Source organism: Helianthus annuus, chromosome 17, assembly GCF_002127325.2.
Source record: "Helianthus annuus cultivar XRQ/B chromosome 17, HanXRQr2.0-SUNRISE, whole genome shotgun sequence".
NCBI classification, from domain to species: domain Eukaryota; kingdom Viridiplantae; phylum Streptophyta; class Magnoliopsida; order Asterales; family Asteraceae; genus Helianthus; species Helianthus annuus.
The window spans coordinates 134,458,036-134,530,124 of NC_035449.2; the positions used below are offsets into that span (position 1 = coordinate 134,458,036).

General features: G+C 37.8%; 1 protein-coding gene and 2 long non-coding RNA genes across 3 annotated transcripts; 2 read left to right on the forward strand and 1 right to left on the reverse strand.

Annotated features, from left to right (window-relative positions):
* Positions 1–4,231: 4,231 nt before the first annotated feature.
* On the reverse strand, positions 4,232–6,846 carry LOC110922699 (WUSCHEL-related homeobox 9). Its single transcript, XM_022166932.2, has 4 exons — positions 6,604–6,846; positions 5,452–6,252; positions 5,000–5,241; positions 4,232–4,415 (listed from the first exon to the last, which is right to left on the reverse strand). Exons 1-4 carry the CDS (start codon positions 6,722–6,724, stop codon positions 4,410–4,412), a joined length of 1,170 nt encoding a protein of 389 aa, XP_022022624.1. The 5' UTR covers positions 6,725–6,846; the 3' UTR covers positions 4,232–4,409.
* A 22,041-nt stretch (positions 6,847–28,887) lies between these two features.
* Positions 28,888–30,797, forward strand: LOC110925665. Its single transcript, XR_002584650.2, has 3 exons — positions 28,888–29,008; positions 29,521–29,587; positions 30,539–30,797. It is a non-coding gene; the product is annotated as an uncharacterized LOC110925665 (long non-coding RNA).
* A 5,104-nt stretch (positions 30,798–35,901) lies between these two features.
* LOC110923774 lies at positions 35,902–37,777 on the forward strand. Its single transcript, XR_002584211.2, has 3 exons — positions 35,902–35,988; positions 36,501–36,567; positions 37,519–37,777. It is a non-coding gene; the product is annotated as an uncharacterized LOC110923774 (long non-coding RNA).
* Positions 37,778–72,089: the final 34,312 nt, after the last annotated feature.

The following is a 72,089-nucleotide window of genomic DNA, read 5'->3' on the forward strand; positions in this document are numbered from 1 at the left end:
AGAACCCATTTTTCAGGTTCATTTGGTGTTGAGGGTTTAGCAACCTTTGCTGGCGGTTCATCGTCCACATACATAACTTCTTTGCTCGAATACAAAATTGCTACTCCGGTTTCCGTTGGAAAACCACAAGCGGCGTGCAGTATGGAAGTGATCATGCTGAATTCTCTCTGAGAGCGTCTTCCTAGTAATACATCATGACATGACGTTGCTGGCATAACCATGAAATTTACTGTGACAGTGTGCGAATGTTCGCCATCTGAGAGAGTCACAGGAAAAGCGATTTGACCCAGTGGAAAGACAGCTTCATTGTAGAAACCACTGAGAGGGAAATCAACTGGTTTTAAGCGTGCCTTATCTTCTGGGTTGAGTTGTTTGAAACATTGTTCATAGATTATATCCATTGAACTCCCTGGATCTATAAACATATAATCGGTTCGGTAATGACCAAAGATACCAGTGATAATTACTGGACGTTCTTCCTAAGGGCCTCCAGGAACGACAGGGAATACCACTTGCTGCCCTCGCCAATGTTGATTATGGCTTCGTTTGTTTGACTTTCGTGAGGGACCTCCTTGTACCATATTTATCTGCCTTGGTCTGACTTCCTGGTGATTGGTATCCTCTGGTTTTCGTACCATGTCTCCTTGACTACTGAATTGGATGTCCCACTGACAAGCCGACTGTGGGTCCAATGTTGTAGTATCAGATTTTTCCTTGCTTACTTTTCGAACATCAGATCTGTTGTTTAATGACTCAGATCTGGTGTTTTGTGCAAAAATTTGGTTCATGGCCTTTTGGAACCTGGTGAACTAGTACTCTGGGGTTTCCTCCGAGAGTAGATCTGAACGATTATGGATTCCCATTTGTACCACGGGACCGTTTCCTTCCATATAACTTTTGTTGTTGCTTTTGTTACCCATGATTCCGTCGATCTGGATACCTTGGGTTTTCGTGCCCTTGATTCCAGATCGAGGACTTGATGAGTGAGCTGTTGAATTCTCTGCCATATGACAACAGAGAATGAAGAGAAAATGAATTGGAACGAGAAGAAATGAGTAAAATTGAGAAATCGGTGGGCGCCAATGAAGAAACACTGGTTTAATTGACTGGAATCAACTGAACCAGGGGGTTTGAATCTGCATAAAAGGGTTATCCCTTCTCGTTCGGTTCGTGGGTGAGTGTTCTTCTCCTCTTCACAATAACTGCAAAACAACCACCATTAGACTCGCCACGGGGAGAATGGGGGTTCTCTTCGTGACCACCCTCTGGCGTGAGAATAAGTACAGGGTTTATGAAGAAGAAGAAGTGAAAGTGGAGTGAATGTAGCTTAAGAATTATACCTGAATTATCCTTCTATTTATAGCTGAGGTTTGGGTGGGAAAACCTGTTGGCGAAATATTGACGGAAAATGCTATTCCCGTGAGCAGTTATTTTTTTCTTTCATTAATCACTAACGAGTGTGAAAGCACACGGATCGCGATCTTGATCGACGGTTGGGGTATAGCCACGTGGAAAGTGCACAAGTGAAGATCTCTCTTCAATTCCATGCCATCATCGTGACTTCAAGGGAGCCTGGGATGATGCCACGTGGCCATTCGGTTATAACCAACTGGTGGTGCACGATGGAAGCCTTCTAGAAGAATATAGCTTGTAATCCTGTGTGGTTTCTTTACCATATGATATCAGAGAAGCTATTTTTATCCAAGTCTGGATATTGATTATACGGAAGTGTTCATTAGGATTTTTATCCTTCTCTGTTATGGAGATTGGCGCAAGGATTTGCTAGTTCCCTTTAGCGCGCAGGTGTAGGATATTGTTTTCTTTCTAAGTTCTCTTTGTAGGACCAGTGCGCGGCCGCTCAAGGTCTAAAGAGGGTTAGAAGGACGAGGTTGTGGTATGGTCCCAAGTACTTGAAGCAAGGTTTTTAGGACCTTACCCCTTCAATCATGATAAAACATTAAGTGAGGTGATGGAACATGTTAGGATAGCCAAGGCTTCCAAGGTTCACACCTTCACTAAAACACAAGTCTTTCCATATGGATTATGGTAAACTTGGATGGTTTCAACACTTGTGGGTTATCTAAACCCTATCAAAACAGAAAGATTAGAGGGTGTTGGCACCTCTAAACTCATAGGAATCAACCTTACACAAGCTCTCTAACCATGGACTTGATTAGAGGCAAGGTAGGTACAAGATTATGACATGTTCATAAAGATTAAACAAAAGTTCTTCCAAAACAGAAAGTTTAGGCCTCAAAATGGTGACATTCCACCTTGGTTTACCATGGTAAACCTATGGAAACACTCCTAGAGGTGTCCCAAGCTTTGTAGTAGAAGAAAAGTGAGTTTGAAATCACTTTTGGACTTGGAATAATTCTGCCTTTGCTTGTTGTTGCAACTAATTTGAGAGCGATTTGAGTGTGTAAATGAATTGGGAAAGTGAAAATGGGAGGATGGAGGCTTGTTTATATAAGGAGGAGCTAGGGTTTGGTGTTAAATGAGGTTAGAAGGTGATTGGGGAAGTGAGTAATGGCCAATCCATGAAGAGAAAACAACAATCTGCGGATTGAGGGTTTGATGGGCCGCCATAGAAATGGCTTAGGGTGTCGCACCTCGTGGCGTCCCATTTCATCTGCCCCAAGTTTGATTTATTGCATTTTGGCCCCTGAACTTTGATTCCTTCATTTAATCTATGCAATAACTTGTTTTTTTACATGTTTTTAAGTATGAAACGTGTATGCATGTATAATTCAAGTGTCGGGAATGTATGTATAAATAATTGCACGTATAATAAGTGTCTATTTACAAGTAATGATGTATTTAAACGATTGATTGAATGTATAATAAGTATGTATAAAATATAAATTCAATGATGATCGAAGTCCAAATTACAAATATAAATTCAATAGAAATACGAATACACTTTCTAAATAAGGAAAATACAAAAATGCGAAAAGTTACATCGTGCATCCGCTCTTTGTTTGAAAAAAGTATATTCGCGCACTAAATCGCCACTAATAGGCAAAAAAAAAAAAAAAAAAAAAACCGGCTCATATGAAAGCGGCGTCGAAATTGGTCTTCGGATTTTCCACAAAATAATCTTTAACCAAACGGTTGTCAGCAATAATCCGGTCTAGTTCAGATTCGGTTGTTTACAACACATTGGTTGTGATGATTCCGCTTCCTCCTCATTAAAAGCTTCAACCGTCTCTTGCGCCACCGTTATGAGCAAATTGTTAAGTGTACCCAAATAACTTGGAGAATCATTTGACTTCTCATAACTTGTAGACATTTTCTCAAATTGGATTAAGATGTTTTGAGTATGTTTGAGAGAGATGCGTTGAGTGTGAGAGTTGTGAATGTTTATATATAAATTTTAAAAAACTTATTTTTTTTAAAGTTAAAGCCATTTACCAACGGCTAGTAGCCATGGACACCACAAACAAACCTCGCCATTTCTTTCACATTCCATCAATAGCGCCCCTTGCATGGCTTCGAGGGTATGGGGGAGGGGGAGCTATTGTTTAAAATTTGTTGAGGTGAGATGGGGATAGCTCCCCATACTACACACTCTAAAACCCTAAAAATCAAAACCTTGTGTAACTTAATTTGCGAATTTAATTTATTATTGTATTTTGTTGTGTAATTTTAATTTTCAGAATTAATAATTTATTCAATTTAAACACATTAATTTAATGTTATTTTATGAAATAAATTAGAATTACTGATAGATTACATAGTGAATTCCCATTGCTACGTAATCTGTCAATAATAATTCTGTCGGTAATCTAATGAGATTAATCATGACTGTATCTACAACACATCACCGACCGATTTCCGACGTATACCACCTCAATGTCATGATACTCACTCATACAGTGAAAACTCATCATACATTCTAAAAGGCTAGACTAGAACAATGGTTACTCTTTATTGCTATAAAAGATTGGTCTTTGAACAGAAACATAAACCCTAAGAACAGGCAGAAATTAGGAGGAAAATGACATCATCCAGACCAGCTGTGATATATCTTCACACGTTATTGTCTATACCATACGTCCATACATGCGTCATATATATGTGATCGATGATATCACATATATATTTCAATTTCTCATGTGGGTTACCTCACGGCATACCATTACGTGTGAGCAAAAGATGCAATTACCATGTCCATTGAGAAAATTATTATTTATTAAACACCAAGGAAAAATCACAGGTTTGATCGCTAAATGCAGAAAATATATATATATATAACAAGGTCTTACATGTTCTAAGCAAAAGTTCTAGAAACTCATATCACACTCTACTTTAACTTATGAGAGATTAACAAAATAAAAAAGGGATATTATCCAAATATATAGAAGGATTAACATGTAGCTTGTCCGGTCCTGGTGCATCCTTTACCTCTAGAACTGCAAGATAATATAAAAAGACTAGTTAATACATTAAATTCAACAGTTTAACTTTCAATAATTGTGAAAATGATAAAATTTTTACACATACAAACGTAAGTAGTTAATTAAAATAAAAACGAGTGGGGTGATGGTCCTTTGGCAAAGGCAAAACCTTTAAACTCAAGTCACACAAACAACAAGGATTAAAAGAATTTGCCGTTCAAAAAAAACGGTTAAATAAAATAAAAGGCTCTAATCATTAGATTTATATAACTAATGAATAAAGATGGGAAAACTTTTAAACTTAGGTGTGAATTAGAAACTTCTAACATGTAGCTAATGTTACATATTTAAAGGAGCCACATATTTGTGAACTTTTTTTTCTTTATACTATTGTATACATTTTAAATGAGAAGGTTTAATTAGATGCATTTTGATTAAGACATGTCTCCCAACTGTTTTATGATTCTGAAAAGTGTGTATATTTCATTGAAATCACATTCTTTTTGTAGTGTTGCTACCGTTTATATTGTTGTAATTATTGATCTTGAAATTTATGCTAGCACTTATTAAATTAAAGATGTCGAAGGGATGGAATGTACCATATTATCGACGGTGCCAGCATGATCATATGTGGACGAGCGCACCAGGTTATAAAACGCACCGTGCTGGAGAGACTGTAGTGTGACCCCCCACTCGTCGGTCACCACAGTCTGCCCAGATGAATCTATGAGCACAACATTATCTCCAAAGGCCTCTTTGATATTAAAGGGTCCAACATCAACCTCATACGGGACATCATTAACAAACACTATTGATTTTCGCCTTCCAGCTTCCTCCACACCTGCATTTGTATGCAAAAGTTAAAAAAAAAAAATACAGAGACGCGTAACAAATACTCAGTAAAAAACCCAATGTTTGGGAGGATGGGATGATGACAAACCTTTCCTCTATCTCAGGAGACCGTAAAGGTTGCTACACTGAGAATCCCAACTAATATATCGTACGCAAAAGATTTAAAGAAGAAAAAGAACGAAGATGAAAAGGCGCGCACCTTGGTGATCATTGAGAGTTGATGGAACAATAGTTGTAGGAGCAGGAGGGACAATTAGAGTAGGAACAGCTAGAGGCGAAAGAGGCGTTGTTGTTGTTGTTGTATTGTGACTCAACATTTTTATACTATTCTCTTCTTCAACATCCTTGCCTCTAGAATTCTTAGATTGGATTCCATATTGATGATTCATCATCAAATCAGTTGGCAGCATCCCACATCTACTCACAACAGTATGGTCATCATTCATGTGGTGATTTACTTGATCAATCATAGTCCCAGGCTCGGGAAAGCAAAATCCTTGTGCAAAACTTGCCGCACTAGGTGCTACAGGCTTTTGTTGCACCACGGGAAATAAGAATGAATCTTGAAAGAACTCCCCGTGGTGCTGGTGGAGGGAATTCCCCCCACCTTCACCTACACAGGCTTGCGGTTGTTGGTTAACCGAAGCAGTAGGGGAGTTCAAAAAGAACTCAACTGACTTGGACGACGACTTTCCAGAGGAGGACGAAGAGGAGGTGGTTGCGGCCGCCATGATACCCCCATAGAGCGGCGAGGATTGGTGGTTTTGTGATTTTTGGAGTTGGCGGTTCTTGTATTTGCTCCTAGATTTCCGGTTCTGGAACCAGTAGAAGACGTTGGCGTCACCGACTTGTCCATACTCTTGTAATCGAGCTCGGATTCTTCTGATTTCATCCCTTGGAGGATTCACTAATCCGGAGTTGAAAATTGATTCCAGTATCCCGATTTGCTCGGGTCTCGGATTCCATCTTGGCTTTGGTTCAGGGTTTCTTTGATCACATCCTGCCATTGTTTTACACCTAATTAGTGTTCCTGATTATATGTTAAAAAAATTTAACAGTGTAACGTATGCAACATCACTAACTTATTTTCCGGATATGTGCATAACAAATTGGAAACAGTAACTTATATTTCATCAGCATTTCAAGACTATCAGGAATTAATTTCTAAACTTTCCCAAAAAGCAAACACACATTTTTACACCAAAAAAGGTAAAATTTTAAAAACATTGATAGAATGAACATCAAACATGTAGCATATAGCTGAAGAAATAGAGCAATGGATGATCACTACCTCATGGTTATTGATATAGTTGAGTCTTTAAATTTTCTATTTAAGTTATTAATAACTTACCAGAGGTGTAAGGAGATGATCTGTGGTTGGAACCATGTGACTGCCATTGTTGATCTTGAGGAGTGGTGTAAGTGGATTTGGATTTGAACATACTTGGCCAGTGCCTATTTGATGAAGCCATCTTAAATTGCTAGATATGAATGTGTGAGATGATTGATGATGAAATGAACTTCTTTTTTCACAGTTGAAGTCAGAGACAAAAAAGTTATCTCCTTCTATATACCCTCTTTGTGTTTTGGTTGTTTTTTTGGTTTACTTAAAAACAATGAAAAGTCTAGACAAATATAACTTCCCTTTTTATAGCCAAAGTCCATGGACTTGTCACCTACTCCTGCATTTAAGTTCAGTTACATATATATAATATAAAGCTTAAATTCTTTCTTTTTTTCTTTCTAAAAAGAACATTGAAAGGATTCAATGATTAAATCAATTTAATGGGTAATATACCAAGATTACAATTTCATAATTAGCTGAAAATTAACTTATATCTAGTAGTGTAAAAGAGGCAATCCACCCTTTTTATTGACTTTATTTATTATTAAAACTAGTTTTAACAAACATTTTTAAATTCAAACAACTTTTATACTTCATTAATTTTCTTTAAAAGTTGAGAATTTCATTATCTTTAACATTAGTAATATATATATATATATATATATATATATATATATAGAGAGAGAGAGAGAGAGAGTAGGAGTTGGGTAGAAAGTGGGTTTTTCCTAGAAAGTGTAGGAAGCAAAATCAGAATGCGACATGTGGCATTGAAGATTTTTAACTAGAAGGGCAATTGTGTACTTTCACATTCTATTTTTATTTTTGGAATTTATCTTCATTAACTAACTATCCATGTCTAGGGCTGTAAACGAACCGAACGAACACGAACAAGGCCTTGTTCATGTTCGTTCGTTAAGGATGTAATTTGTTCACGAACGGTTCATGAACACTTACCGAACGAGATTTGTTGTTCGTGTTCGTTCATTAAGGAAAGGAACGTGTTCACGAACGGTTCACGAACACAAACTGACACATATAAATTCGGCGAAGACGATTGTGGTTAGAGGTGGATAGTAAGAGGGAGCGGCGCTAGAGCTTGAAGCTTTAATTGTTGAACAAAGGCCGATAATATTTTTTGATATGAATAACGAGAAGGAAAGTGGAATGGTGGATATACAAGGTGGAGATAGGGTTTCCTATTTTATTTATTTGGCTAATGAGATAAATAAGAATTAAGGGATATAAAAAAGTTTGCATAAAATAAATAAATGCTAAAAAAACCTTTAATGAATAGCATAAACAAACAAACATGAACCAATGTTCACGAACACATTACCGAACGTTCACGAACGCTATTGAACGAACGAGACATTTGTTCGTGTTCGTTCATTTAACTAACCGGACGAAATTTTTTGTTCATGTTTGTTCATTAATTAAACGGACGAACGTAAACGAACTTCCCGCCGAACGGTTCACGAACTGTTCACTGAACGTTCAGTTCGTTTACAGCCCTATCCATGTCCATATTTTGTAACTGTTTTTCTCCATGATTTTCTGAATAATTTGTTTTCGAAATCTAAACCAATCGCATATTCCATTGTTCAGAAGATTACTGGAAATTATCAGCATGTTCTTGGTGCTGTGTTTTAACAGCATGTTCTTGGTGCCCTGCATGATAAACATTTTCATCAGATTGTGTTTTATTTTGATGTACCACCCCACATTTCATGGGATTCTCTCTCTCTCTCTCTCTCTTCTTTCTATCCTTCATGAAGAAACACATCAAGAAAACACATCGTATTAATCTGCTTGCTGTTAAAACACAGCGTCAAGAAATCCTCCAGCATTACCAGCATGGATGGTAAAACACAGCGTATGAATCTGCTTGTTGTTAAAACACAAATGTATGAATCTGAATGCTAAAACACAACTGTATGAATCTTCTTGCTGTTAAAACACAACTGTATGAATCTGCTTGCTGTTAAAACACAACTGTATAAATCTGAATGCTAAGACACAACTGTATGAATCTGCTTGCTGTTAAAACACAACTCTATGAATTTGCTTGCTGTTAAAACACAACTGTATGAATCTGCTTGCTGTTAAAATACAATTTGTGAATCTGAATGCTAAAACACAACTGTATGAATCTGCTTGCTGTTAAAACACAACTGTATGATTCTGAATGCTAAAACACAACTGTATGAATCTGTTTGCTGCTAAAACACAACTGTATTAATTTGCTTGCTGTTAAAACACATCGTCAAGAAAACGGAGATGATACGAACAGTATTTGAATGTTGATGATGAACTCGGAGATGGTGGAGATGGAGAAATATTTTAATTTGATCCGGTGCTCTCCATCCTTTCTAAAGTTATCTTCTTCCATGATTGTAGTTATTTTTGGTAGGGATTGGGGTTTCTAAGATGCGTTTGGAGAGAGAGGGGGAAAATCGCGTGAAATTAGGGACTGGGTTTGACTGACGGTTATCTAATTGATTTACACACGATATATTGACAAAATTGCCCCTAGTCTTTTAAAACAATGAATTAAATAAACTAAAAAATTACAAGATTGCCATTGACTTCATCTTAACCATTAAACACACCCATTGGATGACCCAGATCGCTTCCTAGACTTTCTAGAAAAAGTTGTAATGACTGTTTAAAAACAAGATTTTTTTTTTTAAAAGTTGTAATGATTATATGATAAACGACAGGGTAAGCAATTTACATGATGCTATTAATCCATTTACATGGCATGTTTATCCAATTTTACACGGTAAATAAATGCGTCTAAGACCTTTACACAATTTGTTGTGTGTAAATACATGTGATGGGTTTTGATTGTGCGTTACATGGTGCATTTACCCCCAATATATATCGTGTGGATATGTTTGCTTGTACATAAATTGACGTACATGCCCATTCCCATAAAACCACATACATGTAGTGGCGGATCCCGAAACATTTTTCATGGGTGTCGAAATTTTTTGGGGTCACTTGTCTTTTCATTCTAGTTGAGCGGTTTCATATGAAAAAAACCTATAAAACAAAATTAAATAAAAATAAGAAAAGTACGTCACTCATCAATAGATGAATGATCAAGAGAAAACCCTCTCTTAGTTTCTTGTTTTCTTGGGGGTGTGAGGGCGTCAAATTTTCATGGAGGCTTTTCATCATTTATATAACACTATAGAAGAATTCTTGTGTCGGCTTTTCATCATTTATATAACACTATAGAAGAATTCTTGTGTCATCTTAGTATGGCTTCTTACCATTTTTTAAATGATTTTTGTACCGACCCACATTTATATACACACACGAGTATAAGATAAATTTGGAGTCTATTAGCCATAATTTATCTAACAGCAAGCATGCAAACACACAAACTACTAATACATAAATAAAATATGTAGTTAGTAAAATCAAATCTGTAGCATCAACCCAATCATTTTTCTTTTACTTAAAATTGTCGTTAAAACATAACAAGGATGAAAAAAACAAAACGAGAGAGAGGTTATACTCCAAAGCATAGAGTTATGATAAGTTGATGAAAGGAGAGAATTTTATATAGGACATATTATAAGGCAAAAAGGTTGGTGTTGCAGGCAAGAATAAATAGGGGGCAATTGAAAGCCACGAAGAAGGCATGTAGAGGTTGGAGTGGGAAAGTGGTGGTGGTGGATGATTTATTGCAAGTTCGGGTTATTTCAGGCAAAGTTATAATATGGGATCTTCTTGGATTGACTCGAGGGCAATTTATTTCCCATTCCATCTTTCAATGAAGGATAAAAACTAATTCACATGGATTAAAAGCGGGGTAAAATTCTTTTGGAAGAAAATTTAAATTATTCCGGTGTCAATGAAAAAAGAAGATCATAATTTGATACCTTTTGTTTAGACTATATGGTATGGTATGAGTGCGGGGAGAGGAGAGGGGAGGGCAAGGCCCTTCACTCTGAGTGTAGCCCAACGTCACTCTGGTTGTTGCCCGGCGACCACTAGCGGATCGTGCCCGTTGAACGTGCCAGGGCCGAAAGACACGGCCACTAAAAAAAGCCCGGGCAAACCCGGGCCAAACATAGTATATATAAAAAATTTCGATTGAAATGCGGACAATTAACACTACGGCCGAAAAACTTGCCCGGGCCGTGGCTCTGACACAACCCTATTAAGAACCGCCTCTGCGGCGGCGACACTTGACATTAAACCCTAACGCGAGTTAGGTGACAACCATGGTGACACTCATGGTAACACTCTTGGTGTCACTTTTCACTTACAGTATTATATGCAGTCAGAGCTGTCTCTGAAAACTCTCAAAAAATTGGTGTCACTTTTCACTTAGAGTATTATATGCAGCCAGAGCTTTCCCTGAAAACTCTCAAAAAGAATTAAGGCCTCGGACGATAAAAAGAATTGGACCCAAAATTATGGTTAAGAGGAAATGAATTAAAAAAATAAACCTTAGTGGTGGAGCCAAGACTTGAACTTGGGAACTCTACATTATCTTGAGATGGTTTTTTCCACTACACCACCAACACTTTTTTTGCATAATAAACGGATGAAAATATAAAATATATAATTTAATAAATATATAAAAGCTTATAAAGACTTTTTGGGCCCTTTGAAAATTTGGGCCTTTGGCTTCGGCACGGGTTGGCCAGCCCAAGAGCCGGCCCTGGATGCAGCAGCCGCCACCACAGGAACAACAGTAGACTTCTCAGAGCTGGATTTTTGGATTACTTTTGTACTTTTTCCTTTTTTTGTTTTGATTATCTGGTCTTTAGTGATACTTATATTCGGGGGGAAAATTGTACAGGTAACTGTTGGGTGGTTGTATGTATTTGTACTTCTTATATTTATGTATATTATGGTTGTATTTGATATTTTTTGTGACAACTCAAATTTCCAAGATTTCTATTTCGCATTTATTGCACGTTCATTGTTCGTGTAGTTAATTATTTGCATAATTGATTGCTATGGAATGGTATATGTTTTGATGCAATAAATCGTATTGTGTGATTGTGCATGGTTGTTTGATTAATTGTGATAGACTTGTCAATTATGTGAACTTGGTGGTGAAACTGTGAAATGCTTGTAAGATGGTATGCTTGTGTAAAATATAATTATTCAGGGTGTATTGAGTAATTAGTGAAAATTTAATTATACTTAACCCTAATCCTTCACTAAACCACACACACAAAAATCAAGCACGTAGTTCACAATTCTCTGGCAATCATCACCAAATCATTGGCAAGATATCACAAGTTTGATTCCTCTCTTTCTCTAGGATCAACACAAGGTAATTGTTAATGATTGTTTGTTGATTATTTGATTGATATCAATTCTTGATTCTTGTAATTCTTGCAAACCCTAGTTCTTGATATGATGGTCCTGTATTTACTGAATTCAATCCTGATTATTGTGTTATAATGACGACTAGTCGGGAAATCGTTTGTTTGTATGAAGATGTTGATTGTTGGATTTGATTTCTGCCATGTATTGCACGAATTAGGGTTTTGGAATCGTATGAATACTGAAACGTAACCGATGGAATGATAGAACGTAATTGTTTCAATTGTGATTGCTTGTTTGTCTGAGTTTGTGAATGTGTTTAGTCCGACTTATGTGTAGATTATGTTTACCCGAGTTTTATCATAGAGTATGCAAGTCCGACCTTTATAGAATGATATAAGTCCGACCATTGTGAAGCTTTGAGGTCCGAGCTTCAACCCCCACACCCTGTCCGAGGTTAAACCTCTTTTAGGATGATGTCCGAGTTTAATTAAGAGCATACAGTCCGAGTTTAATGATGAATGCACAGTCCGAATTTTGGTTAACTCATGAATGGAGTCCGAGGTTTGTAGAGGACAACCCTTGTCCGACTTTAGAGGGGGGACCTCTTTGGTCCGAGTTTGTGCTCCCTTGATCTGTCCGACCTTTAATCCCACACTTGGTCCGAGTTTCATCATCTTGTGTAGTGTCCGAGTTTTAAAGGCCAAAGAGTGGTCCGACCTTGTGACCCCCTTGCCCACTTGGTCCGAGTTTCATCCATGAAACTCTTATCCGAGTTTGTGAGACATCATGTGCTATCCGAGTTTTGAACAGGGGAGACCCCCCCCCCACACTTGTCTGAGTTTTAAGAGGGGCATGACCTTGTGAATGTTCATATGAAGCTTTGAGTTGTATGATAAATGTTGTTGAATCTGTTAAGGCTTGAATGATGTATATGTGCTCAAATTCCATACGCATGATGTGTTGTTCGAACTTTAAATATATGCTCTCATAATTCGTTGTTGTTAATGGTTGAAAAGACTGAGTTATGTTGATACCAAGTTCAGAACTTCGTGTGAAGAACAACCTGCTATTGCATGCTACTGTTTACTACTGTATACGACTATGTGATACTGTCTGATTATGATGATACGTGTTACTGAATGATACTGCATGTTACTGTGCGATACGTTACAGTATGTTACTGTTTGATCACCAAAGAGTTGTGAACGTAATTGAACGTAAAATACTTACATCAAATCATGTGCAATACTTCCTAGGTCGTGTGTAACGGACTTAGACGATTAACAAACCCTAGAAGCAATAACATACCGAGCAAACCAAGGTGAGTTCACACAACCAAGGCATGGGGTTCCCAGGGTGGGAATGGGATTGGATTACTTTATTGTACATACTCAGTTGATGGAACCTAACGATAGAACTACGACTAGACTAGTAACACTTATTGAACTGATCTTCGCACACCTGCCAAGGGTTGGCCGCGATATTATGACTGACTTCGCACACCTGCCTTTGGAAGGCCGCGAACTGAAATTTACTAATATCTTCGCATACCTGCCTGGGAGGCCGCGATACAGATAAACCTAGTCTAGAACACTTGGGAGGAACATCCCCTAATATCTTCGCATACCTGCCTGGGAGGCCGCGATGGAAACTAATACGATACATGACATAACGAACGAACATACTACTACTCACACTATACTATTACTGAACTGTTAACTGTGAACTCGCTCAACTAGTTGTTGACTCTCTGCTGCATGCCTTGCAGGACATTAGGTACATATGGAGCTTGCACAGGGAGGAGCAGGTCGTTGTGGAGCTTGGATCGTGGATGTTATGTTACACTTACATCACTTGAACTATTTACATACATTGGATTTCTCATTATTACGCTTCCGCTACTTAAACTATGTTTTGTTGGAACATCAATCGTATTGAATGATTGGTTTACATTTATTATACTTGACATTAATTACATGTTCGATATGATTGGTGGCTTGATCCTGGTTAGTCACGCTCCCAAGCGGTGATACTCCGCGTGTGGATCTTGGGGGTGTGACAGATTGGTATCAGAGCCATTGGTTATAGAGAACTTGGTTTTAATATGGGAAAAAAAACGTTTTTATTAAAACCAGACTATAACCAGAACAGTGCTCTCAACGATCCACAACGACGCTTCGCTCCACGTGCAAGACTCGACATACTAGGTAATAAGGTTTATGATTATTGCCTACATGCTAGAATTGCATAGAACTTTGCTCGTAGTATGCTTACATTACTTTGCTCACTACTTGTTACTGCTTGAGAACACCTATATGCCTACACTTTTCTGTCATCGCACTACTCGCGAACCATTCATACTTACGCTACCTTTACTGTTCGATCATGTCTGGACGCGTTAACATGACTCAAGCCTAGTTGACGGCTCTCATTAACGAACAAGTTGCTGCGGCACTTGTAGTCGCACAAGCAGGAGGTATAACCTGCAATTCCAAACCTATCCTAGGATGTTAGATCCTACTCTCGTGACCCAACTCTCGCGCTTAACCTTGACCTATCTTCCTCGCGCAACGGGTCAGAACGCACAGCAACCTGTCTGCACATTCAAGAACTTCATGGACTGTCGTCCAAGCACATTCAGTGGCACAGAAGGAGCAGTGGGACTACTCCACTGGTTTGGGAAGCTCGAGTCAGTATTCGAGATGTGCGAATGCCCTGAGGCTCGTAGGGTCAAGTACGCCACTGGTACTTTGGAAGGAATCGCGCTAACCTGGTGGAACGCGCAAGTACAGATACTAGGGTTGGCAGCTGCTAACGCCACCCCCTTGGAACGAATTCAAAGAACGCATTAAAAGAGGATACTGCACGCGTGATGACATCCACAAGTTGGAAGTGGAGCTTTGCCATTTGAAAATGACGGGGTCAGGAAATTGATGCTTATACGAAACGGCCGAACGAACTGGCTATCTTGTGTCCAACCATGGTGGACCTTCCAAGCAAGCGTATCGAATTGTACCTCAAGGGTTTAGCCTCAGAGATTCAGAGCCATGCTACATCGGCTAACCTCGACAATATCCAAGACATTCAGTGTCTTGCTCATCGCCTCACGGATCGGGCAGTGGAACAGAACGAGCTGCCTGGACGTATCAGCGCTACTACTACCGCTACCACTTCTGCTACTCCCGCTACTCCTAGTGACAACAAGCGGAAATGGGATGGGGATTCCAGCAAGGGTTCCGCTACCATTCAGACTCAAGCACAGCAGCAGCGCAAGAATAGTGATCACCAGAGCCCGGGTCAGCCAACTTCTGGAGGTCAGGGGTAGGGTGGATATCGGGGATTTCACCCTCTGGGTAACAAATGCAACAGACACCACAGTGGTTAGTGCAACGAGGGACGTTGCCAGAGGTGTCTCAAAATGGGCCATGAAGCTAAGGATTCAGGAGCCCACGGCCTGCAAATTAGAATAGCCAGCAGTAACAAGCAGAAATCCTATGCAAAGAGAAGATTGTTCGTATTCCTCATTCTAGTCGAGATTCCCTCGAAGTTCAAGGCGACAAGAGTGGTGCTGTGGTTGGCATCATTACTTTCTTAAAGGCGCAGAAATGTTTACGAAAGGGGCACACTGCAATTCTGGCACTTGTCACTGACGCATCAGCGAAGGAGAAGAAGCTGGAGGATATTCCAGTTGTACGCGACTTCCCTCAGGTGTTCCCTGAAGATTTACCCGGTTTACCGCCTCATCGCCAAGTCGAATTCCAGATTGAGTTAGCTCTTGGAGCAGCACCAATAGCCCGCGCACCGTATCGTTTGGCTCCAACTGAACTGGAAGAACTGCCTAAGCAACTACAAGAGCTCTTGGATAAGGGCTTCATTCGTCCAAGCTCTTCGCCTTGGGGAGCTCCAGTATTATTCGCGAAAAAGAAGGATGGCACTTTCAGGATGTGCATAGATTACCGTGAATTGAGCAAGGTCACAGTGAAGAACCGCTATCCTCTTCCTCGTATTGACGATTTATTCTACCAGTTGCAAGGGTCGAGTTACTACTCCAAGGTTGATCTAAGGTCTGGGTATCATCAGCTGAGAGTCCGTGATGAGGGCGTCTCCAAGACAGCATTCAGAACTCGCTGCGGTTACTACAAGTTTCTAGTCATGCCTTTCGGGCTTACGAACGCGCCTGCAGTTTTCATGGATCTTATGAACAGGGTGTGCAAACCCTATCTTGACAAGTTCGTCATTGTTTTCATCGACGACATCCTGGTCTACTCCAAGAGTCAGGAGGAACACGAGCAGCACCTGCGTCTTATCTTGGAACTTCTTCGAAAGGAGCAACTGTACGCAAGGTTTTCAAAATGTGACTTCTGGCTTCGTGAAGTCCACTTCTTAGGCCATGTGGTGAACATGGATGGGATCCATGTCGATCCATCCAAGGTAGATTCGATCAGGAACTGGCCTGCACCGCGTACACCGACGGAAATACGCCAATTCTTGGGTTTGGCGGGGTATTACCGACGATTCATTAAAGACTTTTCGAGGATCGCGCAGCCGCTTACTATGCTGACACAGAAAGGTGTCACCTACCGTTGGGGAGATTCCCAAGATACCGCTTTTCAATACCTAAAGGATAGGCTTTGCAGTGCACCAAGTCTCTCATTGCCGGAGGGCACAGAGGACTTCGTGGTTTATTGTGACGCATCGATACAGGGTCTTGGTTGCGTATTGATGCAACGGGATAAGGTTATTGCTTATGCTTCGCGGCAACTCAAGATTCATGAAATGAATTACACGACGCACGATTTAGAGCTGGGAGCTGTTGTTTTCGCGCTTAAGATATGGCGACACTACCTGTACGGTACCAGGTGCACGATTTACACCGATCACAGGAGTCTCGAGCATATTCTTAAGCAAAAGGATTTGAACATGCGTCAGCGGAGATGGGTTGAACTACTGAACGGCTACGAATGCGCCATCAAGTATCATCCAGGCAAGGCCAATGTTGTGGCCGACGCCCTCAGTCGAAAGGACACCCTACCTAAGCGCGTGCGAGCGCTACAGCTTACTATTCAGTCCAGTCTTCCTGCACAGATACGAGCTGCTGAGATAGAAGCATTGAGACCCGAAAACGTCATGGCTGAAGCCTTACGCAGTTCAAGGCAACGAATGGAACAAAAGGAAGACGGCGCCTACTATGTAACGGGGCGTATTTGGGTCCCACTTTATGGCGGTTTACGAGAGCTTGTGATGGATGAAGCACACAAGTTTCGCTACTCGGTACATCCAGGGTCGGACAAAATGTACCACGACATCAGAACTACTTATTGGTGGCCTAGCATGAAGGCCCACATCGCCACCTATGTTGGCAAGTGCTTGACCTGTGCCAGAGTCAAGGTTGAATATCAGAAACCCACAGGCCTACTACAACAACCCAGGATACCACAGTGGAAATGGGAAGAAATTTCCATGGATTTCGTTACAGGCTTACCTAGATCTCAGCGTGGGAACGATACGATATGGGTGATCGTGGATCGACTCACCAAGTCTGCACACTTCCTAGCTATAAAGGAAACGGATAAGTTCGCCACTCTCGCAGACATCTACCTCAAAGAAGTTGTTTCGAGGCACGGGGTGCCCACCTCTATCATTTCGGATCGGGATGCACGATTCACGTCAGAGCTATGGCAAGCGATGCATAAATCTTTCGGCTCACGGTTAGACATGAGCACAGCGTATCACCCTCAGACGGATGGGCAGTCTGAGCACACGATCCAAACTCTTGAAGACATGCTTCGGGCATGTGTTATCAATTTCGGCAACGGCTGGGAAAAGCATCTCCCGTTAGTGGAGTTTTCGTATAATAACAGTTATCACACTAGCATTCAAGCCGCTCCATTCGAGGCATTGTACGGACGTAAATGCCGGTCACCTCTCTGTTGGGCAGAGGTGGGGGATAGTCAGATTACGGGTCCAGAGATTGTAGTGGACGCCACAGAAAAGATTGCACAGATACGACAACGCATGGCGGCAGCACGCGACCGTCAGAAAGCCTACGCGGATAAGCGTAAGAGGCCATTGGAATTTCAGGTCGGGGACCGGGTTTTACTTAAAGTCTCACCCTGGAAGGGTGTGGTTCGATTTGGTAAACGAGGCAAACTCAATCCACGGTATGTTGGACCATTCGAAATCACTGAAAGAATAGGCCCAGTAGCCTATAGACTGAACCTACCAGCTGAACTCGGTGCAGTTCACAATGTATTTCACGTGTCGAATCTGAAGAAATGCCTATCAGATGAGACCCTCATAGTTCCTTTTAAGGAACTCACTATCGACGAGCGGTTGCAGTTCGTCGAGGAGCCAGTTGAAATCACGGACCGGGATGTTAAGGTCCTCAAACACAAGAGAATCCCTCTTGTTCGAGTTCGTTGGAACTCCCGACGTGGCCCAGAGTACACCTGGGAACGCGAAGACCAGATGACAGAAAAGTACCCCCAGTTATTCGAAACCAATGCAACCACTACTGAGGCTGAAGCTACTACTACTGAATTTCGGGACGAAATTCCAAATCAACGGGGGGATGATGTGACACCCCAGGAAAACCAGTGAACGATATAACTTACCTAGCTTCCTCAGTGAGTGTGTACCAAATTTCGGGACGAAATTTCTTTTAAGTTGGGGATAATGTGACAACTCGAATTTCCAAGATTTCTATTTCGCATTTATTGCACGTTCATTGTTCGTGTAGTTAATTATTTGCACAATTGATTGCTATGGAATGGTATATGTTTTGATGCAATAAATCGTATTGTGTGATTGTGCATGGTTGTTTGATTAATTGTGATAGACTTGTCAATTATGTGAACTTGGTGGTGAAACTGTGAAATGCTTGTAAGATGGTATGCTTGTGTAAAATATAATTATTCAGGGTGTATTGAGTAATTAGTGAAAATTTAATTATACTTAACCCTAATCCTTCACTAAACCACACACACAAAAATCAAGCACGTAGTTCACAATTCTCTGGCAATCATCACCAAATCATTGGCAAGATATCACAAGTTTGATTCCTCTCTTTCTCTAGGATCAACACAAGGTAATTGTTAATGATTGTTTGTTGATTATTTGATTGATATCAATTCTTGATTCTTGTAATTCTTGCAAACCCTAGTTCTTGATATGATGGTCCTGTATTTACTGAATTCAATCCTGATTATTGTGTTATAATGATGACTAGTCGGGAAATCGTTTGTTTGTATGAAGATGTTGATTGTTGGATTTGATTTCTGCCATGTATTGCACGAATTAGGGTTTTGGAATCGTATGAATACTGAAACGTAACCGATGGAATGATAGAACGTAATTGTTTCAATTGTGATTGCTTGTTTGTCTGAGTTTGTGAATGTGTTTAGTCCGACTTATGTGTAGATTATGTTTACCCGAGTTTTATCATAGAGTATGCAAGTCCGACCTTTATAGAATGATATAAGTCCGACCATTGTGAAGCTTTGAGGTCCGAGCTTCAACCCCCACACCCTGTCCGAGGTTAAACCTCTTTTAGGATGATGTCCGAGTTTAATTAAGAGCATACAGTCCGAGTTTAATGATGAATGCACAGTCCGAATTTTGGTTAACTCATGAATGGAGTCCGAGGTTTGTAGAGGACAACCCTTGTCCGACTTTTAGAGGGGGGACCTCTTTGGTCCGAGTTTAACTCCCCACACCTTAGTCCGAGCTTTCACATATGGAGCATGTGGTCCGAATTTGTGCTCCCTTGATCTGTCCGACCTTTAATCCCACACTTGGTCCGAGTTTCATCATCTTGTGTAGTGTCCGAGTTTTAAAGGCCAAAGAGTGGTCCGACCTTGTGACCCCCTTGCCCACTTGGTCCGAGTTTCATCCATGAAACTCTTATCCGAGTTTGTGACACATCATGTGCTATCCGAGTTTTGAACAGGGGAAACCCCCCCCCCCCCACACTTGTCTGAGTTTTAAGAGGGGCATGACCTTGTGAATGTTCATATGAAGCTTTGAGTTGTATGATAAATGTTGTTGAATCTGTTAAGGCTTGAATGATGTATATGTGCTCAAATTCCATACGCATGATGTGTTGTTCGAACTTTAAATATATGCTCTCATAATTCGTTGTTGTTAATGGTTGAAAAGACTGAGTTATGTTGATACCAAGTTCAGAACTTCGTGTGAAGAACAACCTGCTATTGCATGCTACTGTTTACTACTGTATACGACTATGTGATACTGTCTGATTATGATGATACGTGTTACTGAATGATACTGCATGTTACTGTGCGATACGTTACAGTATGTTACTGTTTGATCACCAAAGAGTTGTGAACGTAATTGAACGTAAAATACTTACATCGAATCATGTGCAATACTTCCTAGGTCGTGTGTAACGGACTTAGACGATTAACAAACCCTAGAAGCAATAACATACCGAGCAAACCAAGGTGAGTTCACACAGCCAAGGCATGGGGTTCCCAGGGTGGGAATGGGATTGGATTACTTTATTGTACATACTCAGTTGATGGAACCTAACGATAGAACTACGACTAGACTAGTAACAATTATTGAACTGATCTTCGCACACCTGCCAAGGGTTGGCCGCGATATTATGACTGACTTCGCACACCTGCCTTTGGAAGGCCGCGAACTGAAATTTACTAATATCTTCGCATACCTGCCTGGGAGGCCGCGATACAGATAAACCTAGTCTAGAACACTTGGGAGGAACATCCCCTAATATCTTCGCATACCTGCCTGGGAGGGCGCGATGGAAACTAATACGATACATGACATAACGAATGAACATACTACTACTCACACTATACTATTACTGAACTGTTAACTGTGAACTCGCTCAACTAGTTTTTGACTCTCTGCTGCATGCCTTGCAGGACATTAGGTACATATGGAGCTTGCACAGGGAGGAGCAGGTCGTTGTGGAGCTTGGATCGTGGATGTTATGTTACACTTACATTACTTGAACTATTTACATACATTGGATTTCTCATTATTACGCTTCCGCTACTTAAACTATGTTTTGTTGGAATATCAATCGTATTGAATGATTGGTTTACATTTATTATACTTGACATTAATTACATGTTCGATATGATTGGTGGCTTGATCCTGGTTAGTCACGCTCCCAAGCGGTGATACTCCGCGTGTGGATCTTGGGGGTGTGACATTTTTGTCTTTTTAGCTGTACTTCATGAGCACGTCGGACTCTAGATACAGAATTTTCACGCGTGTTGGATTGATTGAGCTGAACGGTTTGGATACTTACACGAGCAGTATAGCGGGCATATCAGGGGAGTTTCAGTTTCTTCTTCCCTTTTAGTGTATTTTTTTTTGTGTATTCCCCTTCGTTCACGTTGAGGACAACGTGTCTTTCAAGTGTGGGGATGAGGGAATTTATAAAATTCATAAAAAAAATTAAAAAAAAATTGTGAAATTGAAAATTTTGAAAAAAATAGCTGGTTTTGTGAGTCCCGATCCGTTGGCAAATAGAAAACAAAAAACCTTTTCAAGGCGTCGGTTAAAAATGGGCCGGTTATCGGGTTTACAAGTCAATGGCACATGTTTCTTTAAGTTGCGGGATAATAGGCTTGACTAATCGGTTTTTAGGAAGTAAAATTTTGGGATACCTAGGATAGTGGATCGAGCTAGAGATTCATTGTGCAGTGTTAGCATCGGTAACCCATTTTCCACATGATAGTGAGTTTTTGAGCCTTTGAATGTTTCACACACACACACACACACATATATATATATACACAATGTTTTGTTTCATGTGTGTCTACCGACTTGTTGTATTACTTTAGAACTTATGTGTTTTGATACAGTTTGAGACCTTAGGCTATGACTCAACACAGATATGATAGAGGCATTAGGATTACCCATGTTTGTTAGCCTTTTCGTTTATTCATAGTGTTTGACCCGTTTCACCATTACCCTTAGACACCACTTTGACCCTAAAACCTCTCGTTGGTTACCCATTTTTGTTTTTGATAGTCAGATCGCATGATAGTAACAGTATCCGTGTGTATTTGTATGAATTAAAAAAAGAGACAACGAAAAGAAAATAGAATAAAAGTAGTGGGTCGAAATGACCAAAGCGCTTTGTTTATGTTTAGCGCATATCCAGTTTATCGTTTAGTTTTTATTTCAGCCATTTTACCCAATAAATAAACCTACCTTTAGCCCTTACCTACTCATTAAAGCTCTCTTGATCTGTGTTTGAATTCTAAGCAATTAGGTGTGGATCTGATTGACGTACAAGCTTATGATAGTCATGCCTCGTAGTTTAGTTTTGAGAGTTCGCTCGCTATTCATATATATATATATATATATATATTTAGCCGAGAGATAAGGGAAATTGTGAGGGGTGATAACATCACTCGTTATTCATATATATATATATATATATCTATACTATATTATAATGCATGAGTGAGGGACATTTTAATATAACCAAAAAATAAGAACTTTTCCTCCTCTTTATTTATAAAAAGACCTCTAAAATGAGGGTAGTTTGGTCTTTCAAACATTATTTATTTTTTAGCCCCTAAAATTATTACACTTAAATCCCTAAGGTTTTAACAAAATTATAGATAATTAGTTACAATTCTCTCATCCATAACTAACTTATCATTTTTTTTACGTATTCTTGACATATCTTATAAACTATACTGTTTAAAAAAAATCCAAAGATAGCATGACGACCTACACATTTTTGTCGACGTTTCGGTAGTTGTCTTGTTCAATGTCGACGCACAAATTAAAAGGTACAAGTCTATTATGCGTTAATGTACAAGTAATTAATACTTGTGATCTAATGTGCCTAATCTACAAAGATGGCTCCATCTATGCAAACAAAAACAAAAGGAATTAAAAGTACCGTAATATAAAATGAAGATATTTTCTGTCACATTTTATTTTGTTAAAACTGCCTAATATCTATACTTAAATATATCTTATAAAAACTTAAAACTAACCACAACAAATTTCCTAAATAAAGGGGTGGAAAATCTAAAATTAAACCCTAATGCACTTCTATAGTTACTACTATAAATATAGCAGGACACTCCTATATCTATTGCTAAACAAAGTTAAAAAAATGGATCCAGATCTGAATTCAATTGTTGCGAAAGGTTAGTTTTGTTATATCGCAGCAGTGAATATTTTTTTCTTTTATTTACTTTTATGTGAATGTTAACTTATTTGATTTTTCAGATTTAGTTGTATAATGAACGTGCCAATTTAAACAACACATTTGTCGAACAAGCTTCTAAGGCATTGATTTTGCTGGTTTTTAAGTATTATTTTTGCGTATATCTTTCATATTAACATGTTCATTATGTTATTATATGTGTGTTTTATTGCAGGATAATGGTGATAAAAGTATTGATATTATTTCTTATGGTGCAATGTTTAGTCCATACAAGTTTAATCTTCAATGTGAATTTAGTGAAGATGTAATTTTAAGGTTTATTTAATCTTTTTTTAACTTTTGTATTTAACTTTTGTCATTCATAGGGATCAGAAGTTTGAGACTAAAAGGAAGAGATCCAAGAGACTCTCTTAATGGAAATGGAGTGAGATTATTAATTTAGACGATTCTGAGGACAATGACAAAGAAGATGAATTAGAAGATACTGCTGATTCAAGCACAAACCAGAAAACCCGATTAAAAATACGTCGAATGTCAATTCAGAAGCGGAACAGATTCCATGCAGTCTAATATGAAATCTATCAAGTGTTTTTATATTATTTTTTTCATTTTCAGTTGTCATGTTTGACCTAGACGTATGAATAAAGTTTATTTTATATTTGAACGTTATCTTTGGTGTTAATATAATGCAATTATTAACCACACTAATAAAGTTCAAAATAATGTTAATATCCTAAATTTACAAGCCAACTGAACTTATATAAGTTAATATCCTAAAGTTGCAATAAATAGATATTGCAGTTAGATATAGTCAAGCGAAAATTATAAAATATTGTAGTTATTCTTGGATATTAATCTAATAATTTGCATTTCTTAATTAAAAAGTAATAAAGTAATAAACTTTAAAGCTAAACTAAAAAACTGAACTTACTATGATATAAAGTTAATAAAAAATTAATTATTTTATAAACATTTTTATAACAAGTAATATAAATAAAATACTCCAGAAATTTACAATTTTTACTAGATAAATTCTAAACTGGGTTGCAAATTTTTAGGAATTATAAGTTCAACTATATTGTTATTGATAATATTAGTCAGTTCTAAAAGAATTATTTACCAAACTTGACTAGATACATAGTAGTAGATTGTGTTGTATATTTTTAGGGATTATTAGTTAAAAGTAGACTCATATAGATAAGATTAGTTAGGAACTAAAAATTTGAACCTAATATGATATAAAGTTAATAAAGATATAAACCCTTATCATCCTATTTTTTTCATCAAAACAATTATTGAAATTTTATAAAAATATAATTTTTTTATATTTGTAAAAAACCGAAATTTAACAATTTAAGTTAAAGCTCTAAAACGTACTTACGAGTCAAATACTATTTTTTATTTTTATAAAAACGAAATATTTTAAACTTAAAGTTTATTGGATGGGTACTATTTGGATATTTAGAAAAAGTTATGAACTTTAAAGAATAAAATTATACTTTATAATTTAACCAATAAAATAAACAACTTTACAATTATAACAACTTATCTTTTATTTTTTTGTCTTTTGATTATTAACTTTTATAAAAAAAAACATTAATTTTTGTCTTTTGATTATTAATTTTTATAAAAAAAAACAAAACTTTTACATATGTGTAAACTTATGACGTATATCCACCACAATAATGTTATCATAAATATTATACGAATAAAAAAACTACCAGAAACGAGTGTTACAATGCAAAGTGTCGCCCCCGTCGCATCGCGCGGGCACCCTGCTAGTATATATATATATTATAACGTCTTGATTTGGTCAACCTTTTGAACATTGTAAGTCTTGCGAAACTGTTGTGTCTAATGATTCTGTAGCCTGCTCTTGACTTTGTTGGAAATTTGCGTTTTTGTTAAGTATTTAAGTTGGACATGGTGCCTAGAATTTTGCTTCGGGACAAGCAAAAGGTTAAGTGTGAGGATGTTTGATATGCTTAGATTTATACATATTTTACGTATCAATTTCCCTATATTTTTAGTTGTTCGTACTTGATTTTTTCGGGTTTTCGATACTGATTTGGTTAATATGTGCATTTGCAGGAATTGGTGAAAAACCAATCGAGTGTGCAACAAAACGAAGGAAAACGGATAAGGCAGAGAGATCATGAAAGAAAGTGTTGAGAAAAGCGATTTAAAACATGCAAAACTGTTATTCAGGAAGCCTTACGGACTGTAAGATGTTGTGGATACGGTCTGCAAGGCTTATCATAGGAGAAATTGTTGTTGAAGACCCATACGGACCGTAAGGGGTGTTGGATACGCTCTGTAAGGGACCCTGGCTCCGGATTTTTAATTGAAACAACCTTACGGACCGTAAGGATAATGGATACGGTCCGTAAGGGGTGTGGGTTGTGAAAAAAATAATAATTTCAACGCATTCGTCTAGGTTAGCCACCTCTTGCAACTCAGAAGACATAAGGCGATCATAGGACGATTTTGGAGCATTCTGAAGTTGGTTGAAGGTCTAGGAAGCATTCGGTTCGTGTTTGGAGCCTAATGAGTTCGTAAAACTTTGTTTTTTTTTTGTATTCTTTGCGGTTTGAATCATGATTTCCATTGTTTTCAGATCTGATTTGGTTGTGTTTATGACTATTATGAGATTTGCCTAAACTATTACAATAGTCATGTTAATCTTCTCTGTGTCATTACAATCGCCTCTCCCCTTTATGGACTTATCATCCTCGATAAGGTTTTCCTCACCATTCTAATTGGATGTGTCTAAGGTGTTCTTATGGACACCCTCAGGTAGGGTTGTTCATGAGCCGAGCTAAACTGAGGGACCTTTGCTCGTGCTTAGATCGTTTATTAACCGAGCCGACCCGATCATCTCGTTTACAATCGAGCTGGAAATTGAACGAGCATTAATTATTCGAGCGAGTGGCGAACGAGTTGGACAACTCTAGTGAGCGATTTAGTTTAGATTTTCACAAAGAGATAGTGACAATGATAAGTTTCAAACTTTTATACCTTAAAAGCAGCCACATTACACAGGATTATAATTTTCATGAATGACAACGTTGTGGCCAATGAGGCGATGAGTAAACTATATGAACGATGTGAGAGAAGGAGACGATTGAATTAGGATGAGAGTGGGAGACAATGAGACGATGAGCATATTGTCCGGGTAAAAGACTATCGCTTAGGGGTTGAGAGTTTTACTGTTAGATTTAGTGTTAGTTTTTTAAAGGGTTAGTATGTATAAATATAATTCTATATTTGTATATAGTGAACCAAAATTCAATAGATTGGTATATATAGAACTAAAAAATAATTTATTTGTGTGTATACATATATATGTGTGTGTGTATATATATATATATAGGATGAGGATCCGTTAGGACCACCCTTTATTGCGAGAACCGCGAGAACCAGTGTGAACACATGGCAAAATTGTAATTAAGTGACATAGAATAAAAAAAACACGTGCTCCTTTTATTTCCAGTTATTTACAGCCCATGTTCACTATCGTCTTTTACAAACTAGGGTTTCATTGGAGATCTTGCATAATCGACGACGACGATCTACGACGGCGACTGATCTCTCCAATTTCACAGCGGCGACATCCACATTTTACGGCGGATTCACTGGGGATACTGATTACGCTACATATGGCTTCGTCTGACTCATCTTGTGTTGGAGTTGGCACGGTGTTTATGGCGACATATGGCGTCTCCTGATTCATCACCTGTAGATCCTCGTATATCTGATGATCCTCTTATACATTGTCTGAATATCATCCTCATACAACATCTGATGCCGACTTTGGTGGTCCATTTGCTGTCAATCCCTTTGATAGTCACAGAATTATGTCTAAAACTGTTGTAAGTCAACATACCCTTCATGGCTTTGAAATTCAGACTCTTGAATATATGTTTACATCAGACAATGTTGTCTTATAATCAATGTATCTGACCGTTCATTATCTTTTGACACTAATTCGACTGGTACAACACCTACAAATACAGAACATCAAGAGTTGCAATTCATTCGATTTGTGACTAAAGGTATTATGTTGATTGTAAATGATGCATATACTTTGTAAATGATATTATATTAAACGATATGCACATGTGCATTATACTTACTGTAAATGATGTTGTATTAAATTATATGCACATGTGCATTATGTTGATTGTAAATGATATTGTATTAAATTATATGCACTGTGCATTATGTTGAAAATTAGACTATGCCGTTGATGTATAGTTTCTGAACAAGGGCCTTATGGATGACTATCCAATTATGTACAGGATGCCAGCAAACAAATGGGCTTGGGTGGCGGACAACTACAAAAAAATAGGGGAGGTGACTGTGTGGGATTGGTAATGGAATAACAATCCGACAACCGGGGAGGCATGGGTGGAGTTTATGTAGCTTTTGGCGCTGCTGAGAGACACCAGAATGAAGACGGGTCAATATGGGTGGGGTTGGCACTCGGAAAAATAAGTCGACTTTCAATGTTAAAACCGTTAGAGAGGATTTGTGTGTGTCCATAAGCGACTTACTCAGTTGATACAGCTATTGCATCTTCTTCCATTTTTTGTTTCTGCAACTGTCATATGGCTTCTGTTTGAGAGGGTAAGCTACCATCTTCTCCCATTTTTTGTTCTACTTTCTAATACTTACTCTGGCCATATTGTTCTTGTGATCAAATTTGTCTTCTTTTGCTAACAGGTGAGTTGATCACCTTGGTATCTATAGCTCCATATCCAGGCTGACCAATTGTTTCCTGACTGACCAATTGTTTCCTGACAAATTAAAATTTCAATATTCTTGCTTGATTTACCTTTAATTTTGATAGGTCTCCTCCAAAGTTTCATGATATTACATTGTCCCAATAAATTTGTGATGCTATTGCTCTCCTTGTGATGGACCAGATCAATTAGGCCTGCTTGTAATTAATGGAAATGACTACTGGGAGAAACTTGAAAAGATTTATGAGTTTGGGGTTTGATCACGTCGGGAGACTTTTCTATTCGGAGTTTGAAGTCTAGGCTACAAACATATAATAAGGAGGTTCCCGAGCATATATTTGTTTGGAATAATTGGATACCTAAAAAAGTTGGTTTGGTCGGGTGGATAGTCTTAGTCGAGAGACTCCCAACGAAGGTGGCACTTTACGCAAGAGTCATCCAAACACAGTCAAACTGTTACGTTTTCTGCAGCGATTTCCCATAAACATGTGAACATATTTTCGGTTCATGTCAGTTTGCTCAAACAGTTTGGTCCGTTATTACTCATTGGTGCAAAGGCCCGGCTGCATTTATTTTCAGTCTCAAAGATTTGCTGGAATATCATAATATTGTCCAAGGGTCTGCAAAAAGAAAAAAGACGATTTATGCGGTGTCCCTTATCTACCTCTGGAGCGTTTGGCGAATGAGGAACAAGATGGTTTTTAATCAAAGTCAACTGTCAGTGCAGAAGGTAGTTGAGGAGATCAAGAACATGAGTTAATTATGGGTAAAAAATAGATCGAAGGAGGTGAGTTTAATTTTGTAACATCCCGAAATTTAAAAACTATATACTAGAATTATAAAATACATAATAAACAAGAATAAGCTAACTAGGATAAATAACCTAGTTAGTTAAAAATCTTGTAGTAACATTTGAATGAGTTAAAAGGGCCAAAAATATAAACTAGATAAGAGTGGAGGGACTAAAGTTGTTAAATATGAAACTCTAATTACTAAGTAGTAAGAAATCAAACCAAACACCTCAAAATTGAGGTTCTGGTCGATCAACAACAGAGAGGGGCGACACCCACACCTCCAAACCCTAACATCAACAAAAACTCTAAATTGAAGGCTCAAATCACGTTGTAATCAAAATCTGAACATAGAATTGTGATCTCCTCGTCAAGAAGGTCATAAGGTATGTCAAATTAGGTTATTTTGATACAAATCAAATTCTTACATGAGATTGAAATCGAAGGTTGAGCTTGATTATGTGTTGTAAAACATGAAATTGGAAGTAATGTGAAGTCTAGGGACAAACCCTAGATGTTTCTTGTTAAAAATCTTGCATGTTAGTTGTAGAAATCAAAATCACTATAGTGGGTGATTAGTAAGTTGGTAGAACTTGATAAACACTAGGATTAAGACTCTTGTTCTAGTGAAAATTGAAATTGTGAGATAATCTCTGAAATTGTTGATGTTAAAATATGTGTATAATGTTTAATTGAAGTTAATTTGAGTGATAAATTCAAGTTATGAACTTGGTTTAGATCATGTAAAAATCTGACCCGCAAGGTGTTTGATAAAACGCCTAAATAAGGATTTAAAATGTTAAAGATTGTTAAAAACGCAGATTTACATATGTAATGAATGAATGCGTTAAAGCTTATGAAAAAGAGTTCTAATCTTTAATGAATTGGACTCTTTTAGGCAAGGAATCCGGGACGTCGAGTGGACACGCCGGAGGTGATACCCGCGGAAAAGGTGCGCTTTGAAGGTACGCGACTTTAGTCTCGTCAAATTAAGTTTATTTACTTTGGTTTGAAATGTAATTGATGATGTAGAGTAAAGGATGCGTTTGATGTGTCGCTAAGTGCCGAAGTGCACTCGACTATCAAACGGGTCAAAACAAGAACTCGGTATTTAGTTGGGTTAGTCATTGAAGTGATGGTTTTCACTAAATGGCAAAACGGGTCAAAATGATGTTTTAAAATAGTCACGGAAGTAGCGACTTGAAAGTCTCATATCTAGATAAATGATAAATTGCACCATGCTAATGATTTGGTGATAGTGAATCTAAGTATAAGAACCCGGGATATGGGTCGAACAATGATGTTAAAGGAAAAAGGATTGTTGAAACGGAATGCTTGAATTCCGAACAATCAAGTAATAGTTTTAGAGGAAATGCAAAGCCAGGGAATTGGCATGAAAACACCAAGTATGTGAGCCCGGGTAGTTGGGTAAATATGTTGAAAAGGTTTTAAGAATGAAAAGAGATGCTATGCACTCATACTATTGGGTCGAATAACGGAAATAAGGAAATTTGGGAACCAAATTGTGGGTATCTCGGTTTCCGCAATGTAAAATTTACATGATTAAGTCCGAGGTTTTATTACGGACTCATAGCAAGAAGAATCGGTTAAATCGGATAAGCGAGTAAAAAGTTACGAACTTGTAAAGTTGAAAAATAGCAAAAGAGTAAATGTGCAGAGCCCACCGTAAATTACGGTTCCACCGTAATTTACGGTGGAGCTCAAACTGTTACGGTGAGAACCTCCTGAGTTACGGTAGAACCATAATCATTCCAGGTCCACCGTAAGTTACGGTGACACCGTAATTTACGGTGGAACCCAGGAAAAACTTGTATTTTAGGGCCACTCGTGTTGTCAAACTTGTTTATACATTATATATTAAGTCGAAACTAACGGTTTTTAGTGTTTGACTCTAGGTACAAATAAATCTCTCTCGGATGATGATCAAGCACCTTGTCAAGAACCGAACACGCAAACTGAAGCTTCCGCATGAATATAATTTTGTCTAAACTTTAAACATGTCATAAATACTTTTGGTTGATCGTGTTTTGAATCCTTTAGCTAGTTGTTAGCTGATTAGTAGGGATGGCTCTTAAATGAATTTTGTACCATCTTAAACATGTTTGGGAAATTACACTAGTATGTATGTTTTAAAACAGTAAATCCTTTTGTAAACTCTGATTTTATAAAGTATCATGAAACATTTCGATATATTATGTTAAATTATTAAGGGTGTTACAAGTTGGTTATCAGAGCTTAAGGTTGTCAACAAAAGTGTTCGTTTCAAGCTTGATCGATCGTCCGGTAAGAATTAACTTATTATGTTAACAAATTATGTCTTATATATGAATGGGAAGGAAATTAAAGTGCATGGGAAAAGTGTGTTAACACACTTAAACCCGGGAGGTGCACTAAATTTAAACAGTTAAAGCAAGTTGAGAACTTGACTAAACCAAAATAAAAGAAGCAATGTTATAAACGAAATGTTTAACGTTTAAATGTAAACATTTCAGTTTCAAAGATGACGGATAAAGGAAATGACGAAGCGGTGCCAAGAGTCACCGAACAAATGAGAGAAGTGATTGCTGAAGAGGTAGGAAAAGCAATCGAGAATAGTTTGTCGGGTTTCATCGATAAAATCCAAACCACGGTGTTATCAGTGGTGGATGAAAGGATAAAGAAATTGGAGGATAATGCAAGTTCAAACAAGGAGAAATTGGTAGAGCGTAAGGGTTGCTCGTACAAAGAATTTATGGCATGCAAACCACCACTCTACAACGGAGAAGTGGATCCGATAGTGTGTCAAAGGTGGTTAAGTGATATAGAGGGGGTATTTGAGAGAACCCACTGTGACGCAAATGACTTCGTGGCGTATGGCACGGGTCAACTGAGAGGACAAGCAAAAGACTGGTGGGATAATAAGAAAAAGGAAATCGGTAGTGAAGAAGCGAAAGCGATGACATGGGATGAGTTTAAGGTACCCTTCCTTAAACATCACAGTCCCAAGGCGATTATTAATCGAATCAAAGAGGAATTTATCCAGCTTAGGCAGAAGGGCGAGTCCATTGATAAAATCACGGGAACTTTTCTTGACAAATTAAGGTTCTGTGATGAATTGGTGACGACCGAAGAGCAGAAGGTGTATTATTATTATAATATGCTAAGCGCGGAGTATCGGGAGTTCATGACTCCCTCAAAATACGAAACCCTCACCGAAATCATCAACGCCGCTCGGGAAAGAGAGATAGAGTTGAAGAAACAAATAGAGAGGGGTGAAAGAAGGACGCAAGTGGTTAATCCAAGTCCCACGAAAAAGGCACGCGTGAGTGACTCGTCAAAGAAGCAAGAAGGAAAGAGTAGCACGCCAAGCTGTAAAGTGTGTGGGAAAGGGCACAAGGGTGAGTGCCGGTTTAAGGACAAGCCGTGTCCTATATGCGGGAAGACAGGGCACACGACTGTATTGTGCTCGGGGAAAGTTTCGGTATGCTACAAATGCTATCAGCCGGGTCACAAGAAATCCGAGTGTCCGGAATTGTCCGGAAAGAAGGAAGACAAGGGTGCGCACACTGAAGCACCAAAAGCAAAAGCTAGATCTTTCCAGCTAACGGCAGTGGAGGCGAAAACGGAACCCGATGTGGTCTCAGGTATATTTGCCATAAATTCAATTCCTGCTCATGTGCTATTTGACACGGGTGCGAATAAGTCCTTTATTTCACATGGACTTATTCGACATCCTTCCTTTGTACTAACAAAATTACCTATGCCTTTAGAGGTAGAAATAGGTGACAACAAAAGTTTCCTTGTATGTGATATATGTCGAGATTGTAAGATAAGCATAGATGATGAGGAATACCCGATAGATTTAATTCCTATGTCCATGGGAGAGTTCCAAGTAGTGGTCGGAATGGATTGGCTATCCCGACATAATGCGAAAGTCATGTGTTTCCGCAAGGAGATAAAACTAAAATCTCCAAGTGGAAAATCGATTATCATACGTGGTGAGAAGGAAGGAAAACCGGTTATGTGCTCGATGATAAAAGCTTACAAGCTCATGAAGCACGGATGTAGAGCATTCATGATATACGCGAATGAACCAAATAAAGGATCGTTAAGGATTGAAGACATGCCTGTAGTGCGCGAATACGCCGATGTGTTCCCGGAAGACCTACCGGGAGTACCACCGAAACGGGAGATAGAGTTCGGGATCGAATTGATTCCGGGCGCGAAACCCGTGGCCAAGGCACTGTATCGGCTCGCACCCTCCGAATTGCAAGAGTTAATGTCTCAAATTCAAGATCTTCTCGACAAAGGCTTTATTCGCCCGAGTGTGTCACCGTGGGGCGCGCCGGTGTTGTTCGTTAAGAAAAAGGATGGGAGTATGCGTATGTGCATCGATTACCGCGAGTTGAACAAACTCACGGTGAAAAATCGATATCCACTTCCAAGGATTGACGATTTATTCGATCAATTACAAGGTGCTAAATGGTTCTCCAAAATCGACCTTAGATCGGGGTACCACCAGTTGAGAGTCAAGGAGGAAGATATACCGAAGACGGCATTCCGTACACGATATGGACATTACGAATTCCTGGTGATGTCCTTTGGGTTAACAAATGCGCCCGCGGCCTTCATGGACCTCATGAACCGGGTCTGCAAGTCCATGTTAGATAAGTCGGTAATAGTTTTTATTGACGACATTTTAATATACTCAAAGGACGAAGCGGAACACGCAAGACATTTGTACGAAGTCTTGGAGACGCTCAGAAGGGAAAAGTTGTATGCAAAATTTTCAAAATGCGCCTTCTGGTTGCGAGAGGTGCAATTTCTTGGGCACGTCATCAACGCAAACGGGGTATTAGTAGACCCGTCGAAAATAGAAGCTGTGGCGAAATGGAATCCACCGAGAAATCCTTCGGAAGTCAGAAGCTTTTTGGGGCTTGCGGGTTATTATCGGAGGTTCATACAAGACTTCTCCAAAATTGCCATGCCACTGACCAAACTAACCCGCAAGGAGGAGAAATTTATTTGGGGTGAGGACCAAGAAAAGGCGTTTCAAACGCTTAAGGAAAAATTGACCCAAGCACCGGTATTGTCATTACCGGATGGAACGGATGATATGATAGTTTACTCGGATGCCTCGCATTCGGGGCTTGGTTGCGTTCTGATGCAACGAGGCAAGGTTATAGCCTATGCCTCAAGGCAGCTGAAAACTCACGAAAAGAGATATCCTACTCATGACCTCGAGCTAGCGGCGGTGGTGTTCGCCTTGAAAATATGGAGGCATTATCTGTACGGGGTAAGGTTCACTATTTTTACCGACCACAAAAGCCTAAAGTATTTCTTCGATCAGAAGGAATTAAATATGAGGCAAAGGCGGTGGTTGGAGACGGTAAAAGATTTTGATTGTGATATACATTACCATCCCGGGAAGGCTAATGTAGTAGCGGATGCGTTAAGCCGAAAGACAGATTATGCGCCTATTCGAGTCCGATCGATGCAACTAATTGTGACATCGGGATTGCTCGACCAAATTCGAAAATCTCAAGGTGAAGTAATGAAAGAAGAGAATGTGAAAAAGGAAAGAATAGTAGGGCAGTTAAAAGATTTGGAGGACGGCAACCAAGGATTAAAAACTCGATTTGGGAGAATTTGGGTTCCCAATACATGTGGAGCCAAAGCACTTTTACTTGACGAAGCCCATAAATCTCGATATTCGATACATCCGGGGGCGACCAAGATGTATAATGATTTAAAACAAAATTATTGGTGGCCCGGAATGAAAAGAGATATCGTGAAGTACGTGGAGAAGTGCTTGACTTGTTTACAAGTCAAAGCAGAGCATCAAAAACCATACGGTAAGCTGCAACCCTTAGACATTCCAGTTTGGAAGTGGGAACAAATTACGATGGACCTACTGACTAAACTTCCAAAAACCAGCCGTGGTTTTGACGCCATATGGGTAGTTGTGGATCGATTGACAAAAAGTGCACATTTCATTCCGATTCGGGAGACTTATACATCAGAAAAGATGTCCGAAGTGTACACCAATGAGATTGTGACGCGTCACGGAGTACCGATATCCATAGTGTCTGATAGAGATACCCGGTTTACGTCTGATTTCTGGCGTGGTTTCCAAGAGCAAATGGGAACCAAGCTGTTTATTAGCACTGCTTACCATCCCCAAACGGATGGGCAAAGTGAGAGAACAATCCAAACGTTGGAAGATATGTTACGCGCTTGCATTATCGACTTTGGGGGCAGTTGGGATGTCCATTTACCCTTAGTCGAATTCTCATATAACAACAGTTATCACGCGAGTATTAAAATGGCTCCATACGAGATGTTATATGGTAGAAAGTGCCGAACCCCGGTTTGTTGGGGAGAAGTTGGTCCACGGGGGTTAGCTCAGACTGATATAATCCGAGCTACAAATTGTAAGATCGACTTGATCCGCACACACTTAAAAGCAGCTCAAGATCGACAAAAATCGTATGCGGATAAACGAACGAGGCCAATAGAATTTCAAGTGGGTGATAAGGTAATGTTGAAAGTATCACCGTGGAAAGGGATAATTCGATTTAGAAAAAGAGGAAAGTTGAGCCCAAGATTTATCGGGCCATTCGAAATTGTGGAACGGGTTGGAAAGGTAGCATACCGCCTTGAGCTACCTGAGGAGTTGAGCGGGGTACACAGCACATTCCATGTGTCACATCTCCGTAAATGTTTAGCGGACGAAACTGCTCGTGTCCACTACAACGATATTGAAGTGGATAACAGCCTTAACTACGCGGTAAGGCCAATTGCAATCCTAGATCGTAAAGTGAAAAGTTTGAGAAACAAAAGGATCAACCAAGTGAAGGTTAAATGGGAACACCGGAAGGGTGCGGATACTACGTGGGAGTCCGAAGAAGAAATGCAACGGCTCTACCCTACGCTATTCGGTACGTAATTCGGTTTCGGGGACGAAACCCTCTTTAAGGGGGGTGGACTTGTAACATCCCGAAATTTAAAAACTATATACTAGAATTATAAAATACATAATAAACAAGAATAAGCTAACTAGGATAAATAACCTAGTTAGTTAAAAATCTTGTAGTAACATTTGAATGAGTTAAAAGGGCCAAAAATATAAACTAGATAAGAGTGGAGGGACTAAAGTTGTTAAATATGAAACTCTAATTACTAAGTAGTAAGAATCAAACCAAACACCTCAAAATTGAGGTTCTGGTCGATCAACAACAGAGAGGGGCGACACCCACACCTCCAAACCCTAACATCAACAAAAACTCTAAATTGAAGGCTCAAATCACGTTGTAATCAAAATCTGAACATAGAATTGTGATCTCCTCGTCAAGAAGGTCATAAGGTATGTCAAATTAGGTTATTTTGATACAAATCAAATTCTTACATGAGATTGAAATCGAAGGTTGAGCTTGATTATGTGTTGTAAAACATGAAATTGGAAGTAATGTGAAGTCTAGGGACAAACCCTAGATGTTTCTTGTTAAAAATCTTGCATGTTAGTTGTAGAAATCAAAATCACTATAGTGGGTGATTAGTAAGTTGGTAGAACTTGATAAACACTAGGATTAAGACTCTTGTTCTAGTGAAAATTGAAATTGTGAGATAATCTCTGAAATTGTTGATGTTAAAATATGTGTATAATGTTTAATTGAAGTTAATTTGAGTGATAAATTCAAGTTATGAACTTGGTTTAGATCATGTAAAAATCTGACCCGCAAGGTGTTTGATAAAACGCCTAAATGAGGATTTAAAATGTTAAAGATTGTTAAAAACGCAGATTTACATATGTAATGAATGAATGCGTTAAAGCTTATGAAAAAGAGTTCTAATCTTTAATGAATTGGACTCTTTTAGGCAAGGAATCCGGGACGTCGAGTGGACACGCCGGAGGTGATACCCGCGGAAAAGGTGCGCTTTGAAGGTACGCGACTTTAGTCTCGTCAAATTAAGTTTATTTACTTTGGTTTGAAATGTAATTGATGATGTAGAGTAAAGGATGCGTTTGATGTGTCGCTAAGTGCCGAAGTGCACTCGACTATCAAACGGGTCAAAACAAGAACTCGGTATTTAGTTGGGTTAGTCATTGAAGTGATGGTTTTCACTAAATGGCAAAACGGGTCAAAATGATGTTTTAAAATAGTCACGGAAGTAGCGACTTGAAAGTCTCATATCTAGATAAATGATAAATTGCACCATGCTAATGATTTGGTGATAGTGAATCTAAGTATAAGAACCCGGGATATGGGTCGAACAATGATGTTAAAGGAAAAAGGATTGTTGAAACGGAATGCTTGAATTCCGAACAATCAAGTAATAGTTTTAGAGGAAATGCAAAGCCAGGGAATTGGCATGAAAACACCAAGTATGTGAGCCCGGGTAGTTGGGTAAATATGTTGAAAAGGTTTTAAGAATGAAAAGAGATGCTATGCACTCATACTATTGGGTCGAATAACGGAAATAAGGAAATTTGGGAACCAAATTGTGGGTATCTCGGTTTCCGCAATGTAAAATTTACATGATTAAGTCCGAGGTTTTATTACGGACTCATAGCAAGAAGAATCGGTTAAATCGGATAAGCGAGTAAAAAGTTACGAACTTGTAAAGTTGAAAAATAGCAAAAGAGTAAATGTGCAGAGCCCACCGTAAATTACGGTTCCACCGTAATTTACGGTGGAGCTCAAACTGTTACGGTGAGAACCTCCTGAGTTACGGTAGAACCATAATCATTCCAGGTCCACCGTAAGTTACGGTGACACCGTAATTTACGGTGGAACCCAGGAAAAACTTGTATTTTAGGGCCACTCGTGTTGTCAAACTTGTTTATACATTATATATTAAGTCGAAACTAACGGTTTTTAGTGTTTGACTCTAGGTACAAATAAATCTCTCTCGGATGATGATCAAGCACCTTGTCAAGAACCGAACACGCAAACTGAAGCTTCCGCATGAATATAATTTTGTCTAAACTTTAAACATGTCATAAATACTTTTGGTTGATGGTGTTTTGAATCCTTTAGCTAGTTGTTAGCTGATTAGTAGGGATGGCTCTTAAATGAATTTTGTACCATCTTAAACATGTTTGGGAAATTACACTAGTATGTATGTTTTAAAACAGTAAATCCTTTTGTAAACTCTGATTTTATAAAGTATCATGAAACATTTCGATATATTATGTTAAATTATTAAGGGTGTTACAAATTTGGGCGGCCTGGAACAATTTTGATGTATTTTCAGTATAGTATAGTATTCTGTTTGTTTTTTGCTGTATGAGTTTTCCTTCTGTTGGTGGATGTAATTGTGGTGTAGCACCTTGCTAAATGTTATGAATAATTTTATATAAGTAACATCTACAAACTTAGATCAACTGTTGGTGCACGAAATGTCTGTTGACTTCGTCTACATTATGTCTTAGATCAAGTTAGGTCGAAATAGGAGCTTGAAAGTCAAAATTAGGTTTTATGTTAGAGGTTTCACTTATATGAACATTTGTATAGGTGGTTTCGCTTATATGTCATTAGAGGTTTCGCTCATTGGGTTTCAAGGAGGTTTCGCTTATTTGTCAGGTCATATGAGCGAAATATGTCATGGTATAAATAGTCACCATGAGCGAAACCAGGTTATTCAGTTGTGTACATTGGAGCGAAACCTAGTCATTGCTTTGTAACGAAACTCTGTCAAAATCATTCCAGAAAGCATAAAAAGAGAAGGAATTGAAAGGAACAGCTGTGTTACTTCATCTACATTGATTCCGCCTTTGTATTTGGAGATGAACTGCCTTATACTGACTATTTAGGGTCGGAAACCGGTCCAACAAGTGGTATCAGAGCTCAGGACGAGGAGTTCATACTACTACAGCTTGATTCTACCAGATTCTCTCATTTCTACTCACTTTCTCTCATACTTTTTCGATTTGAACTGGTTCCTACAGTTGAAATGGCCTGAATTTTAAATATAACATGTGAAACACAGTAATAACAAACCCTAGAAAGAATCAGGTTAAAACTCGGCTTAAAAATGGTAAAAATCAGCTAAAAACCATATTTTGCTTATTCAAACATTGAAGCTATTTCGCTCATTTGAACATTGCTATTTTGCTCATAGAGACAAAATGAGATTTCGCTCATAGAGACATCTTGCTATTTCGCTCATAGAGACATCTTGGTATTTCGCTTATAGGGACATCTTGATATTTCGCTCATACGGACATACCTAGTTTCGCTCATAAGAACATTGATATTTCGCTTATATGTCAAGTGTGATTTCGCTTATTTGACACTTAGCTATTTCGCTTATCAGTCACTCAGACTGATTTCGCTCATTTGTCACAGTTTTCAAAATCTTGAAAATATTTCTAAGTGTTTGCTGATTTTGCAGGTACACTCAAGATGGATGACATATTCTTGAACCCGTTCAGCGATATGTACGCATTTTCTGGAAATTCTGGAAACGATGATACTTTGTCAAGCAATGTGAATAAGAATCCGCCGAATGCGAAGAAAAAGCTAACGGAAGCTTGGGAATCTGAAAGTGCCTTTGGAACCTTCAATAAACATCCAAAGCTAATGGCTATCGAGGAATACAGTCGGTGGTCAAGAAAGTTTGAATATTGGTTGATGGCATTTGCATTTCCCAGCTGGAAGAGTCTGAAAAACGGTTATGTCAATGGAAACAAAAATGGTGAAACTTTAACATCAGCTGAGGAGATTGAATCATTCGTCGCTGAGCAAAAATGTGTGGCATTGTTATTTCAGTCAGTCCGGGAAGACATAATCTCATTGATCGATTATTCAAATGCAAAAGATCTCTGGAAAAAGCTAGAAACAAAATGTTTAGGAAGTTCAGAAATTGTGAAAAACAAAAGAAAACTTCTTAGAAAAGAGTTTGATCTTTTTGGATGTTTAAAGAACGAGTCAGTTTGTAAAATGATAGAAAGGTTTGGTCATCTGAAGCTGGAATTAGCAAGACATGATATCAGATTTCCTGAAGAAGAGCTTATCGACAAATTGTTCGATTTGTTGCCAGACGAGATGGATTGGAGATATTATGCACTGATGCTGAAAAGTACCATTAAGGCACCAGAAAATTTCAAACTTGTGAAATTCGTGGGGAACACTAATTGGATATATAGGTAACCCCTGAAATCTCGTTTGAAAGGTCTCGTATTCTGATATACTAGGTTTTTATACTCAATGATGTCTGGGATATTATTCCGGGACTTATGCTGAATGGAAGTTCTGACCTAGTCCTTGGATAATACTTTCCTCAAATGCTTGAAACACAGCATAAACCCTCAGCATGCTGATAAAACAATAAAATTGATAGTCGCTGCTGTTGTAGCTAAAAGATCCTCTAAAGGGGACATACTGAAAAGTCGAAGCTGATATCTCTCTGCGCATACGGAAGTATCGACCTGAGATCCCTCGGCCCTCGCATTACCTAATTTATGTACAGATATCATTGTAGTATACTCACCTGTAAGACTGAATATTGGGATTCCGGATACGGGAGTATATTCAAGAGGTGGGACACATGAATGAGCTAAGTTCATAAGACATCTAAAGCGTATCCTGAGTAAATTGAAATTTGTGTGAGAATTTAAGATGGATCAGTATATCGACAATCGAGGTGAATTGTTTAAGTCTGAACATGAAATGAAGCTTAACGGTACTTGTAATTTGTCTGAAAAGCTGATATGATTCCCTGACACGCTCGCCAAAAATAAGTTTGTATAGTTTACTTTGTTTACTTTCTGCAATTTAAGTTTTCTGTATTTCATTTCTTAGTTTAGAACACATTATAAAATCCAAAAAGATTTTTCATTTCTGCTTTATTTTAGACAAACCAAAGTAGAGAGTTGATTGTTGGATTCTCAGATGTTGAAGCAGATGCAGGAAATTCTGAACTGAAGAATGGGGAGAGCTTATCTTGTTGAAGTTTGAGTTATTGAAAAGTTAAAAACAAGTTCATTAACTTGATACTTGTTATTTTCAGAAAATGTTTGAAAATGTTTTTAAAATTAGTTTGATTCGTCAAAAGATCAACCAAGGTCATTAAGTTGAACTTGGTAGATTTATTGAGTAATCAGGGTCATTAACTTGGACCGGAATACTTGAGTGGATTTCTAAAAACTGATTGAGTTTGTGATTTATTGTTGAAAAGATGGTTTGTAATGTTTGATGTTTGAGACACAGGTTTTGGACTTCATTATTCCCATGGAAGCTATATGTCAAAGCTTGAACCAGATCAAGACCTCAGATTCTCGCATACTGAGAGGGGAGTCTGTGAAAGGGGGAGTCTGGATCAACGGTCAAAGGGAAGTCTGAAGATGGAGCCAGGATAAGATTGTGAACATGTGAAGATAGAATACTTATGATGTGAAGACAGAGAGTTGGAGAAAAGACCAAGACTGAAGACTCGGAGCTGAAGACTTCGTCAACATCCAAGGGAGAGTCTGTTGGTGCACGAAATGTCTGTTGACTTCGTCTACATTATGTCTTAGATCAAGTTAGGTCGAAATAGGAGCTTGAAAGTCAAAATTAGGTTTTATGTTAGAGGTTTCGCTTATATGAACATTTGTATAGGTGGTTTCACTTATATGTCATTAGAGGTTTCGCTCATTGGGTTTCAAGGAGGTTTCGCTTATTTGTCAGGTCATATGAGCGAAATATGTCATGGCATAAATAGTCACCATGAGCGAAACCAGGTTATTCAGTTGTGTACATTGGAGCGAAACCTAGTCATTGCTTTGTAACGAAACTCTGTCAAAATCATTCCAGAAAGCATAAAAAGAGAAGGAATTGAAAGGAACAGCTGTGTTACTTCATTTACATTGATTCCGCCTTTGTATTTGGAGATGAACTGCCTTATACTGACTGTTTAGGGTCGGAAACCGGTCCAACATCAACAAGAGTTGCAATTCATACGTTTTGAGATTAAAGGCATTATACATTTATATGTGTTTCGAAGTTTACACTTACATAATTCATTTTTATATCCTTAAAGTATTTTTTTCGTAGTTTACTCTTACATGCTTCATTATTCTCTCATCAAGTAAATCACATTTATTTACAATCATACCATAATAATGCACATGTGCATTATTTTGCTAATACACCATAATCCATGTTTAATTATTAACCCTTTTCTTTTTTATCATTGAACATTAAACAAACAGTTGGTTTATTACATAAGTTACTTATACTTTCATACATCATGTAATCCTGCACATGTGCATTATGTTGCCAACCATCTTCCTGCACATGTGCATTATGTTGCCAACCATCACAAATAAACTGGTAACCATCAGTACATAATGTTATGCACATGTGCATCAGATTACCAATGCCCCGTAATCATCACCGAATAAATGTTGAACAAGTGCGTAAACACACCATATACCTTATTAATTAGAATGTTGTATGTTTTGCTTTTTATGTATACATGAACAATTACAAGTGTTGTACATTCTACACTAGATGAACAATTACAACTATTGTACGTTCTACACCTAATGGCACGCTATATTGGATACCCTATGTTGAATATGAATACATCCATATGGTCATCAGTATCAATTGTCGCCGTTATAGTTGATCTTGCCAACTTTTTGTTCTTTACCGCACGCACTCCATCACCTCCCTTTTTTGATGTTTCATCACGAGTTCGCTTACTTGCCCGCCTTTTCGTGTTTATTTCTTATTGCGCACCTGCACGATATATTTAATGTGTTTACATAAATGATATCATTTAACATGAACTTAATACAGGGATGCACATGTGCATAAACTCCCAACTGGATCATCAAACATTAATCAGCATTTTTTACCTTTTTGTTTAACCGTCGCGTAATCATATTCCATTCCATCCGACATTTTATTTGACCTTTCATCCCTTGGTTTCAAAAAAAAAAAGTTACTTTCTTCGATGTTTTTCCATTGTTGATCTACAATAATAAACAAACCAAAACAAACCAAAAAAAAAAAAATAGGATCAATAAACATGAATTATCAATTAATATGTGCGTTAACATTAACTTTATCATCACCATATACATTATGGACATGTGCATCAACATAAACGACCTTATTAACATATTATGGCAAATTATGCACATGTGCATCAGCATGAATGACCTTATTAACCCATTCTGTCAAAGTATGCAGATGTACATAACTATGCACATTTGCATCCATGTGCCTACCCTTATTAACTTACTCTATCAAAACATGCAAATGTGCATAACTATGCACATGTGCATTAAAATTACTAACCTCATCAGCATTCTTGCTTCAATAATAAACCTTATCCTGTACCAAATCAAAATCCGTATTATCACTAACCATATATAACATTAACCATCAACAAATCTATTATGGTAAAATATGCACATGTACATAACTATACATATGTACACCATCATAAATGACCTTGTTAACCTAATACTAAATAAGCAGCTTCTAACCTTTTTGTTTAACTTTCGCATATTCGTCTTCCGTGTTGCGTCCGGGTGTTGCATCATACATTCTTGATGACCCTTCATCCCTTGACTTTAATACAAATGTTACTTTTTTTTTGATTTTTTTCCATTGATTATCTACAATAAACATGTGGATAAACATTAAATACCTTACTAACCTATTATGACAAATTATGTACATGTGCATATTAACATATTTTGTAAAGCTATGCTCACACACACACACACACACACACACATATATATATATATATATATATATATATATATATATATATATATATATATATATATATATATATATATATATATATATATATATATATATCACATAACACTACCTTATTAACATAATCTAACATTAAATACACATGTGCACAACTATACATCACACCAAAATACAACTAAATACCTTATTCAATGGCATGTGCATCAACATTAACTAACTTATTCACATGTTATTGCACAATATGCACATGTGCATATTGACTTATTAGTATAATCTATGCACATGTGCATAACTACATATCACACAAAAATTACCTTAATATCCAATTCTGTTAAACCTGTGATGTCAAATATGCACATGTGCATAACTATATATCACACAATACAAAACGAAGTTTGAATTTACAAATTGTCTATCATATAAAAGTACAAACGACAAATTATCTATCGTATAACAGTATAAATGAATTGTATAAACTTGCAAACATTGTCTCGATTTATATGACAATATCTATATTACAAATCCGTCAACGATTCCGTCAGCGGCGACGATTCTGATGGCGATTGATTCCCGACGATACCGTCGTAGTGACACACTCGTTAAATCATCTATTCTTATAATCACCAGACGAATTTTGGGAACGAACCTCGATTATATAATGAAATATGAAATATGTGCTGGTAAAATCCCAGATCTGAGATACAATCTCAATCCAGATGCTTGAATATGGTGAACATATGCTTGGATATGGTGAACAGATGATGGTGAAGTGATAATGTATTCGAGACGATGATGTAAACGATTGTAATCGATGAATTGTTGAGAGAATCAGGTTGAGAAATGTTGAGATATTTGGATTGAATCACAGTTCAGATGATAGTGGACGTGAAAGTTTTGATTAAATGTAATTTAATTTATGTTGAAGTCCGATGGTAAAAGGAATCGCACGTAAGCGAGTTTTTAAAAGATGTTTGGTATTTACAAAGTTGCCCCCTGTTCACATTGGTTCTCGCAATAAAGGTGGTTCTCGCATGAACCCTACCCTGTATATATATATATATATATATATATATATATATATATATATATATATATATATATATATATATATAGAGGCCAGTTAATGTACAATGGGGCTTATCGTACATTACGTACGCGATAACCCCAGCCGTCAGATCTTCATCTCCCATGCGATTTAATACCTCCATGCGAACTGTACGAGCTGTGCGAATTCAATCTTCCACATGCGCTTTTCTCCATCTACACACCCCATGCCATTTTTCATATTACCCTATGCTAACCATTTTTCACATGCGATATTCAATTTTCCACATGCGATTCTACACACCCCATGCCATTTTTCACATTACCCCATGCTAGCCATTTTTTCACATGCGATATTCAATTTTCCACATGCGATTCTACACACCCCATGCCATTTTTCACATTACCACATGCCATTTTTTCACATGCGATATTCAATCTTCCACATGCGATTCTACACACCCCATGCTATTTTTCACATTACCCCATGCTAGCCATTTTTTCACATGCGATATTCAATCTTCCACATGCGTGATATTCAATCTTCCACATGCGATTCTACACACCCCATGCCATTTTTTCACATGCGATATTCAAATCTTCCACATGCGATTTTGTCCATCTACACACCCCATGCCATTTTTCACACTACCCCATGCTAACCATTTTTTCACATGCGATATGTATTGAATTCGCACCATATCTGCACCTGATCGAACGGCTGGGATGATCGCGTACGTATCGTACGATAAGCGCATTTGTATTTTACTCTGTACCTATATATATATATATATAATCCAAACCAAACTAATCCGATGAGACCTTTGCTCGTGCTTAGCTCGTTTACAACCGATCCGAAAATCGAACAAGCACTTTCCGAGCAAGCTACGTGGGGCAAATGGTTTGGACAACCCTACCTCAGGGACTCATCATTCATGATCAGGTTTGCAACATCATCTTTAACGGCTCAAAGGTTGCTCTAGTATCATTTGTATCATTTGTAACATCCGGCATCTAATACCACTTATAATGTTAGTTTTGCCTTCAATGGCTCGTTAACGACTTCACTAATTTGTTTTAGGGTATATGCAATCTTGTAGCTAGTTAATCGTTTTTCATGTTGAACATATTCGTAGTCCAGTGATGTTGTAAGGTATACGTCTTACAAAACTTTGTAAAACCATGTGTAGTGAGGCTTGAAGTTCAAGTCTCTTCCTTGGGCATTATCCGATAGGGGGCGTCCTAATCAGCAAAAAGGTATTATGGGGCTTAAAGTTAAAAAATGTGTAGTTGTATAATGCCCCAACAATGATTACCTAATTATTATCTTTTAAAAAAAAAATAAAACGAATTATATTATAATGGACGAGTTGGAGGATTCTTATTGGCCATTCAATTTTTCATCTGGCGTTTTAATGGCCACACCCAAGCAAAAAAATGAAATCAAGCGCTCACGTGGCAGTGTGCCGAGAGTTTTGGGGCGTTTTTGGCCCAATCTACGCCCAAAAAACTACCACTACGGGTGGTCTAAGGTGTACTTATAAAACTTAAAGACAACGTAATTCATATATATATATATATATATATATAGAAACACTTGCGTAGTTTTACTTGTCGATGACATCTAAAGGTTAACAACCTCACGTGTTTGATGCATTAATACTTTCCGATTGTGTTCATTAAAAATTGTAGAACATTGGAACGAGTCTTACGTTAGTCTTTGGAGACAAACAACAATATTTATCTATGAATTTACTATAGATATTAAATGATATTAATGAACATTTGTCCCACTTCTCTAACTCGAATAAAAAAACTGTAACAGTTGAATATTTTATTATTTTCTTTCAAATTAGAATTTAAAGACTGGAAATTTTATTCTTAACTGAAATGAAATCGTTTTTTGATACGAACCGGACAACTATATCTTATAAAACAATTAAGGACACTGCTTGAATACCCGTAGATCATTGACATTAACATAACTTTGTGGTCTAGTGTTTTGGTCCCCCTCCCCTAAGAATTTTTATCTAATTAGCTTATTAGAATATCTGGAACAAAAAGAGATTTCGCCGTTCTATCACTAAGATCTAGTCAAAGAAAATTTTGTAAATATGAAGCGGTTTTAAACTTGCGTAAAAGGTATAATCGTCTATGGAAGCCCTTCACCTCCTTTTGATGATCATTCCACTTCTTCATCGTGACAACATATCTCTACTTAAATGAGGAGAGGTTTTTGCAAATGTAAATATGAAATTGAATCCTTGAGAACTCATAAAACAACAATTAAGTATCAATAGGAGGTGGGAAGGTTTACCCATTTCGTGGGTTTCTTGCCCGGGTTGGTCCCGTGTTCGACTCCGGGCCGTTGGATAACTCCTGCCAAGCGGTTGCCTCTTTTTGGTCCGTTACAGATCTAAGGGGGCTCGTGTGTGTAGACTGGTGTCTTCAAAACCAGTCGCTCTAGCCGTCCAAAAAAAGTATCAATAAGGCGAAAATCAAGGACATTTCATATATAAATTTGATGGCTAGGGATAGTATACATTAATTCAAAAGTGTGAAAAGTGTGAGAAGTGTTTTAAACCATTAGATATTTGATTTAATGGTTGAGATCAATATGGACCAAATTATAAATTGTGTTTTAATTATTTGGACTGATTTAAAAATTGTAGGGGTAATAGGGTGTTTGTATATGTTTCAAATTAGGTAACATCTCCTAAATTCTAGCGATTCCTCCAAAATTCTAGCGATTCAATTTTAAACTTATTTTAAAATTCGAAAATTCTAAAAAATCCAGAAATATGTAACTGCTACAAGAAATATATTGTGACAACTGGCACAAAACCGGTAATTTCCGTACATTCTAATTATTATTAAATGACTGCAATTATGTGCTTTAATGTCAACATTGTCTGATTTCATACAATACAAGTGAATTCATGCACATTTTATACTACCAAATATTGCTTTATGCATAAACGAGAGCGTTGCGTCAGAAATACTACTAAACTCACCGGTAAGACACAATGTGTCAACAGAACTGTGGAAAGCAGTTAGACATTAGAATTAGGGCCTAGGTGTAGGTCCAACGACAAGAATATATTAAAACCCAAGAGTACATACAAGAGTTAACATATAAACATTCCGGAAGCTAAAATAAGCACTAAAAAGCACCCGAAACGCACGTTAAGTGCAGAATTTTAGTAAATTCAGCTCAAATCAGCCTTTAAATACATAAATACCATGCAGAAATTTCGTGTTATTACTCAGAATACTTCCCTAAGTGTCGGGAATTAAAAGGATTTCAAAAGAACACTTAAAGGACGTTAAACGGTGCAATTTAGCACTTTAACGGGTCAACACCAAACCAAACAACCGGACTTTACCCGGAACATAAAAATATTGCCAAATACGTTGTTTTTGCTTTTCTGAGCTAGTTAGGGCCCCCAAACACCCTAACACACCTTATATATACTACACACAATAACACACTAATTAAACATTTCAAACTTAACTAAAGTGTAACTAGATCATCACAACCCAACCCCATACCCCCCCCCCCCACCTTCGACGGTTACAAGGTGTGGGTCACCCCCACACTTCTTTTGAATATTAAATTGTTGATTGTTGGTAGATTGGAAACATATTGTATGTTGGACAATCTTAAGACTTGGTTTATAAATAAACCCATAAGTTCACTATCTTCTTTCATCACCATCAACATTTCACCTTCTTCTCTTCCTCTTTCTCTTGTGATCGGCCGAACCCACATCACCACCATACACCCACCATCAAGTCTTGTTCAAGCATTTTTCATACACACAAAGGTGCAAGAGGTCCAACAACTAAGCTTGGTGCACTCGGAAGCTCAAGAACCACTCTAGTTTTCTTTTATCCACCACTTTTATGCTTTGAAACTCCCCTAGCCTTCTGCTAGTAGTAAGTGCTTCAAATCTTCATCTTGTTCTTATTTTTGGTGGTTAATAGTTGAGAGAATGATAAAATGTTAAGAAACTCTAAAAAAACATGAACAAGTCTTAAACAAAAAGGATAAAGAATGGATAAAATGAAGAAGTAGTGTTATGTTGAAGAAATCATGTGGTTTCTATGTTGTGATGATTTTTGATGTTATTAGTTAGTAGAAGTAAGATGGTTCATCACCTAGACTTGCTAGATCATGTTTAAAGACATGAACTAGCAAGATGTAAAGGTTAAAGATATGAAGGATGATGAAACCATCCATACATGAACTTCGAACTTGAATAAACATGAGTTTTCTTGCAAAATGAAGTTGTAAACTTGTAGATCTAAAGATCTACAAGTGGTTTTTCGGAAGAACCAAGTGGAAAATACTAGATTGTTAAAAATCCGGATCTTGTATGAACTAAAATCATTTTTAGTAAGTAAACAAGTGTATAAACTCTTGTGTAACAAAAAATTCCACAAAGAAATATTTTTTGAACATAAGACTAGAAGATGTGAAAATGCACTTTCTTTAAAAATAAAGTTTTTAAGAAACTAAACTTATTTTTAAAGATAACAAGACCTACTAAACATGTTAGTAACTTACTATATATTTTTACTAACTTTCAAGTTCATAAGTTTGTGGTCTATGCTTGTTTTGACAAGTTTGGTAAATAAAGATTGTGTTGTTGATGTTGTTGATGATCTAAAAGAAAATAAACACATGTTTTAAAAACATGAGAAACCTCCATTTTTAGGGGAAACTCTGTCAAAATTTTTTTATAAATTTAGACACTTAGAAAAATATATAAGTTTTGAGAAACTTATTCCCTAAAAATGTATATCGAGTTATTTACCAAGGTTTCACTAATTTTTGAGTTAAGAAACGACGATTTCGTCAAGGTTAAAAATTGACATTAAGTATGTATATTTTTGAGAAAAATATATATATTATTTTGTCACCAAATTTTGTGCTAAGTGTATGTAGTATGTATTATACGTGCTAGTGTATTAGGACTTGAAAATACACTAAACACCCGTAAGAAGTGAAAATACAAAACTACACATACAACATGCTTAGGCAAAATACAAGAAAATATATTTGTGAAAATATATTTGATAGAATAAATAACTTGGACAAGTTATGAACATAAACTGAAGTTTTAAACAAAGATACATAATTCGGGTGCAAAGTGCAAAATACAAAATACTTATATTAATTTTTGAGAAAATAATATAAGTAAAATACATAGTTAAAAATATAAAATATTTTTAACACAACAATACATATACAAAAGATAGTGACTTGTGCTTGTACGATACAAGACTAGTGACTAACGATAATAAAACACGTTTAGGTCACGACGCACTATAAGCAAATCCGATGAAGTTTACGAGCAAGGAACGCAAAGTTGTGAGTTCATGTCCCCCTTTTCTCTTTACTGTTTTCAGTTTTATAACTTCGGGGGTGAAATACATGTTACAATGATTATAAATGGTATTGTGATACGAGAAATGATACAAGAAATGATACGAGAAATCGTGTCACGAATAGGGTACCATAAGCACCTTTAATTGTGTACATACTTAGACCGTAGAACAAAAGGTTAGATCTAAAGGGTTTCAGGGCAGCCCCACTCTTGGTGACAACTAGAACCAAGTAGTGTTTTTGTGTCTCAGTCGTGAATCGACTACAGAAAAATGCCTATGGTTTGGTGACTTCCTATGTGGTGTCACATGTTAATGGCTTTGCAACCCATTAACACTTGATACATATAGAAATACTTGATTTATACATGAATACGTGATTTAAACAAAATACATACCATGCTTTTCATACAAAGTATACAAACGTTCAATACAAAAACTGCATGAATTCACACCAACATTATGTTACGTTTTTCCAAAACTCACATGTATTTTAGGTAACTAGAAGTGGATGTGAGCGCGGCTTTACTCATGCTTGTGGATGTCGCTTATGTTTTTTTTAAATAAAGTTGTAATCTTTTTAAGACAATGTTTTATGCTATCTCGCGATGTAAATGCTAACTTATGTTTTTAAATTATGAAATGTTTGGTATTTGAAGTTATTTTTACGAGCATGTAGTATGTTTACCTTTCGTATGCAATGAGAACCTTTCATGATCACACCTCGTGCTTCCGCCGCAGAAAGGGGTGTGACAGATTGGCATTAGAGCTGCGATTGTAGTAAACCAGGATTCCTTCTCGAGTCTAGTCTACAATCTCTAGGATCCTATCACTTAAACAATTTTTCAAAAAGTTTACATAATTATGGAACTTAGTGCACAGAAACCACAGCAAGTCTTGTCGCGTATAAATTCCCCCAGTAAAAGTAAAGGTCAAACGTACACTCTCTGGAGTAATGACTTAGGGTATAAAGACGAGAACCGCCAATGTGAAGTAAGGTGTTTACCTAACTATACATGCTTGTTGCTGTATGAATTGATTTATGCATTGTGCGGATTGTTTGATGTCACTTATGTGGTATATTCCTGCGTATATATATATATATATATATATATATATATATATATATATATATATATATACTACTGTCTCGTATGACGATATCAAACAAATGTCTAACCCTATTGTGTTGTGTTCTTTCAGAACATGGCACCAAGAAGAGATGTGAACGCTCGTGATCAACCTCCCCCTCCCCCACTACCAAAGACTGCTGAAGAGTTGAACGCTCTGCTAGAAGAAAGGATCTCCGCAGCTATCGCCCAGTACAAGGCGAAGCGCACTGAAGACAGTGGAGGACCCAGCAATGCTAGGCGTAACGGACATGGAAATTCGTCTGGAGGAAACGTAGCTCAAGGTAACCTTAAGACAATTTGCTAAGCATGATGAAATTTATAAACGGTCTTTGTTTCATTATTTCTTTGATTGCTCACAAGTGAATTGGTTGGATCAATTACAGGCTGCACCTTCAAACAGTTCATCGACTGCAAACCCCTGAATTACGATGGCACTGGAGGAGCAGTGGCGTTTGTACGCTGGATAGAGAAGACCGAAGCCACCATCCGTATGAGCAAGTGCACCGCGGATCAGCAAGTCACTTTTGCTACTGGGTTGTTTGTCGATGAATCCCTGACATGGTGGAATTTGCAAGTTCAACCTTTGGGCGATGATGCCGCGTATGGCATGACTTGGGATGAACTGAAAGAGAAAATAAGAGAGAAGTACTGCTCTCGTGCCGAACTCCAAAGGTTGGAGACGGAGTTCTGGCACTTGACTATGGTAGGTGCTGACATCACTGGGTATACTCGAAGGTTCCATGATTTGTCTAGGGTGATTCCCTACATGGTGACTCCGGAATTTAAGCGCGTTGAACGCTATATTTGGGGACTAGCCCCAGAGTTTTGCGGCATGGTAACTTCGGCCAAACCTCAAACAATCACCGAGGCTGTAACTCTGGTTGTCAGTCTTACTGAAGATTGTGTTCGTATGAAGAAGCTATCCCTGAACCCAACGGAAAAGTCTGAAACACATGCTGAGTCGTCTGGAGACAGGAAAAGGAAACATGCAAATCTGAATCAAGTAACTCGTAACAACAAGGGTTCCAAAAAGAAACGTGACCCCAACCCGCCTCAGGAGGCGAAAACTCTTGCAGCCATGAATGACGCTCCAGCTAAGGGATACCTGGGCACCCTGCCCAAATGCAACCGGTGCAAGCGTCATCACGGAGGAGTTTGTCGCGTTCCAAAGTACGACAAGTTTGGAAAATTGGGTCACCGCACTGAAGACTGTTGGGGTAAGGGAAACAGAAACGGAAATGGAAACCGCATTGGTGCTGGAAACAATGGGAGAAATGGAAATGGCGAGGGTAACCGGAATGGTAATGAGGCTGGAAGAAACCAAGGATGCTTCAGCTGTGGAAGCAACGATCATTTCATGAAAAATTGCCCAAAAGGAAACAATGCTCAGGCACGAGCATTTGTGATTGGAGCAAGGAACGCACGCGAGGACCCTAATGTGGTCACCGGTACGTTTCTCATTAACAACCACTTTGCATCCATATTATTTGACACTGGTGCCGACTATAGCTTCATGTCTGTGGAATTTAAACGCATGCTTGGAATAGAATCTAGTAGATTAGATATACCTTATTCTATAGAGCTAGCCAATGGTAAACTTGTCGAATCAAGCGAAATCGTTAGAGGCTGCACACTAGAACTTGGTGATCGAAGATTTAGCATCGACCTCTTACCTATTCAATTGGGTAGCTTCGATGTAGTGGTCGGAATGGACTGGTTGTCCAAGAACAAAGCTGAAGTCATTTGTCATGAGAGTATCATTCGCATCCCTTTGGCGAATGATGAAACTCTCGTCGTACATGGAGAAAAGCGAGATGCGCCTCTAAGAATCATCAGTTGCATGAAGGCATAGAAGTGCTTAAGGAAAGGATGTGTCGCTTTCTTGGCACATGTTATAGATAAGAAGGCTGAGGAGCCGAAACTCGAAGACATTCCTGTGGTGAAGGAATTCCCTGATGTTTTTCCCGAAGATCTACCAGGACTACCTCCGCAACGACAAGTCGAATTTCGTATAGACTTGATTCTAGGAGCCGCTCCTGTAGCCAAGGCACCCTATCGGCTTGCACCATCCGAAATGCAAGAATTATCTACACAACTTCAGGAGTTGTTGGATAAAGGATTTATAAGGCCAAGCTTCTCGCCCTGGGGAGCTCCCGTACTGTTCGTAAAGAAGAAGGATGGAACACTGCGGATGTGTATAGATTACAGAGAACTGAACAAGTTCACTATCAAGAATCGGTATCCATTACCGAGGATTGATGACTTGTTCGATCAATTGCAAGGGTCAAGCTACTATTCCAAGATCGACCTTCGATCTGGATACCATCAGTTAAGGATACAAGAAGAAAGCGTACCAAAGACTGCATTCAGAACGCGCTATGGGCATTACGAGTTCCTTGTAATGCCATTCGGACTAACAAATGCGCCGGCGGTCTTTATGGATCTGATGAACCGCGTATGCAAACCATATCTCGATAAATTCGTGATTGTATTTGTCGATGATATCCTGATCTACTCATGGACGAAAGAAGAGCACGAGAAACACCTCAGAACCATACTGGAACTACTGAAGAAAGAGAAACTCTATGCAAAATTCTCCAAGTGCGAATTTTGGATTCGCGAAGTTCAATTTCTTGGCCACGTTGTGAATGAGAAGGGCATTCATGTAGACCCGTCCAAGATTGAAGCCATAAAGAATTGGGAAGCCCCCAAAACCCCTACTGAAGTTCGTCAATTTTTGGGCTTAGCGGGCTATTATCGACGATTTATTGAGAATTTCTCAAAAATAGCTCAACCGCTAACGACCCTTACGCAGAAAGACAATAAGTACGACTGGGGCGTTAAACATGAAGAAGCCTTCCAACTACTCAAAAACAAGCTATGCGATGCACCAATACTATCATTACCCGAAGGCACAAAAGACTTCGTGGTATATTGCGACGCTTCACGACAAGGTTTGGGTTGCGTGCTTATGCAACGCCAGAAGGTCATCGCTTACGCTTCAAGACAACTAAAGGTACATGAAAGAAACTATACCACGCACGACTTGGAACTCGGCGCGGTGGTATTTGCCTTGAAGATTTAGCGACACTATTTATATGGTACTCAATGTACAATCTTCACGGATCACAAGAGCTTACAACACATACTTGATCAGAAGGAATTAAACATGTGTCAGCGGCGATGGGTCGAGCTGCTAAACGATTACGACTGTGAGATTAAGTACCATCCTGGAAAGGCAAACGTTGTGGCGGATGCATTAAGTCGAAAAGAAAGGGTTAAGATCCTAAGGGTTCGAGCATTGGAAATGAGTATTCGAACGAACCTCACAGCACGTATTCGTGACACACAACAAGAAGCCTTTAAGGTGGAAAACCGCAAAGCTGAATACCTCCGGGGTGCATTGAAGTACATGGCGCCAAATGAAGAGGGAGCCTTATACTTTAAGAAGCGTATTTGGGTTCCGCTCTATGGTGGCCTACGTGAAGTCATCCTTGATGAAGCGCATAAATCGAGATACTCGTTCCATCCAGGATCAGACAAGATGTATCAAGATTTGAAAGAATACTACTGGTGGCCGAGACTTAAAAGCGATGTTGCTGTTCATGTTGGAAAATGCCTAACCTGTGCTAAGGTTAAGGCTGAATATCAGAAACCGTCCGACCTACTACAACAACCAGAGATACCCATGTGGAAGTGGGAGCAAATCTCGATGGACTTCGTAACAAAATTACCCAGGACCCCGAGAGGGCATGATATGATATGGGTGATAGTTGATCGATTGACGAAATCTGCGCATTTCCTACCGATCCGAGAGAAGGATAGCACTGGAAAGCTTGCTGAGATATACCTAAAAGAAATTGTGATGCGTCATGGAGTGCCTATCTCAATCATTTCAGATAGAGATGGACGCTTTGTCTCAAGGATCTGGCAATCCTTTCAGGAAGCCTTTGGATCTCAGCTGGATCTAAGCACGACATTCCATCCACAAACAGACGGCCAGAGCGAACGGACTATACAAACGTTAGAAGATATGCTCCGCGCATGTGTTATGGACCTAGGCGGCAGCTAGGATACTCATCTACCTTTGGTTGAGTTTTCCTACAATAACAGTTATCATACAAGTATAAAAGCTGCACCGTTCGAAGCTCTGTATGGCCGAAAGTGCCGCTTGCCCTTATGTTGGGCAGACGTTGGAGACAAGCGAATGGTTGGTCCTGAACTTGTACAAGAGACAACCGACAAGATTTCGCAGATTCGAGAGCGCATTAAGGCGGCTCGAGATCGACAAAAGAGCTACGCTGATCGAAGACGTAAACCATTAGAATTCGAGGTGGGAGAAAAAGTTTTGTTGAAAGTCTCACCTTGGAAGGGCGTTGTAAGATTCAGAAAACGTGGAAAGCTGAATCCACGATACATCGGACCATTCAAGATCTTAGAGAGAATTGGTACCGTAGCATACAAGTTGGAATTACCGGAAGAGCTTAACGGAGTACATGATACGTTCCATGTATCCAACCTCAAGAAGAGTCTAACACAAGAAAACGTGATCATCCCTGCGGATGAAGTGCATATTGATGACACCCTCTGATTTACAGAACAACCCGTTGAGGTTACCGACTGGAAAGTCAACAAGACAAGAAGGAGCAGTGTCAAACTTATCAAAGTACGTTGGAACTCTAAACACGGACCCGAGTACACATGGGAACGTGAAGACCAGTTCAAAGAAATGTATCCCCACATGTTCAAGAAGACTCCTGCCAGAGCTAGTTCGGCCTGAATTTCGGGACGAAATTCTTTTAACGGGGGAAGACTGTGACAACTGGCACAAAACCGGTAATTTCCGTACATTCTAATTATTATTAAATGACTGCAATTATGTGCTTTAATGTCAACATTGTCTGATTTCCTACAATACAAGTGAATTCATGCACGTTTTATACTACCAAATATTGCTTTATGCATAAACGAGAGCGTTGCGTCAGAAATACTAGTAAACTCACCGAACGTGTCAACAAAACTGCAGAAAGCAGTCAGACATTAGAATTAGGGCCTAGGTGTAGGTCCAACGATAAGAATACATTAAAACCCAAGAGTACATACAAGGGTTAACATATAAACATTCCGGAAGCTAAAATAAGCACTAAAAAGCACTCGAAACGCACGTTAAGTGCAGAATTTTAGTAAATTCAGGAAAATCAGCTTTTAAATACATAAATACCATGCAGAAATTTCGTGTTATTACTCAGAATACTTCCCTAAGTGTCGGGAATTAAAAGGATTTCAAAAGAATACTTAAAGGATGCTAAACGGTGCACTTTAGCACTTTAACGGATCAACACCAAACCAAACAACCGGACTTTACCCGGAACATAAAAATATTGCCAAATTTTTCTGAGCTAGTTAGGGCCCCCAACCACCCTAACAAACCTTATATTATACTACACACAATAACACACTAATTAAACATTTCAAACTTAACTAAAGTGTAACTAGATCATCACAACCCAACCCCATACCCCCCCACCTTCGACGGTTACAAGGTGTGGGTCACCCCCACACTTCTTTTGAATATTAAATTGTTGATTGTTGGTAGATTGGAAACATATTGTATGTTGGACAATCTTAAGACTTGGTTTATAAATAAACCCATAATTTCACCATCTTCTTTCATCACCGTCAACATTTCACCTTCTTCTCTTCCTCTTTCTCTGTTGATCGGCCGAACCCACATTACCACCATACACCCACCATAAAGTCTTGTTCAAGCATTTTTCATACACACAAAGGTGCAAGAGGTCCAACAACTAAGCTTGGTGCACTCGTAAGTGCTTCAAATCTTCATCTTGTTCTTATTTTTGGTGGTTAATAGTTGAGAGAATGATAAAATGTTAAGAAACTCTAAAAAAACATGAACAAGTCTTAAACATAAAGGATAAAGAATGGATAAAATGATGAAGTAGTGTTATGTTGATGCAGAAATCATGTGGTTTCTATGTTGTGATGATTTTTGATGTTGTTAGTTAGTAGAAGTAAGATGGTTCATCACCTAGACTTGCTAGATCATGTTTAAAGACATGAACTAGCAAGATGTAAAGGTTAAAGATATGAAGGATGATGAAACCATCCATACATGAACTTCGAACTTGAATAAACATGAGTTTTCTTGCAAAATGAAGTTGTAAACTTGTAGATCTAAAGATCTACAAGTGGTTTTTCGGAAGAACCAAGTGGAAAATACTAGATTGTTAAAAATCCGGATCTTGTATGAACTAAAATCATTTTTAGTAAGTAAACAAGTGTATAAACTCTAGTGTAACAAAAAATTCCACAATGAAATATTTTTGGAAAATAAGACTAGAAGATGTGAAAATGCACTTTCTTTAAAAATAAAGTTTTTAAGAAACTAAACTTATTTTTAAAGATAACAAGACCTACTAAACATGTTAGTAACTTACTACATATTTTTACAAACTTTCAAGTTCATAAGTTTGTGGTTTATGCTTGCTTTGACAAGTTTGGTAAATAAAGATTGGGTTGTTGATGTTGTTGATGATCTAAAAGAAAATAAACACATGTTTTAAAAACATGAGAAACCTCCATTTTTAGGGGAAACTCTGTCAAAATTTTTATAAATTTAGACACTTAGAAAAATATATAAGTTTTGAGAAACTTATTCCCTAAAAATGTATACCGAGGTATTTACCAAGGTTTCCCTAATTTTTGAGTTAAGAAACGACGGTTTCGTCAAGGTTAAAAATTGACATTAAGTATGTATATTTTTTAGAAAAATATATATATTATTTTGTCACCAAATTTTGTGCTAAGTGTATGTAGTATGTATTATACGTGCTAGTGTATTGGGACTTGAAAATACACTAAACACCCGTAAGAAGTGAAAATACAAAACTACACATACAACATGCTTAGGCAAAATACAAGAAAATATATTTGTGAAAATATATTATTTGATAGAATAAATAACTTGGACAAGTTATGAACATAAACTGAAGTTTTAAACAAAGATACATAATTCGGGTGCAAAGTGCAAAATACAAAATACTTATATTAATTTTTGAGAAAATAATATAAATAAAATACATAGTTAAAAATATAAAATATTTTTAACACAACAATACATATACAAAAGATAGTGACTTGTGCTTGTACGATACAAGACTAGTGACTAACGATAATAAAACACGTTTAGGTCACGGCGCACAATAAGCAAATCCGGTGAAGTTTACGACGCAAGGAATGCAAAGTTGTGAGTTCATGTCCCCCTTTTCTCTTTACTGTTTTCAGTTTTATAACTTCGGGGGTGAAATACATGTTACAATGATTATAAATGGTATGATGATACGAGAAATGATACAAGAAATGATACGAGAAATCGTGTCACGAATAGGGTACCATAAGCACCATTAATCGTGTACATACTTAGACCGCAGAACAAAAGGTTAGATTTAATGGGTTTCAGGGCAGCCCCACTCTTGGTGACAACTAGAACCAAGTAGTGTTTTTGTGTCTCGGTCGTGAATCGACTACAGAAAAATGCCTATGGTTTGGTGACTTCCTATGTCGTGTCACATGTTAATGGCTTTGCAACCCATTAACACTTGATACATATAGAAATACTTGATTTATACATGAATACGTGATTTAAACAAAATACATACCATGCTTTTCATACAAAGTATACAAACGTTCAATACAAAAACTGCATGAATTCACACCAACTTTATGTTGACGTTTTTCCAAAACTCACATGTATTTCAGGTAACTAGAAGTGGATGTGCGCGCGGCTTTACTCATGCTTGTGGATATCGCTTATGTTTTTCTTTAAATAATGTTGTAAACTTTTTAAGACAATGTTTTATGCTATCTCGCGATGTAAACGCTAACTTATGTTTTTAAATTATGAAAGGTTTGGTATTTGAAGTTATTTTTACAAGCATGTAGTATGTTTACCTTTCGTATGCAATGAGAACCTTTCATGATCACACCTCGTGCTTCCGCCGCAGAGAGGGGTGTGACATATATAAGACTATACATCCATCATATAACAATATATAACACCATATAACACTGTATAACACTATGTAATACCATATAACACCATATAACGCTATATAACAATGTATAACACTATACATCTATCATAGACATGCTATTAGACAGATATAACACCATAACACTACAGGGGGAGGTTCATTTGAGAAGAAAATTTTATTGAGAAGAAAAAGAACAAATGGTACAATTGTAAAATATCAAGTAGTTATTCTTTCATCTCATTTATTACAATCTTTAAGTAATTAATTACTCATAAAGACTATTATTCTCTACACTAATTTTCATTGCCTACACAGATAAAAAGTTATCCTACACATTTTGAAAATTATCCTACACATACGTAAATTTATCCTACACAACTCGTAATTTATCCTACACACCTAATAATTTGTCCTACACTCTAAACTAATTTTTTTTTTATTTTTTGAAAAAATATATATTTCGAAAACAAGTTACAAATTTAATGTAGTTAACTATTAAAAAGGAAGACTAGAAATTAATGATCTATGTAAGTTTACAAATATACCCTTACATTAAAATTAAATGCAAATATTAAATGATGTAAAATGAAACATTCTTATAGGTTGAAACTTATTCTTTTTTTTCTTACAAAAAATTTCTTCTCATTTGAACCTTCCACTAACACTATATAACTCTAGATAACACTATATAACACCATATAATACCATATAACACCATATAATACCATATAACACTATACATCCATCATATAACACTATATAATACCAAAAAACACTATATAACACCATATAACACCATATAACACTATGTAACACTATATAAAAATATATAACACTATATAGTTCTGAACGAGATGGCACAAATTCGTAGATTAATTCTTAATTCGTATTCCTATAATTAAGGGTGACGGTTATCGAAGGTTATCAATTAATTAAATCAATAAGAAAATTACCTGTTTACCCATTTGAATTAATTTAGATTGAGGACACATGTTATCACCACAATATTTCTCACTCTTCTCACACTTTAAGATTAATATACAGAATTCTCTACCTAAATTTGATATCATTCATAAAGTCCTTTTCCGCATTATCCTGGTAAAGAGCCATTTTCCCAAAAGGGTATTGACGTAAAACAATATTTATTAACATGTAGGACAAATATAATAGGCTTTTTCTATTCAATCAATCCATTATCTAGGTTTTTTTCATTATACTTCTTTTGTATTTAATACATGAATACAGTATGAATATACATACGATGGTAGCTAAGCATAAAATAGGTGTTCTTGTCCTTGTCTTAGCCTCATAGCGCCGCGCCACACCATTACGGTCTGGGTGTTCAAAATCCGGTCCCCGTGAAGATTATATCGTTGGAGGAATTGATTTGTTCAAAAATCTGACCGTTCAACGGTCATATTCAATAAATTTTTCTCCTAAATCTCTACATGTATCCACTTAATCTTTAATATTTGTCACTCAACCAAATCTCAAAAACACCCTCTAATCCAACATTCTTACAAAAATCATACTTCTATAATGGGCTCGTCTTCATTGAAAGATTCGTTCACCAATCTTTAATGAAGATTTTTTTTTTCGTCCGAAGAAATCGTGGAGGAGGAAGAAGACGTTACGAGTGCACATGCCTGCCGTTCTGCTCCACGCCCCATTTTGAGGCGCACTTATATTTTGCGAGACCGTGAAGCCGCAAACGAGCGTTTGATGAAAGATTATTTTGATCCGACACCAATTCACAGCCCCGATGAAAGGCGGTTCACGACACAATTATTTTGGTCCGACACCGGTTGTGGATCCAATGGCTATATAGCTGTTATTTATAATAAAAAATTAATTTGTTTTCTTTATTTAAATACCACTTTCACATTTCATTTTCTCACAACTCAAAAACAATCACAACCAAATTACAAACCTCACACACCATGGATAAACAATACATGGGTGATGCCAAGAAAAAAGGTTCGGCTGGTCAAGGATCGGGTTCGAACTCGAGGGGACACATCTCGTAAATGAGGCGAGGCAGTTCGAGCGGTCCGAGTGCACCATTCCAACCCCACTCGGGTATTCAACACACTCTCAACCTCAAATTTTTTACATCCAAGCTTCACAACTGACTTTTTACAACACCCAACCCAAGTGGCGGAGCTTGACCAAAAGTTCCGAGGGAGCGGAAAGCCATGGGACCCAATTTATATATTGTATAAATATTTAGATAAAATAATTGGGGGGGCAATCCTATTTAATTTTAAAATTTTTAAACGAAAAATAGGAAATTTTACACTTCTAACTGAAACATTCGGGGGCCGGGTGCACCCCCCATTTTACACCATGCTCCGACATTTCCCAACCCCAACCTAATTTTCCACCACAATTATATTCACACCCATACGGTCCAACAATGGTAGCACTGACCGATACGAATATTCAATGGAAGTGCAAAACGCATTTGACCCCTTTGCATATAGGAACCCATGTGACATCACGTACCTTTAGGTTAATGTCGTTAACCTTCTTCGTTAAATCTATATGATTTACACTCATAACGCAAGGTTGTTTGGAATAACTTTCGATACAAGGTAACTCGGTTAACTTCCTACGCAAGTTTCAAGGTTTTGAAACTTGAAGGACTAGTCTTGTCATAAAACATAAAGTTAATGTATTAACTTTTCAAGCAAGTTCAAGGTCTAGAGACTTGGGGGCTTTATGGGTGAATTAATAAACTTAGAATGATAGCTTTTGATGCAAATTTCCAAGAATTGAAACTTGAGGGACTTGAAGTGTCATTTAGAAAAATAAAATTCAAAACATGTTTTAATAACAAAAACCCTAGGTCACCCCCTCCACTCCCCATACGATTATACGGATCTCTCTCTCATCTCTCTCTAGACGTTTTCAAGAGGTCAAGAAACCCTAATCCTTCTTGTTTTATCTTCATCTCCATCTCTAGGTAATCCATTTAAGGTTTTAATTATAGTTCTATTTGTATGAAAGCTTCACTGTGTTTTTTTTTTTGATTTCTTGATGTTCTTAACGTCTATGATGATTTCATGTAGTCTAGGGTTGTTAGAATTCACACTTGATTGGTGATTGATCGCTTATGTGTTCGATTAGTCATTAGGGTTTTGATTATTGCATGATCTTGATTTGAACCTTGTTATATCTTGATGAATTAGTTGATGTATAACCTGAATTATAATGATTACCTGCTATATTTGATGCATATGGGTCATTTTGTTTGCTAAGTAATCGTTTTTGGAAGTCGGGTAACAAAACAAGTTCTGTCCAGAAAGTTATAGCCGACTTTAATCGGTTGTAACAGGGTCTAAACTGAACAAAAACGTGCACTTTCAGAACCTATGGTGTGCTTCCAGGAAATATCTTTCAAACCCCACTAGAATTGCATTTTTTGACCAAAATTGAATGTTTTATGAATTTTTTCGTGCCAAAGGTCTAGGCTGCGTTTTTCGTCAGAAATTGCAGCCCATTAAGAATGTCATAACTCAATGTAGGTATTGAGTTATGATCTAAAATTTGTACTGTATATGGCCACTGTTGTCGTTGTAATTCTCCAACTAGAATTTCGTTAATCGGACTTACGATGAATTTTAAATGAATTTTTCCGTGGACTGCAGTCAGAAAGTGACAAATCTGATTGCAGCCTGGTAAATGAATTTTATAAAATAATTGTTAATGAATTGATCCCAAGATTTTTACAAAATAATATTTAGATTGTTTGAAACATTCTGTAAAATTTTGGGAATTTTTGGAATAAGTTAACTATTTTATTAAAATACCCGAAAACAACCCAGTTTTGGATGTTAAAGCTGAAACAATATAAGTAGTGATTTGCATGTCTAAATGTCGGTTAGGCTATCGGATAATGATCCAACTTGTTATATGTTAACGAAAGTGTTTTGTGAAGTATGGTGTGCTTGCTCTTAAGTAGTTATAGGTGGAATGTGATTATGGGCGTGAACTGTCAAACTGGGTGCATGTTATGTGTTAGATGCGTGTAGGAACTACGTGCTTTGTTTCAAATCACTAATAAGCTAAATGGTAATCATACTAGGGCGTGACTGACCAACCCTGATTATTAGCTATTTTTAAGAGTCTAACTGAGCAACCAAAGGTGAGTTCACACTTTCCACAAGGCATGGGATTCTCGGTGGTTTGGGAATGGGTTAAGTATACTAAGGAAACCTGCGTATTCTCCTTGGGTAGAATGCGTACTCCCACCCTCTTAGTTGAAGGGTGACAACATTGAAACCTGCGTGTTCATCTTGACACGTACTCCCACCCTCTTAACTGAAGGGTGAGAACATTGACACTAGACAAAAACTCTATCATTAAGTCCTTCATTTTATATCGACTTAATCGCCGGGCCAATGGCGAACGAGTCATTAGTTAAATAGCGCTATTAGGTTTGACAAGCCTCACACCGTGCCGCAGAGGACGGGCGTGGACTAATGGACTTGGGCACTAGTCAATGATGATAGACATTGACGCAGGGAACATAACATAACTACAGTCAGTAGTCGATATGGTAACGGGTCTAGTAGGATACATGGGGAAGCCCCCACTGAGTATGGTTTGGGAAACAAGGAACTGGTTAACTCATGGTTTTCAAAACATAACTATGGTTTTTGGAACAACTTTAAAATGGACAACCAACTGTGAACTCGCTCTACTTTGTTGTTGATTCATTATTATATGCCTTGCAGGTCGTTAGGTACATAGCTGGAGCTTGCACGAGGAGTGGACGTTGTGACTAGGAATCAACTGTTGGATTCCTACTATTAAATTTTATGATTTTTAAGTTGCTTAATGGGTTTTAAACTTTATGCTTCCGCTAACATTTAAACTTGGTTTTGGGTTTTCGTTTTCATAAACCATAAACGTTTGGGTTGTGATGGTTTTACTTTATTTTACTTATCGTTCAGTATGATTAGTGGTATGATCCTGGTCAGTCACACGCCTCGCGGTGATACTCCGCTTGTGGATTTTTGAGGGTGTGACAACCCACCTACTCAATCACCAAGAGGGAATGTCGAACGCACGCTTCCGATCTACGATGAAAATGAAGATAAAGATGTTGTCCCCGAAACACAAAATTTGGATGAAGTTGAAGATCTTGGCGAAGAAGAATATGAAAATGAAGATGAAGATGAAGATGCTGGTGAAGCAAGTGAACCGAAAGGCAAGGGAGGAAAGATGGAGAGCCAAAATTGGACGAAAAAACAAGAAGAGCCCTTAGCCAAGGCATATGTTCATTGTTATTTAAACAAGAGAAAAGGCAATCAACAAAAATCAGACGGTTTTTGGAGAAAAATATTTAAACAATACAACGCGACGGTTGGCGGAAGTACCCAAACCGTTCATCATGTACGTTCAAAATAGGGACCTATGTTGACTAAGTTGAACTACTTTAACGGCCTATGGCAACAAGCGGTATAATTTTTATTTTTTAACTTAATATATTTGTTTATATCTTTAACTTTATATATTCTATAACATTATTTTTGTTTATATCTTTTAGTTTATATTTGTTATAATATGTAGGATCGTGTACGTGGTAGCGGGTGTGACGATGCTGAGGTCATGAAAACAGCTTTAAAAATTACCAATCAAAACATCTGAGTGGTTTTCATCATGTTGAGGCGTGAGTGGTGGTTAGAAAACATGAGAAATGGGTCCCAGCGCCATTGTTAGGTGAAGAAAGTAGTAGTTCGGGCCAGAAAAGAAAGTCATGGGATTCAGGTTACTACAACACGGGTACACCTAGAACCAAGTTCGATAGTTCTATACTCGAGATAGACAAAGATCTGTCACCAAGAAGACCTCAAAGGAAAGATAAGAGAGCCACAACAACTTCCGAAAGCTCAAATGAGTTGTCTGAGAAGCTCGAACAATACACCCACGTGAAAGAAGCAAAACAAGTAAAAGCGTTGAAGTTTGTGGAAATAAAAAAGAAACGAGAGGAAGACACTATAGCGTTAATTGTAGAGCAACACGAGGCGGTGAGACAACTTATGTATGATTGGGATATGGAGATGTTTACTAAGCCACACGACAATGTTCCACCGGAGATGTTGCCATTCACTCTAGCCCCAAAACGCTAGATCGAAAAAAATAATAATAATTAGCCATGCATTTCTAATTTTTACTTTTACGCTTTATGTTTTTATTTTTCTAGTTTTAAATTAATGTATTGTGTTTTTCTAATTTAGTGTAATTTTATTTAGTTTAATTTAATGTAATTTAAGTTTGTTTAAAATATGTTTTAATTATTAATGCATAGCTGTTAGAAATAAAAAAAAATGATTACTCCCTACTACTCCAACGAGGGAAGCACCCCTTGGATTTATAGACACAATAGACTTTTTAGCATATCTCTACGCTATAAAACTTAATTTTAAAATTAGTTAGAAGTAGAAGCTTTATTACTCGCCAATGAGGTAGTTGTAGAATGGTTGGGAAAGAATTGGTGTTCCTTGTGACTCTTGTTTGATTCCCACTCTCCTCATTATTTTCTGCGGCATCCAGGTGAAGCAATTAGCATGACTGCGTGAGGCTAACATGTATTGGCCACCTTCAACATGTGACAACTGGCACAAAACCGGTAATTTCCGTACTAAATTAATAATTAATTATTATTAGGATCTGAGTTTCTTTAGATTGTGTTTGTTTGAATTAATTGATGTAAAATGAAAGAACAAAGATGTAGTAATTGCAGCAGAAATAATAATCAAACTTTCTAAACACAATCAAGGAAGAAAAGTTTAAGAAAACATGTTTTTCATTGAATTGAATGATTGTATCTAATTACAATAATCAATTACAACTTGCATGCATACACAAGACTCCCCCTCAGCCTGAGCTCAGTGATTTGTGCATACAGAATGACTTAGGAAGGAAGAGCTGACAGAACAGCACAGAGTACTGTTCTATTCATAGTACAACCCAAACCACTGAGCATCTTTGCTGATGTCACCATGAAAGTGAAATCTAACCTCCTAACAAAGTCTAAGCACTGTTATATACAACCACTGATTACATAAATACTGATTACATAGACACTGATTATATAAACCACTGATTCTCATTCCACTGTTGTAGTCTAAGCACTGATGATGATTCTCATTCCACAGTTGTAGTCTAAGCACTGATGATGAGCATCACTGCTTTCTTCATTGAGTGATCAGTTCTTGTAATGGACAGCACTTTGGCCTTCACTAGTACTTGGAGGACATCAGTAGATAGAGCTTCAGTACTTTAAACTTCATCAGTGCTTTGGTTAACAGTTGTTGTGCAGATTAGTGCTTGTAGTCTACCAAGTGTTAGTAAACCACTATCAAGGGGAGAATCTTGTTCAAGCACTGCTTATGAAGATCAACTGTTCTGAACCTGTTTTGGTTTTCCTTATCATCTGTTCTTTTATGGGTTTGAAAGCATGAACCAACAATCTCCCCCTAGAACAGATGATGCCAAAACTCTTCATTGTTCAAGATCTTTATTGTCTCATCAACATTTTCCTAACTTGTCCCTTGAAATGTAATTAAAAGTTCAGGGATTTTTCATCATCCTCATCCCTGCAAAGTTGAAGCTCTAAGAGATCTTGGAGGTCAACTACAGTCAGGCCTAGTGCATCCTCCCTTGATATGTGCTTAACTTCTCTACTGGACTTGAGCAAGGTCAATACATGGGACTTTTGATCAGACTTCCACTTTAGTATTTTTGAGTTTAGTGGGTTTCTTGGGAGAGCTTTTATTTTTGATGAGTTTGGTGATGGAGGCCTGCTCATGAATCTTTTGGCTATTTCTTGTAGTTTTGCTGAGTCAGGATTATCTTGTATCATCTGCTTGATGGCCGCTTTCATGATGTCAGCTTCTCTTTCTGCATCTTCTTCTTCATCAATCTGCTTTTACCTTTTTCATTGATTTAAGGCAATGATGGAAGTGTCAGATGATGTGAACAAGGTTTTCAAAGAGAGGGCCTGCTGCTGTGGCTCATCAGCTTTCTTGTCTCTGTATGCTGGTTTCTTTGGAATAGATGGATCTGTCTCTCTTCTTTTTTCAAGCTTCTCATACACCATGTCAGTGTACTGCCTAGACCATTTTGATATGGCCTTTGCTGACCATATTTTGCTGCAACCAACTCTTGTTTCTTTCTTTTGTATTCCAAGGTAAGATCTGCAATAGCCTTCTTGTACTTATTCCAATCTGGTGCAGATCTTTTCATACCTGGATCATTTCTAATTCTTTCAATTTTGCTTGCTTCAGCTTTAAGTGCAATGAGTGGCCAGTCTTTGAATTGTTCAACCTTGGCATGATAGAACTTGTCTCTCATGATCAGCTCTAAGAGATCTTTTCTCGTCTCCTTTTGTAGGTGAGGATTTGGTGGTAAGTTAGACATCTCTTTGCTTAAGTCTCTTGCATAATCTTCCAGTTTCTTGACTTTGCTCAGCAAAATTTGCATTCGACTTGAGATGCTATTATCACTTTCTCCCTAACCTTCATACTAGGCTTGTAATTCAGCCTGCTTTGCTTTGAGTTTTAAATACTCATCCAAGTTCTTAGGAGGTCTAAAACCACAGAGAGAAGGGAATTTTCTTTTGGCAGGATCATCCACTGTGTAGAATTGCCTTATCTCATTTTTAAATGCAGGCAATTCCAGTGGGTAGTTTGCTGCTAATGGAACAACCCTTGCAGGATCATGTCCTTCAAGTGTTTTTGGATCAGTGATTGGGTTTGCTAATTTTGAAGGAATGAATGGTTGTGGTTTGATTTGATTGAAAGGCTCAGATGATAGGGGAATAGGTGTTGGTATGTCATCATCATGCACCTGAAACTTTCTTTTTCTGGTATAAACCTTTGTGGGAGAAGGGATTTTTGTTTGGGGTTTAGACACAAAAATGGTTAAGGCTTGGGAAGAAATGTTTGAAGTAGTGGGTGGCTGACTAACAGCTGTTGAAACAACTGGTGTCTCAACCACTGTTGTCATTACAACTGTTGAAGTGTCAACTGTTGTCTTCTGCTTTTTGGCAAGTGGTTTTTGTGGTGAAGGTGTAGTTTTTGGTGTAACAGTGGGTGGTTTTTCTGATTCACCAGTGGTTTTGAGACCAGCAGTGTTTGGCTTTTTAGGTGTTTGTTTCTGTGGTGGTGGTTTGGAGAATTTGGCAAGTGGTGGTTTAATGCATTTTCTTCTAGTGGAAGTGCCAACATCCTGAGTCTTTATTTCCCATTCTTTTCTTTCTTTTTGTTCCTTTCTCCACTGGCTTTCCTTTGTTTCATTTTGATTTTGAATTATCTTTTTGTTTTTCTCCACTTCATCTGCAAGTTTATTTAGGGTTTCATCAACTCCCTTTTCCTTAACAGGTGTTTCAACAGTGGTTGTTTCAGAAGACTTCTTTTCTGTTTCTGGCTTTTGATTTGGCTTTTGCCTGGGAGTAGATCTACCAAAATTCTTCATGTCATGTTTCTCCCCCTTTTTGGCATCATCTTGATCATCATCATCATCGTCATCATCTTTATAGATAGATGCAGGGGCAGAGCCAGTAATTTGAACCAAGGCCTCTTTGATGGCTTTGATGTCAGCCTGAGTGTCCTTGTATCTTACATCAACCATATTTCTGAGTATCGCAAGTTGATGGTTGTGCTGAGTTTCTGTAAGTTCTCTTTGAGCTTTAATGATTGGTTAAACTGCATTCCAGAGCTCTTGAGAATACTGTTGTGGTGTAGGTTGAGTTTTGGAAACCTCAACCAACTGTTTGATCATATCTTGCATGTTGTTAACAGTGGTTTCAATTGTGTTGAGTCTCTCTGTCAATTTCGGATATCTTAAACCATCACCTAAGTTAATGGGATCATCTAATTTCCCACCGGCAGTGGTTGTATCAGCAGTTGGACCAGGAGAAGTCTCCAATGGTTCATCCACTGATGCTCCTTTGTCTTAGTACTAGGGGCTTCCCTCTGCATTAGATAACTTAGTAAACACACCAGTGGATACCTTGATAGCATCAACAGTGGTTGCCTTCAAGGGAGTCTGATGGATGTAACTACTGTCCAGGTGTAGATCAGTGGATCCAACACCTGTAGTAGCTGCTCCACTTGAACTACAAACAGGAATTTCTTGAAACTCCTGTAGTGTAACCTCCTCAACTGTTTGTGGGATAACCAATTGAGTTGTTTCAGACACAGCCATTGTAGTGGTTGTACTCTCAGTAATGTGTTGGTGAGAGGGGCTATTTTGTGTCTGAAGCTCAATGGCATCAAACAGAGGTAATATGGATGGTAGAATTTGTGAAGTAAGGATAGGTGTGGGAAGAGAATTTGCCCTGGGAGCAGGGCTATTGAACATACTCTCAAGTGAGGGTAATGTATCATAAAGTGGTGTTCCTGTGCTTACAACTTGTTCCTTTTGTGAGGAAGCAGGAGGAGTTGAGGTTTTGGGTGGAGATCTGACCAACTGTTGTGAGGAAGTAGCAACAGTGGTTGTTGGTGACTTTTGTGTTGTCACTGGAGTTACTTCAGGGATCTCATCTTCCAAAAGGTCCTTTGCAGAGGGTTTGGTGGGCTTTTTGGTAATTTTCTTTTTGGTCTTTTTGGGTAAGGTTGGTGGGGGTTGCACAGTAGTGGTTTAGCTACCGTGGTCACCAAGAGCAGTGGGCTCAACAGTAGAAACCCGAGGAGCAGATGTGGACTCATCCAAAGTTTGCTCAGGTTCCTCTGTTTGTGTTTTTGAAGGTTTTGACTCTGATAACTTTGTAAAAGTTTCAGAATATAGACTATTAATTTGAAAAGAAGCACCTTGAACAAGTACTTGTGCATTGTCTTTTGGTACTTTCTGTTGTAAATAATAGCTCAAAAACCTTGGAAATAACAGAAATGGTTTCTTTTTATCTTTGATATTATTAACATTTTTAACCAAATCACTGAAAATCTCTTGGGAGGAATTAAAATCTTTTTCATCCATAATAGCATAACCCAAGTATTGGATTTTCAATGTAATTTCGTTGAAAGCTGTTGTTTTGTTTGAAACAAAGATGAGCAGGGTATGGAATAAAAATTTCATAGGAGGTGGAAAATCTCCCTTTTGCAAAGTAGCTTTTGTCATTTGACCTTCATACCCTCTTTCGATCAAATCAGTTTGATACTCATCTTTAGGGAAAGAAGTTTTACCTGTATGATCATTCATTTCGAAAACTTCTGATATGGTTTGTGGTGTGATTGAAACAAGAATTTCTCCTACTTTTGAGGTAATAGCCCAAGGCTTTTTGTCTTGAACTTCGACTTTTGCATTTTTCCAGAAGCCGGGTAGGGTTTCTTGATAGATGGGTGCGTTGCAGGTCAACAAAAGTTTTATACTTTGAAGATGAAAGAGCATCAATGATTGAGTGGAAATCTTTGTTTTTGCTTGTTTTCTCAAGTGTACAAAGGTAGTTATGGGGGTTTTTGAGTGCGAGTGCCATGGTGATTCGAAGAAATTTGTGAATGGAAGAAGATGAATGAAGAAGATGGAAACCGCTTTTGAAGGAATTTTGAATTCGATTCGGCAGTGAAACCTCTGATTGGAGTTTTAATAAGGGTTTTATAAGGGTGAAAAGTGAATGCTGACGTGGCAGCGGTTACAAAGATCGGGCGGCTAAGAACTGTCCATGTGACAACCTCTGATGAAAATGGATGACAGTTGTTTAGGAAACCACTGATGAACAATATCAGTGGTTTACGGGGGTGAATGAAAACAGTGGCTGACTTTAACTATCATTGGATAGCCATCAGTGATTAAAGCACTGATTTTTTAAGCAACAGTGATTAATAAAGAAAATGGATAAACAGAGGTTGTCTTTTAGCAGTGGATAACCTATGGCAATCAGTTATTTGAACAAAACAGTGGTTGTAACAGACTTTAAAGGATTAATAAAAATTTTCATTTTTAACTATTTTTAAGGATGGATTATTGATTTTCTGAAAACATTTTGATGCTTTATTGATAGAAAAACAGGATTTTGCCTGTTATTCCATGTTAAGCATGCCAATTCTAGAGATCAAGCTTTCAAAGGTGGATGTGTCTAACGCCTTAGTTAGCACATCTGCCAGCTGATCCTTAGTTGGAACATGATGCAGAGAAATCAAACCTTTTTCATAGCAATCCCTCACAAAGTGATGTCTGATGTCAATGTGTTTGGTGGTTGAATGTGAACCTGGATTTTTGATGATATTTTCTGCTGCTTGACTATCCAACATGAGAGGTGTCTTTAAGGCAGTGATACCAAAATCCAACAATTGATTTTGAAGCCATAACAGTTGGGCTGTGCAGCTTGCAGCAGCAATATATTTTGGCTCAGCAGTGTATGTTGAAACAGCTGCTTGATTTTTGCTTTGCCAAGATACTAAGCAATCACCTAGAAATTGGCACCCTCCTGATGTGGACTTCCTTGTTGCATTACATCTAGCAAAGTCACTATCTGAGAAACCTGAAAGCTTAACATTCCCATTAGCAGGGTATCAGATACCAAGTGTGGGAGCACTTTTTATGTATCTGAGTATGCTTTTCACAGCTATGAGGTTAGATTTCCTAGGGGCTGATTGGGATCTTGTACAAACACATGTTGCAAATATGATTTCTGGCCTAGATGCAGTTAGGTACAATAAAGACCCAATCATGCTTCTATATAAGGTTTGATCAACCAAATCATCATTTTCATCAGTCATGACTAGCTTGGTGGTTGCCATGGGTATACTACATGGTTTACAATCATTCATCTCAAATTTGTTTAAAAGTTCTTTAGCATATTTGCTTTGATGAATGAAAGTACCATTTGGCAGTTGCTTTACTTGGAGACCAAGAAAGCACTGTAGTTCACCCATTGCACTCATCTCAAACTCAGCTGTCATGAGTTTTCTGAACTCTTCACACATTTTGGTACATGTGCTTCCAAAAATGATGTCATCCACATAAATCTGGACAATCATCAGATCTTTCCCTCTCCATTTTAAAAACAGTGTTTTGTCAATTTTGCCTCTTGTGAAGCCAATAGAGAGAAGAAAGGTGGAAAGAGTTTCATACCAGGCTCTAGGTTCTTGTTTCAAGCCATACAAA

Coding starts and splice junctions, on each gene's coding strand:
- LOC110922699 (XM_022166932.2), bottom strand. CDS start 6,724: ATGGCTTCATCAAATAGGCACTGGCCAAGTATGTTCAAATCCAAATCC. Junction 6,253..6,603: donor ATCATCTCCTTACACCTCTG/GTAAGTTATTAA, acceptor AAACAATGGCAG/GATGTGATCAAAGAAACCCT. Junction 5,242..5,451: donor AACTCTCAATGATCACCAAG/GTGCGCGCCTTT, acceptor ATACAAATGCAG/GTGTGGAGGAAGCTGGAAGG.